The following is a 54,037-nucleotide window of genomic DNA, read 5'->3' as shown; positions in this document are numbered from 1 at the left end:
TAATGTGTGTACCACTTGATATCTAGAAAGATTTTGTGAGTACCTATGTATGTGATTGCATGTGGATACTTTTTTCTTTTTAGATATAATAAAACATTTTATGAGATTGTCTTGTTGCAAGGGCTTTCAAGGAAAAAAATATCTTTAACAACAAAAATAAGTTAAAAGAAATAAAAAATTTCTAGTACTTATACTTGCTTACTATTTAGTCTTCTTATTGTTGCTTTATTTATTTATTTTAGAAAAGTGTGATTGAGATACTTTTGGGATAAGATCACATTCTACCTTTCTAATGCATAAATCTTCACAGTATTGAATAAAAATATTAGATATGCTCACAACATACATATATCCAACTAAAACAATAAAATGCCACTACAATAGAGAGTAGGTTCCACTTTTGGAGCATGTTACATATCTAAGCTTTGCATCATATCTTGCAATATCCAAATTTAAGTGTCAAATAATATCTCCTATTAAGTCATCCAATTAACAAAACATCAACTTACTGATTGTCAACCTATCATCCTTTAAAATATTATTTATAAAATTCTCACAATGATTCTTTCTTTAAGAGTTAATCATATTATTAGTAAGAATGAATTTGTTTTCATCTAAAGTCATAAAATTCATGATAACATTATCATTATTAACGAGCTTACGTATTTCACAACAAAAACTCCCTCGTTATTCTTAAACTTGATCTTAAAAAATTTTTTGATCGAATCTTTCGTGATGTTTTTTCAGAGATTTTCAAACTTATGAACTTTCTGCCTCTATTTAGAGGTTGGATTAAGGCTTATTTATTCTCATCCTCCTCTTGGTTTAATGGGAATATAGGTATTGAAGAAGATGACCCGATTTCTCCGTATATATTTATCATCATTCAACAAGTCTTCATCTCTATTCTTGATGATCTTATTCTCAAAAATAAAATTACTCCATTTAATATTAAAGATGTTTAAGTGTCCCATCTTGTGTTTGGTGATGATGCATGCTATCATTGCTATCAAAAGTGGGCACTTGCTTCCAACCCTTAGATCTTTTCTCTTCAATTTCTAACCTTATTGTTAATAGATCTAAATCAGTCATTTATTTTCTTAAAAATTATGAAGCTAAAACTAAACATAAAATTTACAATCTCTATCATATGATATGAAAGAGGGATCTTTGCGCATGAGTTATTTATAGAGAATCTCAAAAAGATCTCAGAATAAGATAATTGATAGAGTATCGAATAAAAATCTACTCTCTCTAAGTTGAAAATTTTATCATATAAAATTCTGGCACTAATATCATCCCCTTACATTGTCTTATGTCAATTCACATTTCAACCAAAATTATCAAACACATTAGAAAATTTCTTTAGTCTTCACATAGTGACAAACTTGATTATAACTTCACTAGTTGGGATATGGTCTTTCCATCCTATTGATATTATTACATCTCAGAGTGTCTATGCTCATCTTATTTTAGGAAGACTTGAATTGAATGACAAATGAGCTAGTTGGACAACATCGTGGAAACTTAAAAGACTGATCCTAGAATCATAACTTTTTTTTGAAAACTCTTATGAGTAGACTTCCTACCAAACTCTTCCCCCCTCAACATATTGTTTGTCATAACGATATTGATCGTCTCCAACATATATATATTTTTTTCAATGTCCAATATCGCTCTCGCTAGTTCAACGTAAATTAAAGTATCAATTTTCTTCCTTTAACAATTGGTTCATTTGGGTCTTGGATCACTAAGGATCATGATCTTGACAAAAACCTTTAATAATGAATTATTTACCCTCATTGCTAACTCATCATTAATCATTTGAAAACATCATAATGATTGCTACTTTCGCAATAGTTCGACCCATATAGAATCATAATGGTATAAAACTTTGACTTTAATAATTGGTATGAAACATTTGGTATAAAACACATATATATGAGTTTACTCATAAACCTATAGTTTATCATTTTTCTCTAGAATACCAATGCTTCATTTGTCTCCGAGGTTTTATCTTAAAGGATTCATAAGGGAGCATCATTTATGCAGGATGTAAGACTTTACAGGTTCATTAAGTTCTTCAAGGGAAATACCAAGCTACTCAATCTGGACTTCAAATAATAATTCGAACTGGTTGCTACAATAATAATTTATGGATAAGAACGGACTCCTTACAAGCTATCAAGCTATCGAGACTTTCAACGAATGTGAAGAGGCACCGTTGCACATTCGATGTCTCTAAAATGATTGTTTATTGCATGCTAATAATGTAAATGTTATGAAGTAGGGATTTCTGTATAGAAACCAAAATAAGAATGCTTATACCTTTGCTCAATATGCAAGGATTAATAGAGTTTCTAATTCTTTTATATTAGTAATTAACCTTGTTACATATCACCCTCTCGATCAAAGATTTGATATCAAAATATGAACCCATCCAAGCCAATCCCATCTCGATCTCGATCAACTTCTTCATCATTGATTGTGAAGTCATATAGACACTAAGGCAACCAAAAAAAAAGAAAACCTTCTTATTGGCACAAATATACATAAATTTGAACAACTAAAAAAAAAAAAGCAAACTATCAAAATGAACTTCCAAATTATTATTGTTTGACCAATTTACATGTTATTATTGTTTGCAACTGCATTTTCCACTTTATTTTGAGTTCTAGCAACCACATTGTTCTACTATTTAATTAAATTTGAAGAACTCATTTATCCATCTAATCATCCATTCAGAAACTTTACTTGATTTTTGTTTGATAGACTTTGCGACTTATTCTTAAATCCATATAATTTTTTTTATTCTTAAATAATTACTAAAGGAAGGCCCGATTTAAAAACCCTCTATGGGCTGATATTTGAATTTCTCGATAAAATCATTTTTATTGATGCTACGATAACTCTATTTATTTTTAGATATAATTTTGTTTTTTGTGATGCATCTTATTTTTTATGAGAATTTTTTTTTAAAATCTTTATGGTACTATTTATATTTAAGGTTTGAACTCAATTCAAATTCAACCCAAACTACATCTAGCAAATCATCTCATCACAGTCGATCGTCTCTATGAAGCACCTTAGTAATTGAAATGTATGTCAAACGATCGCTTCTACGAAGCACCTCAATAATTGAAATGTATATGCATGCATATATCCTCTCACTCTCTCAATCTGTATTTCTCTTTGTTTTGTTCTATTTAAATTTAAAAAGGTTCCAAACCTAAAAAAACAAAAGGAAATAAAAAATCTTTTAGTCTCTGATAAGATGGACTAACGAGTAGAGAAAAATTGCTTTTATCTCCATTTACTTACACGTGTAAATCACGTGACCTTTGATGGAGCACACAAAGGACTATGATGCTTGCGGACACGTGAGATTTGCTTAGTCACGTGAGATTTGGGTATCGACTCGAATTCAAATAGAATGCTGACACGAGTTTCGTCTCTGAGTGAGCCGAACATCAACTTGGTTTGGTTCGACCATGTTCCGAAGGATTCAATTAAATCCGACCGTTGATTTAGATCCAATTGTTGATTCGTTTGCACTTAACCGTTCGATTTGGACGTAACAAGTGCGTTTGGGTAAGTTGGGGTCGAAACATTTGAAGGCAGCAGCTAAAAATTGAAACCCTAAATCTTCTTACCCGGCTTTGGCCGATTCCCTCGCACCATTCTCATATCGTCGTTCTCCGGGCTCTCCTCTGCTACGAGTCGACCTCCGCGGCTCGACTCCGCCATTGCTCCACCCCCATCTTCCTCCACATTCGCTGCCTGCTCGTCTGCCCTTTTGCCGCTGCTGTTCCACGTTTGCTGTCCCTGGCGAGCGACGAAAGAGTGCCACTGGATTCCACGACAATGCGTTGCGGTTTAAGGGCTCGACGAGCATCTAACGAGCCGAACACGAGCTGTTCGAGCTAGGACTTATCTGGATTCTGTGCCTTTTTCGTTTGTTCTGAGTCCGACTAAAGTTTTGATCGTTTGAGGCCAGTTCTCTCCATTCGACTTCGACCATGTCGACCCTGGAAATCGAAGCGCGGGAGTAAGTTCTCCTCTTTTCTTCTTTTATGAATTTTAACAGACTCCGCTCCGCTCTCAGTTGCTAATGATTGTTTTATTCGGTATGTATTAGAACCACTGATTTTGACCATGCTACAGTGTGTAAAGAGTTGGGGAAAGTTGTAGTTGGTTAAAAAGGATTTATCTATTTATTTTTCGCCACGGACATAGAATTTGGAGAAAACCTAGACTTTGCAACCTAAGTAATCAGGATTCCTTCTCTGCTAGTAGGGGTATGACTGCATACATTGACCCTCTCATGCTTTGTGCTGCTGGCAGCCTCCTGCACTGTGCTGCTATAGGAAAGTGAAAAATATGACCTTAGTTTATGTTTTGTCTGTAAGATAGCACCTCTGTCACTCTTACCATCACGGAAGTTGGTGAATTATGATGGTAGGAGACGTCTGCAAGGGGGTGGGGGGGTGGTATGTGGTTTTATTTGAGATGGAGAATGAATTTAACATACTGCTCGGATGAACTTATGAGTAGACTAATCTAGAATTCATATTAAACAAGCTTGCTGAGAGCCCCTTGAGGATATTGAGATGGTTCAGAAAAACAAATCATGTTAGCATACAATGATAACCTAAGACGGAAACTTGTTCTCAGAACTTCTTCGAGTAAACTGCAGTGTGATTTAATCTTTGGGTAATGGATATCGATGAAGCTTAGAAGAGAATACATCATTCATTACAGTGCTTTGGCGCTGTGCTCTTTTACTAAAGTTAGAGGATTGATACCAAATGACTTATTTCCCTCGTGTTCCTGTTTCAACTTTTGCAGAAAGAAGAAAGCTGTTCGGTTGATCTCATGACAATTGCTGTTTACATGAATTTTCACTCTTGATGTATCTGTCCTTGTTAAATAATTGGAGTGTCTGAATTTACAATCAGTTTACTTTTGCTTTTGCAGTGTAATCAAAATAGTTCTACAGTTTTGCAAAGAAAATTCATTACACCAAACCTTCCAGACATTGCAGAGTGAGTGCCAAGTCTCATTAAATACAGTGGACAGCCTTGAAACATTTGTTGCAGATATTAATAGTGGAAGGTGGGATGCAATTTTGCCTCAAGTGGCACAGCTTAAGCTTCCTAGAAAGAAATTGGAGGACCTCTATGAACAGGTTTGTATCTTCAAATCTATATGTATATGTGTTTCTTTCTTACTGATTTTTCTATTTTTTTTTCTTTCTGTCCTCTTTTTGACATCATTTCTTTTAATATTAAATAAATCATCATTTCTTAGCTTTTGTCATTGACTTGTAAACAGAGTAGCAGTGAGATTGTTTTAAACAGGGTTTTTAATTTTGTACTGTGCCATCCGGTATGGATGGTACATACCGGTCGGCTAGTAGACCGGCATGTGGATCGCCCGCTATCGGGCGGTATCAGGTTTTTGGTCCCATATCGGGCGATACAGGGCTGTACCAGGTGTTAACGATTGAAATTTCAATCGTTATCGACCTGTACCGGGCGTTACGTAGCAATTGCCGTCCAGCCAAGCGAACACGTCGTTCCCCTTTGGCACGACATTCTCCCAATGGTCGTTGTAGTGGTTGCCTTTAGCCCAGATGAGCACCCCATGGTCGGATATTACGTCGTTCCGTCACTCACCAATAATACTAGTTCTCACTCCGCCACATGTACCGGTCGCAGCCCTCCTGTAGGATGCGCCACTAGCCACCCTCATGATAGTCGCCATTGGAATACCACTTGCATTCGAACCTATGCTCTTGGTCGGCGACACAGGAGCCGGGGTAGGTGTTGCCCTCTGACTCGGTGAAGGTCCCAAGCCTTCCATCCGGCCGGAACGGAGCTCGCCCATGAAGGTTGCATTGGAGGACCACGAGAACTTTCCCTTTCCGGAAGCCTTCCCCCGTTGCCACTCCACCTCATGCATGCACCAGTTGGCCCCAAGGCACTTCGCTCGTCGGTGGGGGGAGTTCTTCTTCTCCATGTCCACGATCAGGTACAAAAACCCTAAGTTGCTTCGTGTTCTCCGCTCGGTATGCTTTGACGTACCGCTCGGTATGCCGGTACGTACCGTATCAAGCAAGGCTCAGTTCGTCGGTACGATACGAGATTAAAAACCTTGGTTTTAAACATTATTTTTTTTTCTCTTGATCAAATATCTGCATGATTATACACCTAAAGTTTATTTTTTGTTTGATTTGGCGAACTTTGATGGGATTATTATTCGTGGAATTCCTCAAAATTTCTTGTTTACTTCCTCAAATTCCTCACATTTGTTTTCCATTGATTCATTTTTATTTTATTTGTTTGTTTGCACATTGAAGTCTCAAGCTGATTATATCATCCATTTTTATTTATCAGTTTGGAATTCTTTATGCATGCAATAATCTTCTAATTTTTGAAATAGTTGATTTTGTTTGTGAGAGTGGCTCTTACATTTAGTCATCTTCTGTGGTAGATTGTTCTGGAAATGATTGAGCTTCGGGAGTTGGACACTGCACGTGCCATTCTTAGACAAACTCAGGTTATGGGAGTAATGAAACAAGAGCAACCTGAGAGATACTTACGTCTTGAGCATCTCTTAGTCCGAACATACTTTGATCCCAATGAGGTTTGCGTACATTATCTATTTATGATTTGCAATGATTTCTATCATTTGTTTCATTGATGAGCATCTCATGTGTGGGAACCCTTTAAAATGCGATTGTGTATTATCTTTTGGTTCTTAAGCTACTTTCTTGTGTGCATATTAAGTTTTTTACTTCTGCAAAAAGAAAACAAAGGTGAGGAAAGTATCCAGGAAATTTATTATAATTATTTTCTTACCTGGTAAACTGATTGGAGCTTATGGAAAAGTTATAAATCACATCCTGAACAAGCTTATAACAGTGGACCATGGAGGTTCTTTTTGGTTAATAAAGGGGATGGTGGTAAGTATGCAACCAATTTTATAGTAGAAAATAAGAGAATTTTCCAAGTTTTATATATCTTTCGTAATACTAGACAATGACAAAGGTATTCTCTAGAATGTTTTAACTTGGTGCGTGCATCGACTGGTCCTAAGAGTTCCTATTTTGCATGTAGTAGCAGATTATATAATTCTGAATAAGGGAGTATAGGCACTCTCTCTTTTAAAGTAGCTGATGCTCCTTTTTTCATATTTTGGTTTTCAACATGTTGCTGGTAAAATATGGTATGAAAATTTGAGGTCCATGATAGATTCCTGATTTGGTACTGTAACAAGTGTCATCAAGAAATTAGCACAAGCTTAGTATGCTGAAGGAAATGTCCTAAGTGCATCAATCAATGGATCAATATAGATGTCATGGGAATGTGCCAGAAGGATACAATGGGACCTTGCAACTTGTAAGCTGCCAGGGTGCAAATTCCTTTCCAGGGTTCCCACAAACAAAAGAAGAGCAAAATGTCTTTCTCTATCAGAATTTAGTGCTGTTAATAGAGCCAAATTGTACAGCCAGATGTTTGCATTAGAGTGTTCATCATCAATCTCCCTGAGCTAGCAGTGCATCCCATTTGCACTGAGATAACCCACCTGTGCTCATGTCACTAGAATCACTTAAAGCCCACATGAGACAGTGAAACTGCCAGTGGAGCATGAGAAACAAAAAAAGAAAAAGAAAATTTGAACTGGTATAATTTTGCACAGATACATGCGGACAATCAAATTGCCAACCACAAGAGTAAAGCCATGGTGGCAACTTGTTGAAGTTGCTTGGAAGATTGTATTGGCAAAGAGTTGAAGGTTTATCCATGAATGGATGAGTTAATTGTGTATTTAATGAAACCAAGCTGAGTTGGCATGGTGGTTCTAGTGCTATAGTTAAAGTTTCCTGCCCAAGAATCAATGAATTTCAAATCCCATATCCTATTTAAAATCTTCTGTAATTCTCTTGAGCTTCCTCTATAACAATATCCTCTTAGATTTTGTCTTGATGGTTATTCTTTTACGATATAAATATTCATTTACTTTATTGCTCATTTTGTTTGGCAGAAATTGATATCCTATAAAGTATAAACTCCACTTGGCTATTCTATTTTTAATTATGCACTCTTTCTGCCTTTTGACAGGCATATCAAGAGTCGACCAAGGAGAAGCGCCGTGCACAAATTGCTCAAGGTTTCATTTTAAGTTCTTAGCTACCTGTCCTATATATTTTGGTGTTATTTTCTTATGGATTAATTTTCTACTATCTGTTCTGTTAGAACCACTTTGTTAGGTTTTTTGTTTATAATTTATCTCCTAGGTTGGCTTTTGTTTAGATTTGTTATGACAGTTCTCACCATCTATGATGTAGGTGGTTATATATCCTATGAATTCTTGGATCATGTACACTAAATTTCTCTCTTTTGGAATTTACCTTTCAGCTCTTGCTGCTGAAGTTTCTGTTGTACCGCCATCACGATTGATGGCATTGATTGGTCAGGCTCTAAAGTGGCAGCAACACCAAGGTGCTACTTTGAATTTTTCTTGAAATAGTCTAAACCTTATTGGCATTTGGTAATTTCACTCCCATGGCTGAAGCATATGTTTTCCTTTTATATTTCTCAGGATTGTTGCCACAAGGCACGCAATTTGACTTGTTCCGAGGAACTGCGGCAATGAAGCAAGATGAAGATGACATGTATCCGACGACCCTGGCACACCCATTAAAGGTATACTTTGAACCATTTCATTGGTAAAGATCTGATCAAATGCTTCATGCGGCACACTTGACTGATATTTTTTGATTGATACAGAACAGTTTTTGTAAAGCCATTTTTTGGTGTGTTGCAATTACTTGATCCACTCAGCATGTTTTTGTTACCATTTTTTAACTTTTAACTATATAGATATGGACGTATGTAAAGAAATACGGATTGGTGAAAGCAAAGGTAGAAAAACCTTCTACTGCTGGGGCAATAATTACTCATACTTTTTATTTGAAGTTCATTTTGAAGAAAAGCATCTTGCCTTTATAACTTGTCCATTCAATTTATGTCTCTCTATATATAGGGAGAGATCAAAACATATATCTATCATGAGATATTGGTATATGTTATTCAGACACACATGCTTGTTGGTAATAAGGAAACTCTAGTCACCTAGGTACACATTTCAACAAGGTGCATCCTTTGTCAAAATCCTGAGGGCTCTTTTTATAGACAACCATTCAAAGTTAGTTATTCTAGTTAGCAGCTTCTGGTCACTAGGATGGGATAGATTTGACATGGATCTTATTGAGGATAATAAACCCTACACGTATTTCTTCTATGTATATTTTGTGTTCATCTATATATGTATATATAAAATAACATTTATAAGAATCATTCAACAATAGCAGATATGTTGCACATAATCTTGTTCCCATTTAATTCTATTGCTTTGATTCTATGATTGAATTTGACCTTATCTTGTCTAGTATGTGCATGAATTTGTTTCATATGCCATGCTCTTTTTTTTTTCACTGGGACCAATGTGATGGTTCTTGCCTGGTCACCCCTTACCTTTCACTGTAAATTTTTAATAGAGATTATCTATATTTTCATGGCAAGGATATATGCAGATTTTCCTTTTTGAATGTTTAAGAAATTCTTCTGGATAGGTACCAAATAATTAACTGGTTCATTGCAGTTCGGAAAGAAAAGTCACCCAGAATGTGCTCGATTTTCACCTGATGGTCAATTCTTAGTTTCATGCTCGGTTGATGGCTTTATTGAGGTAGGCGTCTGCTAGGCTTTTCAGTTTCTGTTGCTATGGCATTGTGGAAAACTGAATCTTTTTGTTATGCATTTTGTTTAGGTTTGGGATTATATTAGTGGGAAGCTCAAGAAGGATCTGCAGTATCAGGCTGATGTGAGTAAGCTGTTGCTGAATTGTCACAGCTAGGAAAATTATTCCTCTTTTTTTTTCAGAAGAGAGAAGAAAGATTATAATGAACAGATTTTGTTTCCTCCTTTTTCTTTTTCCCAACCACGATCTTTATATTTGGCCATGTTGAAGCTGATTTGATCTGTGGTTGTCATATCTCTCCTGTTTAATTTAGTTCTTGTTTTGGAATTATAATTAGCTGATTACATACTAAAATTTGTATTCCCAATATCTTACCAGAAAAAACCTAAAAATATGGTTCTAATTGTAGCCTAACTAAAAGATACTTGTTACTTATCTGGCAATCCCTTAAAAAAAGTACTAATAAAATTAATAATGAAAATTTTAGAAAAATATGGAGTAGAACTCATGATGATTGACTAGACCCAACCGTAATATTAACTCAACTGGGGCCCATCTTAATCAATAGACTTAATCTATCTTTTATTAAACCCAATCTTTATTCACTTCTTTTACATGGATACCATCTCAGTATTAGTTCTTTGTTGCAAGGTCTTCTTTGAGTTGGCTAGATTGGTAGATTAGGTTTATGGTAGTAGGTATTAATCATTATGGTAGACCATGATGACATTCTGCTCTTGTATCACCCCAATGCAATAAATGTCATTAAGATGAGGGACGCAGAAGATGTGGTAGTGGGCAATAGGGCATTATAAGCTGAAATAATTTCACAAAAGTTATGGGAAGAGAAGAGCGATGGCTATTATGATTTTATAATACAAATAAATTTTCTAGAAGATGAAAAAAAGGAAATCGAAGATTACAATCAATCGATTTTTTATTTCTTTTTTTCTTTTCCCAACTATAATGTTCATTATTCAGTGTATCAAATGATTAGTTGTTTAGTTATCATCAAATCTGTCTTGTTCAATTCTTATGCGTATTTTGGGATATCAATTAATTACATACAAAATATTGATTCAACTGGTCGCACCAGTAAAGACCAGTTGGTATGTACCAGTCATACTTGTATTTGATTCTGACAAAGGAAACAAAATGCACGGCCAATAGGAAGCACATGCAGAGGTCTTGCTTGAATTTACTAGTAATTTTAAAATGTCATTGTCATCCATAGCTTATGAGTGCTTTTTCCGTAATAAATTGATAACTGAAGTTTACCATTCTTGTAAGTATCTTAGTGCTACACCATTTTGGAGCGTGTATGACGTAGTGACATACAGTTACATCTTTGATATGGTGATGAGTTGGTTTATAAATTTGAATCACATAGATACCAAGTTAGTTTATTGTTAAGTCTGAATCAGATTAATTGCATCTTACCCTGTATGCTTATTTAAGATTCATGATACATAAATCAACATCATGTTTCTGAAATAATTGACATTTTGTTAATACATAAATCAGATTAATTGCATCTTACCCTGAATGCTTATTTAATGCCCAATGAATCACTGGTTTCTCTTTTTTTGACATTATGTTACATTAGTGTTCATAAACAATTTATCTTTTGTACGACATGATATTAAATTTTAGGTTGTGCCGCTATGTATCTGCTGACTGCTGCCTTACTGAACCTGCTGCAGGATGCTTTTATGATGCACGATGATGCTGTACTTTGTGTTGATTTTAGCCGAGATTCAGAAATGCTGGCTTCTGGATCACAGGATGGAAAAATTAAGGTATAGTATATCAACCATGTATGTGCCTTCTGTATGCTTGTTACGTAAAATTTTGTTAATATTGTTGTTGGTAAACTACCCCGATGACTCTAATCTAACTATTGAACTACTTTTTGCGTGAAATAGATTATCTTTCCCCCTTTTGGTTTTTCATCTTCTTTATAATTTTTTTTGTATAAACAGTCATTGTCTCTATTGGACTTATTGTGGAACATTTTATATGTTTGGTTTAGTTTTTGATGATTTTTACCCACAAGTGAACTTTTTTATAATGGACGCTTACATGTGAATGTTATGGCTTTTGTTTGGAACCATAGTATTTGTTTCAGCAAAGCTTCTCTTTTGCTTAAGGCTATTAACCCGTACCATATTTTCTGTATCAATGACCAACTCGAACCATACTCAGTCCTGCAAAAGATGGATGAGGCCCCTGGTTTAGATCTTATAATTGAACAGAACACCATTTTTAAAACCTTTATTTGACTTTTGGCAGCACTACAATATTTTAATGTAAAATATTGTTACATACCGCTTAAAAATTGAAAATAATGTATATCCCTTGAAAAGGTTAAAATTATTTATTTTAACCAAATAAACATATAACATAAATTTTGTTAAGACATACAAAAAAGTAACCCTTAGTTAATTTTGTAATTTCTACTGTGGAGTTTACAGAATGTACTACTATAAAAAAATTACATTGCTCAAATAAAATATTCTAAGTTCAAATTCTCTGAATTCGATTATGCTTTGAAATATGTTGCAGCTTGGGTTCTATACTCCAATTAATCAGAAAAGCAATTATCTCCAGTATATGTGACTCTCTTCCGTAAAGGGCAAGTGCCAAACAGGGACCATGTTGTCATGATGTTGTGAATGTGCACTCTTTCCCTTCTCTCCTTATTTTAGTATATCAAATAGGTTGGAATTGATCAAATCTAGCAGCTTCAGTTGAGCTGAATGGTTTATGGCAGTAAGACTGAAAAACCAGAAAAAATTAGATCGACCTTGCATGAAAGATGGGGCACATTTGTATGGCCAACATCACAAACTATGATTGTAGTAGTGGTAGTAAAGAAATTGAGTTACTTGGACAAAGCTGCTGCAAAAATGAACTTCTACGTTGTATTGTCTGACTTATTTGCATGTTTTCATTTTCTTTCTCAATTTTTGATTGTCTGTTCAGCGACTTCATTTATTTTCCTAATTGCAACATGCCTTCTATTAACTTATGGACTTCATCGTTTTTCTTCAGTTGGTTCTTGAAATGGTCAACCATATGTTTAATTGTGGTTGCTGTATGATTTCTTTTTGTTGCTGATGATAATTTTGATGATTTCTTTTTCTCAGGTTTGGCGTATTAGAACAGGTCAGTGCTTGCGACGCCTTGAGCGTGCACATTCGCAAGGTGTAACCAGTCTTGTGTTTTCTCGCGACAGTAGCCAGCTACTAAGCACATCCTTTGACACGACAGCAAGGTGTTCTTAAATCCAGAACAGCTTTTATCAGCTTATGTTTTGTCAGAATGTATATTTAATTCTTTGTTATGGCTATTATGCATTCTGGCTAGTTCATATCTTCAAGATATCATGTAGTAATTTGAATCATTTCCCTAACAGTTCTCCAAGTTATTTTTCCCTTTCATCTGTGGACAAGTAGCAATTGGCTGAAGCAAATTTGCTCTAGCAAAAGAAGTCGACCATATGTGATTTTTTGTTCAACTGCTTGTTGGAGTGTTCCTTGAAATGGCAAGGATTTTAAGAAATGGCTAGAAATTTATGAGTTGCCTTCAGGAAGGGAATCTCGAGTGTATTTGCTTTGAGCCACAATACCAAGGTTCAATTTATGGTACTTGAGTCAAGCAAAAAACAACAGTTTGCAATGTGCACATCAAATTTCTTCCAAGTTTGTAATAAATTCATTTTGATAATTATTTTGAGACCCTAAGCTTTTTAGTTGGTGCAACATCCATAGATATTACTTTTTTATTGTATATGTTATGTTGTGTTGACATTTGAAGTCTAGGGTATAGTGAGTTCTTGGATTCTTAATTGCATGAGCCTATATTCCTTACGGAAATGGAAGTTATCCTTCCTGCTATTTCATCTTTTAGGGGTTGCTGCAAGCCTGCAAGTGCTTCCCTTGCTTAGTATATTTTCTATAAAGTCAGCATATAGGAAATTGATTGGAGGTCAAGAGCTATTTGTAAAAGATTCAGACTGTTGATCATATTTGATGTTTCTTATAAGTAGATCTATTTTGATGCTATGGTTTGGAAGCTATGTTGTTGTAGGAGGGGAAAGAGAAACACAATATGACATTCAGGGTGCTCGTGAAGAAGTATAGAAACTGGAGATAGTGAATGTATAACCGTTAATAGGTTGACTTTATGTAAAAGTTGCAGCCTTTTTCTCTCTAAATATTTCTGACAGTCAGTAGAGTCTCTTTTTATTTTCTCCTCTTTACAATCATTGTCAATTACGAATGTGGGATTGCAAAAAATAACTTGTCAATTCCAATCCTTTGGTTAATATTATTGAATCCTATGATAGAAACCTTAAAAAATAACTTGTCATTTTCAGTCCTTTGGTTAATATTATTGAATCCTATGATAGAAACTAAGGTTAAATATGATGGGTCTTGTGATTTAAGGTATTTATGATTGAATTATTGCTGGTATCAAGATATTAGAAAGTGACATATTTCCAACTGCGTTCCACCAAATATTGAATTTACATGTATTTTTTTTTCAATTATGATGGATGAAGTTTCTATGCCTAGTCTTATTAATGTTCCTGAATCTAATTGCATGTTTACAATAACTTAACCAGGATTGAGGGCTTTGTTTGAGTGGTTTACTCTCCAAGCTTTCCATGATTTTTGCTGTGTTGCATCACATAGCCACATCTGTGTAAAGCTGCTAAATCCTTTGAAGAGCCACACAGATTAATATATAACAAAGTCTTCCATTGCGATTCTATTAATAGAGCTAAACTAGTCAGATGTCAGGCTAACATTTGTGCATAGACTCAGTATTTTTTATTCAACTAAGGTTCGTGAGATTTATGTTAATCAGTCATTGTCTCAGCTGCAACATGGGTTTATTGTTCAATGTGAATGTGACAAATTCTATGTTTTGTCCAATCTCGCATAATAAGTTATACTTTTATTTCTTATATTTTTTATCTGGGGTCTTCTATAATCAGAGCTTCTTTTATTCCTTCGAAGGAATAAATTTCTTATATTTCTTATCCATTATTAAAATTTGTAAATTTGTTTCTGGACAATGGTAGAATCCATGGCCTGAAGTCTGGGAAGCTGTTAAAAGAATTCAGAGGCCACACATCTTATGTAAATGATGCAATTTTCTCAAACGATGGCAGCCGTGTTATTACAGCTTCCAGTGATTGTACTGTAAAGGTACAAAAAGTATTATTTTTCAACTCTTGGATGCACATATTTTTTTACTTTTTGCAATCTCATCTAGTATTTCATCAATTTTCTTTTGGCTAGGTGTGGGATGTGAAGAGTACAGATTGTTTACATACCTTCAAGCCACCACCTCCATTAAGGGTATTCTTAGATCTGCCTTTCTTCCTGTATTTTATTTTCAGCCAAAAATTTAATTGATCATAATTTGTAATATGTTCATCTGCACTTTCAGGGGGGTGATGCATCTGTGAACTCTGTTCATTTGTTTCCAAAAAATCCTGAGCACATTATAGTTTGCAATAAGACATCATCAGTATATATAATGACTCTTCAAGGACAGGTACATGTGCTCTTTGGCAAACCCTACTAGTTGGTAATGAAATTCCAAATATCTTTCTTTCATATCAGAGACAAATTTCTTAAGATCTTTTGTAAATTAATTGTTCATTTATGTTGCTATGTGATACGAGTAAATTTAGGAATGTTGTATGCATATTGAACTGGATAAGTTGTGTAAAAAAATTTGAAAGAAATATGTGACAATCTTTTTTTGCTTTCTTTAATGAAGAAATATGTGACAAAGAATTTGAAAGCATGAGTTTTCATGCCCTATGCAAACTTTGGCAAAGTGCTAAAAATGGAAATTTGGTAAAAGTTTTGTTTGAACTCTTATGATTCTATATAAAATGAGCAGTATAAACACATGCCTTATTAATTGTACTTATAAATTACAAATGTAAGATATGATCATATACAATATGAAAATTGTAGACACACAAAGCACATTAAAGAGTTTACAAGTTATTTCTCATAGAAGTTTACTAAACAATTAAGATATTCAACACCGAGCACTTGATATAAGGGCCCTGACTCCAAAAGTTTTGACTGAAGACAATCAGGTCTTTAATAAAAGCAACTGTCCCATAATTTATAGAACCAAGCTTTCTGGTCACGAAGTGTCTATTTGCATCCACTTTTTCAAAATTTGAATGCCTATGGTGAGAATTCAAGCAAATAAATTGACATTCAAGAAAATGGTGATTCTGAGATGTCAAAATAGAATATTACTTGCAATTCCACATTGGTTGTTATAAGAACACTTAAGGGTGCCCTAATTTTTTTGATGATCCTTTTTAGAAACTTTAATACCACTGAAGTGTTTTGGTAGTGCAAACCCGTGTTCTAATTTTACAACCTGCAAGAGCACCATCCTCCCCGACATTGCAGCTAATTTCATTATTTTTCAATGTCATGTTACAAATATGACAACTGACCAAATATGCTGTTATATACTGACCCAAATGCCGGGAACTGCAACACATTGAAGCATTTGCAATAGAGCATGCATATCAGGCATATGTAGTTGTTGGTCTACAATATTCTATATTTCTTACAATTTTCATTGGCTCGGTCTTTTTGAATGTTAACTTGTAATATATCTAAAGAAGAGTTTATTATACTGACCCAAATGCTGGGAACTGCAACACATTGAAGCATTTGCAATAAAGCATGCATATCAGGCATATGTAGTTGTTGGTCTACAATATTCTATATTTCTTACAATTTTCATTGGCTCGGTCTTTTTGAATGTTAACTTGTAATATATCTAAAGAAGAGTTTATTGGTTCTCTTGCAGGTAGTAAAAAGCTTCTCTTCTGGGAAGAGAGAAGGTGGAGATTTTGTTGCAGCTTGTGTTTCCCCAAAAGGAGAATGGATCTACTGTGTTGGTGAAGACATGTATGGGAAACTTTTCTTTTGCAGCTTTCTATTCTTTCTTGTTTGTACTTTGTCATTTGCTTTTCTCAGTAATAGATCTAGTTGCCTTTTTGTTACCTAAATTGAACTATTCCACTGCCTAATCTGATGTACCAGTAGAGTAGTTGAGAATACATGTGGATATGTACCTAGGGCCTGACCATCCATGCACAGTGTTTAATTTTAGATGCATTACATGTTGATATGCTATGCACTAATGCGTATGAATTAGATGATAATCATGATATAATGAATTTATATAGGCATGTCTCTGTGTATGTTATTTTTCATCGGTCCATGGCTAAATTTGTAAATGAGGTATTTGGATTAAAAAATTTGAAAAGCTTTGTCTCTCTCTCTCTCTCTCTCTCTCTCTCTCTATATATATATATATATATATATATATATATTAGTCACAATGTGCTTGATGTGCATATAGATGCGCAAGCATACACTACCAATATATGCTATTTTTCATCGGTACACGGCCAAATTTGTAAATGAGGTATTTGAATTAAAAATTTTGAAAAGCTTTGGCTATATATATATGTCTATATATACATATATATGTATATATATATACATACACACATATATATAGTCACAATGTGCTTGATGTGCATATAGATGCTCAAGCATACACTACCAATATATATATTTTATGTAAAGACTTGCACTTTTGTACATACCTGCAACTGTGCCACCTGTAAGATTCGATGCAGCAAATGGCCTGGTTGCAAGTCTTTGGTCGTGTTGAAGTACACTTTTACATGGGAGTACATTTACAACTAATGCACTACCCTTTGCAAGTACACTAGTGATTTATTTGCCTACAAGTAAAGCAGGAAGTAGTGTAGCGGTTTGCAAATGTATGTTCAGGTAACAGGATGCTTTACAAGAAACCAAGCACCTGCAATAGAGACACTTGAGACACATGCAATCTACTGGAAATTGTAATAGTAGCCAACCAAACAGCTGTAATTACAATCATTATTACAACATTTGCAGTTGCATTGCAATTGTGTTTTGCAGGCATTGTAGGCATGGCAATCAGATACTGTGCATAATATCCTTAAGTCCCTTTAGCTACATATACATTCATCAAAGAGATGTGCATGGATGAAGATGTTTTAGTGTTCTAGATTTGTGTGGATAATATGAGTGCTATCTCCACATATGCAAACAAATAAACCATGAAAGATCTTGCGCAACCTGTAACCATCTTAATTGTTGGTTTTTCTATTTTTGCTGCTTAATGTTGTATGGTTATCTTAAAACTTATTTGAGACAGACAGTATTGGCCTTTGTTTGCCTTTTCTTTCAGATCAACTCATCTAATGATGTATGAAAATTCTGCATACTGCATTGTCCCTTGCCATTTGGCATTGTTGAATGCTTTTAAGTAATATTTCAATCACTTTTTGTTACTTGGCTCTTATATGGTTAAGTCCATAGAATATTTGAAATTAATTTGGTATTTGATGTCTTGGTTTGTTTTAATAATCTGCAGGAATATGTATTGTTTCAGCCACCAGTCCGGTAAGCTGGAACACTTGATGAAGGTTAGTGATGTTGGTCTATGCTGTTTAGTAGGTTTAGCAGCCTTGTTGTGCACAATTTTCTTCTTTTTGTTATGCACAAGATCAGTCAAGTATCATTTGCAACATTCAAGCTAGAAAATAAGCTCTGATTGGTTTCCAGAACATGAGAAAATGATGGTATCTCATCTCTGTTCGTATCTGTAGACTGGAAGTTTTGGAAAGGTTAATAAGAAGATTTTAGAAGATTATTATGGTCAAGTCAGTTTGTTCCAGAAATACCAAGAAACTTCCAATTACTAGAGCAAATCCAGGTAGCCCGTAATCTTGGTCTGACTCACTATGCTAGGTCCCCTCTTTCTACCTACTACCCTAGTAATATCTCTCCACTACCCCTGCACTTCTCCACCCTAGACTCATTATCCTTGGCTTCATTTCCCCCCGTCTCCTCGCCTTTGATCTCCTCTCTTGTGACCATTGATCCAATATCTGGTCATATTCTTGTGCCATACTAAGACTTGAGCCTGTCTCAGCAACTCTAGCTCTGAAATTCTGGTTCCTTTGTCCCTACCTCTGCCTATATATAGCTTTTGCATTATAATTCGATTATGGTTTAACTTATTGGCAAACCTTATTATTATAACTTATCCTAGCTAATATAAAATGGAAGGAAGCTAATTTCATGACAATATATTTTAAGCACCTGAAAAAAGAAAAGCATTTAAATGAGTTAAAACTTAAAAGGTATCATTAGAATCAGTTGCTCAATCTCCAGTTCTCCATGCAATAAGACAAATTCCTTCCAGTAACTATACAATATGTGCAGTCAAGGGCCATGTTATATCTCCCTTTCCTAGGAGTTAAGAACTACACAAGACCATACCATGAAAGCATCTGATATGTATTAGATTATCTGCAGACTTTCTGCGTTTGATAAAAGTATCATACATGGATATTATATTGCATGTGTTAGAAGCTTATACATCTTTTAAATTTTGAGACTTTTGAAACAAGATTAAAACATTGGAGAAAGAACAATCCTTGCTCATCTACTCTTCTTAAGAAAGTTGAATCAGAATAATTCTGCTTTACTTTATCATCTTTTAGTAAAAAGTTCTGCCATATTTGTTGGCAGAAAATGAGCTTTGTCATTAGAATTTGGTGATATGCTCAGAAAGAAGTTATTTTCTGCCACTTTTCCCGAGAAAGAAAAGTATGTTGCGTTTTCAAACTGCAAGTGAAAGAATAGTATACTGACCCCTTGCCAGACCCTGTTTGGCATGTCTGGGGTTTGCCCTTTATATTAAAAATTGTTGACCCTACTCTGTTAGGTCAACAAAGTCTACATAAGATGAAAATAGAGTAGAAAAATGAGAGGATTAAAAGTGGATTTCCTTGTGATCTTTCTCATGACTATTCTTAGTATGATTTGTTTCACCAACTCTAATTATCGCCATCCTGAAAATCCATCTTTAACTTCAATTGTTTGTCTGTAACTTCTGTCAATTCAATAACCAATTATGGTACACCGTGATTTCCTTGTGATATTCTCACCTTTCGTTCCTCTTTCTGTTCTTTCCCTTTCATGTGTCTTTCACTTGTTAATTGGATGAGTTTCCTTCAGGAATTATTAAATATCATGCAGTTACAGGAATCATTTTGAACTTTTTACTCGACCCAGATCATTCACAACTTTTCTGGAACTTGGAATTTAACCTGACATGTCATGTTTTAAAATGCATATCTAAGGGTCAAAATTTCTAATTCCAGTTGATGAGGATGATCAAATTAATCATAGATTTGTGGACTCTTTCCTATGTCTTTGCTCGCAGGTTCATGACAAAGATGTGATTGGCGTAACTCATCACCCTCACAGAAATTTGGTCGTCACTTACGGTGAAGATTGTACATTGAAAATATGGAAACCTTGACACCCACAGTTTGTATGTTCATTCGGATGCTATTCTTAGCTTATGTATTTTCCATCATTGAGCAAAATCTTTGTAATCATCTTTTTGGTGACATCCGCAGTCTGTAGCATATTTTGAGTGATCTGCTCAATGAATAGAAAATTTATGAGATGTTCATCTCAATGGGTGTCAGAAGAAAATAGATTACACTTCCCAATGTTTACTTGCATGTTTTATTTCATGTGCAATATGTTCCAATGTCAAATTATTAATTAGCTGTCTAATTTTCCATGAATATTCACAAAATAACTGATGGATGTCTATTATATTTAATTATTGTGAAGTTCAAGACAGGTTCCCTTAATATCTCATTAATCTTAGTACCTTCTTTTTTTTTTTTCGTTTGTCAAGTTATTATTGTCGTGCATCCAATTAAAGGAGAAAGATAAAAAAACCATTTATTTGAGACATAAATTTGATAGTTGTACATCTGACGAGTTTGAATTCTTCAAAATTATGAAACTGTATCCTGTTTTCTTTTACCCCCTTCTCCATGCAAGAAATATCTAAATTAAGTTTGAATTATATTAGTTAGTCAATTTAAGAACATGTAGGTAAAATTTGTCAATAAGCCACAGATAGAATTCTTAGATGACAACAAATGGATTTTACTTGAATCGAATCAGGGGGTCCTTTATATCAATCAAGTTTGAGGTGGAAATGGTTGAGAGATGAGTTTAAGGTAGTCAAAATTCACTTATTATGGGCATATTTATGTGATGTGGTCACATTAGCACATAACTCACCAATCAACTTACTTGGGATCACTGGTTATGGGATTCTCAAGTAATTAAGTCTAATCTCAATTATTAGTGCGTTTATGTGGTCAACCCTAAATCTTTGCTGATGATAATTTGCCCTAAGTTGTGACCAAAGATATCAATCATCTGTGGTTTCATATCATGCAACCGACATCCACAGTACCCCCAAGGCTTGCATTGAATACACACACCTGTTTTGAACATGAGCAGCCTTCAATTGGTTCACTCATGTATTGCAGCTTCTCCAAAGAAGATCCCTGTTATCTCAGCTATATTCTGGTCATGCACATTAGTTTCATGTATGCTGGTATATAATTCCAGCAGGAAACTCTCAAGATATCTCCATCTTCTTAACTGAAAACTTGCCAAGGAAACTACCACACTATATTTTATGATTCAATTACCACATTCTTGATCCATGCATTTCTTTTCTGCAACAATAATGCCTATGCATAAAGTATGTCATGGCAATATAACCAGCTCAAGTTTAAAGGGCTCCATTCTTAGGGACAAACCACAAGCGCACTGGAGGTGATTACTGGTGTCAAGGCAAAATCATCAGAACCAATGTACTCTGGGGAAGCATCCTGTGGAAACTGGCCGACCGAACTACTGTCGAAGCTTCAGCTTGTTTAACACTTTAAACTCCACATCTACAATCACAAATGCTTCGAATCAAGTGTTTTTAGCTTCATACATATTCAAATTCTATACCATGCTTTGTTGTGGCATCTGCATTACCATTCCTGGCTGTTTCCGTCCTTCATCATTCCCTGCATGCCGCTAGAACTCGGCCTGGTTGGGACTTCATCATTGGTATCTGGAAGAGATAAAAGAGTCAGAATCAGAATATATTGCAGAAGAGTCTTAGAAACTCAACTTTGTTGGAGAATTTTAAACTCGACCTGTAGATTCTTTCATTTCTAAGATTACCTTGTCGGTTATGTTTAGCAGTCATGAAATGAGTTTTACAAGGTTATATATTTCTAAAATGAACAGTTTGCATTTCTTCTAATGGCACAATCATGTTTGCTTTCCGTTTAGATGTATCATGAGCACTTGAGTGCAGGTTTTCATCACAAGTGCCAAAATTTTGAGATTGATCTTTGCTTGAATAAAATTCATGTTTTGGTCCTGAGGTAGCCTATGTGAAGTTTTTGGACATTAGAACGTAAAGTCGTAAACCATTTACTAATAGTTATTATTATGTATGAGACAGGGCCAACATGGCCACAGCAATATAACTTGCCAGTTCAATCACTTGGGAAACACATTCCACAAGATTTGAACCTGAAAGCTGATTGCAGAAAGAGAGCAACTGACCAATGGGCCAAATTCTGATTGATTATTAGAAAAATATTCTTAGTCTACTTGGACAAATTGAATAACTAGTCACAGGAGAAAAAATAATGTCAAAACACAGATCAAGCGGGGAAAAGGACCTGATGTTTTAGTTGTTGCATCATATAGGCTCTTTTTCAGCAACACTGTCCCTGGAAATGACATGAGATCGATGTTTTGTAGCCATTTCTCAGTATCTTCAAGTTGCTTGAACCCAAAAACTGATGTCCAGGTTTCAACTAAAGTAGGAATTGCGGATAAAACCAGCATTTCAACCTTCAAAGATTTCAACATCTGTCTCGAAGAAAGTCAAGAGTTAAAAAATTGCATAAAAATCAACTAATATCAAGCAGAAGAAATAAAAACCAAAATAGAAACTATTTAAATAGTATAACATTAAGCCAAAGAAAATATCAGAATTACAGAAGAACAAGAATGTAACTGATTCATATGTGCAGGTAGTATGCATATGGTTCATTTTAGTAGTGCTGCTTACAAGTTTCACAGAAACAGACCCTTGCGCAGCTTATGTTAGTTCTGAGTCTTCTGACCACATTGGCTGACCTATCATTTTGCTAATTAAAGACGAGCAAACGTGTACCAGGAAAATTTTAATAGAGAATTTGGAGAACTTTTCATTTGTGCTACTAGAGGGATCAAACAAAATCCATGAAGAAAATCTAGCACTCTTTTCCATGCACAATGCAGAACATTATGAAAAGCATGTGAACAAGGTACCAAAAGAAAAACTAAACAAAGCATAGCTAAGCCATGGAGAAAAGCAACCCTGTAGACCTTAGGAAGCAAGCCTAAAGACTCTTGGTACCAAACCTTAAAAATAAGTTACGGAATTGTTCTAGGACATAGTCTTTGAACACAAGCCAATCCAGAAAGAGCCACGTACCACAGAAATGAATGTGCCTCATAGAGGCATTGAACAGTCCTCAAGCAAAAACCACAGCAGATAATTATGAAAAATGATACAAACCGGTATGCTCTCTCTTTTAGTATTATCAATATGCACTAGTTCAGATCTAAATAATTTAGATCAATTTAGATATAAAAATGGATACCTCTTCAATTGCTGCCAAAAGGCGCCTGCACATTCCTCGGCGACGATGCTCAGATCGAGTTGCTATAAGAGGCATTTCTGCGACCTTAACACTGTGAATCCTACAGAGAGTAATAGGTTTCTTTTAATTCTTTGTATTTAGAAATCTTCAGCAATAAAATATGTAACATCTAATATTTATGAGTAGAAAATATCCAGTTCCATGACTGTAAAATTTTAATTGATCAGCGAGTCTTTTCTTCAGTCTATGAGTCTAATATATCATTTTGGAGCTTAGAATTATTCTATAGCAATACTTTTCACTAGGTCCCTCATGACATTAAATTGCTGAAAAGATTTTACCAGAAGCATTCTTATTGCTGCAAATCCTAGCTACAAGTCTTTTGCTAATATGGGTATCCCATGTGTGAGCATGTGTCTCCACATTGCCTAAATCTTCAACGTTTTCACTTTGTCCTCTATTTGTTGAATTCCAATGTCCCAAACAATAATTGATTTCTATGTAATTGTTAGGTAAACCTAGATTTACCTGATAGAAACAGCCTACTTTCTCATCTGCTTTTGGCTGCTACAAAGCTGCTCTGTATAGTTGACATTGATCAAACTTTTTAAGTCTGTTTATTAAATTTTGTGTAGAGAACTTCAATTCTCTTACTTCAATAATTCTAAGATATTTCTTTGTTAACAGGAAATTTAGTCTGTAAACAAGAGAACTAAACGTAAACTATCAGAGAACTCTACCATCAAAACTAACATTCATCAAAAGACATCTCACATAAGAGATAACTTAATTTCCTGCACAAGTATTAATTAAGAAAGATAAAATTTGGTTACAAGGATGATAAAATTTTGTTGTCAGAAGTACCTGATGGATGCTACAGAGATAAGCTCATCATTCTTTTCCAACACTGCAGTGTAGAACCCTTTATAGTTCAAGCGTGGAAGTTTAGACCTGAAATGCATGTTTCCAACAAAAATGTTCCACTTTAAAAGTACATTAAATATGAAAACCAAAAGAGAAAAAACAATGCAAATCTCCACTTCAAATTTGTTGGACAGTGTTGCTTGCTACCATTACAGAGCAGGAATAAGAATATCTTGGAACAGCTACAATGTAGTTTTTTTGGTATAAATTTGACAAATAGCTAACATTTTACAACAAAACCACAAAATACAATTAGTGGCTCAAGCATTCTGCCATGAAAAATTCAACTCAAAATATATGAACTGATGAGAACCTTACCCCCAGTTGTACAAGATATGTGGAATCATGTCTATTCCTGTTTTTAGATCTACCATGGGTAGAAAGCATTCCTCCATAATACTCAAGGCAATAGCCAACTTCATGTTGCATTCTGCCACTACAGCAATTTCTTCTGCAGACTGGAGTTTTTTATCACCATGATTGCATCTAAGAACTGTTGATGAGAACCCATCACCAACACAGTTCATGACACCCACAAGAGAACGTAAACCTAGGTAAACCTGAGAGAATGAGAAAAATGAAATGATGTTTTAATTAGAAAGAAAAGAAATCATAGATTAAAATATTATTAATATGAATAATATGCCAGAAACAAAGGAGGCATAAAAGAGCCAGTAGTATGGAGTAATCTGAGAAAAACAAAATCAAAACTATCTCATGATGCACATGAATTCTTGTGATATATTATCCAACTCTACCTAAGAGGAAAGAATACATCAGCAGTTTTCTCCTTTATAAGAGAGAGACCAACGACATGCGCAGCAAGGATGGCTCTAAACCATGCACTATTAGGTCCAGTAGAGGGTCAATCTACAAGCCACCAAAACATGCAGTCATATCAATATTAGTGTCAGCTTTGCCTACCTTGAAATTAAGGTCACCTGTTGTTCCTATCATTAACTCCACCTAATAATCTGAGTTTCCAAGAAGAAGTCAATGTCTGGTTAAAAAACTTCTAATCTTTCACGAGAGCTTCAAGAAGGGAAAACTAAAAGGAAAATGTTGAAGGGACCTCTATGGTTCGGCTCCCAATAGGGCAACCCAAGATCATCTGGTCACAATATTCAGGGTTGTCTTCTTCCAAATGGCGGTATCCAACCTCTCCTCAAGGAATGTATCTAGTAGAAGTAGAAATTCATAATATTAACCAAGATTTAAAATCTCTATTGGTACCCATACCAGTAGATGTCCAGACTGGTAAAATGCGAGCACCATACAGTATACCGAGTGTCAGTATGAGTTAGCACCAGTTGGTACCAGGTGGACTACTATAAGCAGCATGATAGAGTCCTAACCACCTTGAAAGACAGTGAGGGTGAGACAATAATGGGGAGGATGGAGTGGCAGCCGAAGAGAGTGGCCGGAGAAGGAGCCATGATGGAGGGTGTAGGAACGAAGCGGAAGGGGCAGCGATGGAGGGGAAAGGAGGGGAAAGGAAGGAAGACTGGTGATGAGGGCAGTCACTGAGAGCAAAGGAGCAGCTACGACAGCCAATGGTTGACGACGGCAGGGAGCTACGGCGACAAAGGATAACTACTGCAAATAGACAATTTGCTTATGTGCATAACTATTTGAATGTACATCAACCCTTCTTTTTTTTTTAGCTTCATAAATTACCACTTTTACAATCATAGATTTTGTCTACAAAATAAATAAGCTTTGATGAATTCCTTGACAGATTATGCCAGATGGATTAGACACATCATTAAGTTTGAAATGGAACATACCTCTTGGCAGTCAACTCCACAAAACCAAGTTCTAGATGCCACTTCTTCATAACGTGTGACCTTCTCTTTTATGCATTTCTCATGGTCTGTAATGGTAGTGAACATTTAGTGGGGAGCAAAGCATATATAAACTAGCAAATATAAACGAACATGAGTTTAAAGCATTGCTTCTGGAAGTTCTTACAAGATAGATTTTATAAAATTTCAGCAATGACGATGCAAAAATAATAATTCTGATGCAATTTATACATACTGGTGGTATGTCTTGCAATTTATACAACAATAATTGCCGTCCTCAACATTGTATTTTGTCCTGGTCCTAATCTAGCAATTATGTTGGAATAGCAATATAAAAATGAGCTATTATGCTTCCCAACGAATTAATCAAATTTAATAAACAAGAAAAGTGAACTAATAAGAACTATAGGTAAACTTCAATACGTGAGGACGAAAAAATAAAAAATAAAAGAAACAAGTTGATAGCAAAAACATGTGAATTATATTTATGATCAATTGCATCATTAGCTTACTGCCATAACAAAAGCATTTTTAATTTAATAACTAGATAGTGCTCTTTGCACATCAAAACTCTAACTAGGAAGTCAATGATCTATGATAAAACAAAATATTTATGATAATTCGGTGGAGGATAAAGTAAATTAGTACAGAAAATAAAAGGAGCACTTAAATGAAAATGAGAAGCATTACATCGATGTTGACATTGTGAGCATTCTAAAGTGGCCATGGCACTTGGTGCCTCCATTATGTTAACTACAACCCCACATACATGACAAATGCAATTAGGACAATACCATCTATCTTCTGGAAGTTCCTGCATGAAAATAAAAGGTTGTGAAGAAAGATAAACATTTACAGACAAACATGATAAAAGAATATATTTCAGGAAAAGGTTAAAGTAGTTTAATTAATATATTAAGATTGTGTTGGATGATTAACTAGAATGATGTGTACACAAAAGTTACTTAGGAAAGAAGAAAATGATAACAATCTATGGAGGATATTAACAGGCACTAAGGTTTTCAATGATGTTAGAACCAGGACACCTAGTCGTTTAGATCCTAGTGTCTAGACTAACCCAATGTAAATGTTAGTATAAGTTTTATGGTTTTCTTTTCATGTTGTTATGATATGAATACATAATTTCCTCAATGCTTTTGGAGTCTAGTTTTCTATCTTAAGCTGAAGATAAATTGGGAAAAGATGACAATGCATAATTTGCCCCAGGAGCCAAAAGTTATGTAAGATTTTTTACAACAATTAATAACTTATGCATCTCATGCTCTAGTATAATTTTTTTTGTTTTTCTAATACTTTCTAGTTCCTTATTTATGGTTTTATTTTTGTTCTCATTTTTAATTTATTTTCTGGACCAATTGTTAAGAAATTAAAGTATATTTTGGAAGATCACAAATAAATATTTTTACTTTTTAAATAAGATTAGATATAATTATAAAGATAAGAAATTCTTAGTTTAAAAAATTAAAATGTATTTTGAAATATTTCAAATTGATGTCTTATCTTTTAAATAAGATTAGATAGAGTTTTTTGTAGAGATTAGGGACTCTTGTTTTTCATATCTATAAATAGGTGACATCTAGATGTGTAGATCAATCCAAGTCTTAGTATTCAAGTCAATAGGGCTGAAGTCTAAGTGTCATTCAAGATCTGTAAGTGTTTTTCTTTTTACCTTGATTTCTTCTTTTTTTATTTGGTTTGATCTTGGACTAGTAGTACCTTTTTACTACTATTTGAGAAAGGGTTGCACATGCATGTGATTCCTCCTTTTTTCACACCAATTCCAGTCCTGCTTACCTAATCGGACTAAATCTTATTAAACCACAACAAATCAATTTGATCTGATTTTGACTTTATGAACTATAGTCCCAACTCCATAAGCATAATGTTCAAATCAACAATCATTTATTTACTTATTTGTTTGATGCTAAAACATGCATGACATAAACAATCTGAATATTCAAAAAGCTGAAATTTTCTAAATCTATAACCAAATTGAAAAAATAACAAGATCTAAGATATGTAATTAATGACTTATCAAGCATAAAAACCTTGAAAAGCATCAACAAACAGAATAAGCATACTTGACTGCTTATATGTCGAATCTATATATGCAGAACAGATACATATACCAGATAAAACAGTAAATATGCAAAACAAAAATGGACTAGTGTAGGACAAACCTTTGAATGTAAGCATGCTTGATGATAAGAAGAGGGACAGTTATCACAGCATATTAATTCACCGCCATCGCCACAGTGTCCACAGGTGTCATCATTTTGTTCAGTCTCCTCGTCATCCATCACAGGAATAGCATCTTTCCTTGTTTTGTACTCGAGAGACCAAGCTTGAAGTTGACAGAGAACGTATGACTTACCAGAGCGAAGGAAAAGATTCAAACAGGGTTTTTGGAGCATGTCACCTGCATGAAGCTTAAACTCGGATATTGAAAAGAACTTCTTGCAGCACCTACAAAGAATTCCATTCTTAGTGACCCGTCCATCCTTTACCACCGTGCTATCCTTTAGTTCACAATACTGGAATGTATTACGCACAGATATGACCCCCATTTCAATCAACCTACACAACACTGTTCTTCGTCCTATGGAGCGCTTGACATTGCTTATCTTTCCACCTTTTCCTGCATTGTTCTGAAATAATTTGTGATCTCCATTTTGACTTCTCAGCTTTTCAGATGCATCCAATGACCCCACTTTTGAAATGATCTCTCTACTAGCAGACCTGCATCCTTTTCGTTTGACAATAGTAGCAATAAAAAGATCATCATCATTGGCGTGACCCTTACTCTGCTGCTTCTGCTTATTTTCCTTAAATATTTCTGGCCTCTTTACTTTGCTAACTTCGAGGTTGTTCCCAGAAAATGGAAGCTTGCCATCAGGCAGAATCACAGAAGTATGTAAGCAGCTTTCACGATGGGGCTCTTGGGAAATGCTAATGTTATACAACATACTATTCGATTCTGTACAATCAAGAAGCTGCTCCTGTACATTTTTCTTTTCAGATGAGTTCCTAGGGTGGGAGGATCTGCAACAGGTAGATTTCTGTGAGTTCATTCCAAGGTGATTGCTATCACCTTCAGACAACCTAAGCTCAAGCACATCGTTTTGATTTAGTTTCATCAATGTATCTCCTCCATCCCCCAAATCCATTATAGGCCAACCCCTCTCATCCTTGTTATACCTCCTTGCTCTTACTCCCAGTTTTGCAGTATTCTTATGTATCATCCTAGAACTAGTTTTGACTGTTGGAGAAGCATACTTCTTTCCAATTTCTGAAACATTGCAACTCTTCTTTTCAAGACTTGACTCTTTTAAGCAGCCTGAATTGGACTCTGATATCTCATCTCCATCAAATCCGACAACCTCTCCGTAGTTTTGACTGGGTGGATTTGCTATAGCAGTTTGGCCACCCATTTTGGCTTCTTTGGTCTTTGATATATTCTTTTTATTTTGTGCCTTTGTGACGAAGGGAGTCTCAAATGCTTGCTTAGTTTCACATTTTGAAGCTCTGGAAATTCTCTGTTTTTTCCTTTTATGCTGAACTATCTCATTTTCAGTGCTCCTCGTTGCCAGCTCTTTAGTCGCCCCAAGGCCATCTTGGTTCACTGGATTTAGAACTCCCTGATAGACCGGAAAGCCCACATTATATAACATATTATTGTTAGTGCCAACGACAAAAACTCCTGTCACTAGGTTTGCTTGATATACCAAAGGTTGCACTTGTTGATGGATATTTGTGCTGCCATTGGCATTAGTGGTAACCAAGTGAGCTAATAGTGGTTCCCTCTGGTTATCATCCATTGTAAAAAACAAAGTTCCCCCTGGAGGATAAAGCAATACATTACGTTGCTCGTTCATTTGATGTTGAGATGACTGATTTGCTGTGGATAAGTTACCATAGCTACCAGAGGTTCTCTTTCGTTCGTCTATCACTTCATTCTCATGTGCAACTGGATATTCCATGGAACTTTCAACTCTATGACCTCCTTTAGAGCAACTTGATCTGTGCTGTTCAGTGACTTCCTTTGCATTAAAATCCTGTGTGTCCACACGACCAAGTTGTGCCTTCTTAGAGAGGCTGTCTGTATCTTGATGTGATCTCTTTTCTTTAGGATGAACTACTGTCTGTTTGTTAGGACTATCAGCACTAAGGATTTTATTCAAGAACAGTTTCTCATTTTTCTGGCTTGCAGCTTCTGTCGGGAGTCTTAGTGAACTAGATAAGCACGAATCTTTCTGGATCACTTTGGGAACGCCAGATGATAGGTTTAATTTATGCAACATACATGATGCTTTGGAATCCCTGCCAAGCAAATCCCTAGCATCATGACATCCTTTCCATTTTTGTCCATCGAGGCTTCGAATGCTTCTACTTTCTGCACTTGCCTTAAAGAAATGTTCTTGGCGTACCCTGTGACGGTTACGCTTGTCTCTTAAATCAGGAGCAGGACAACCTAGCGCAGAACTCTTGCCATCAGACACAATATCTGAAAGAAGACTCCGCTCTGAACTGCATAGTGAACGTGAATTATGCTGAACCCCATTGACATCACTCCTCAGTAAGCCCAAACTTTCAGTTCCTCCGAGAACAGTTGTCATACTATTTACTGCTTTTACTGCAGTTCCCTTTCGCAGGGCACTGATCTTTTTATTGATGCACACAACAGCCACGAATGGATCAAGAAGAACCCAACGCTGCAGAAGAGACAGGGAGTTTTCAGGGTGCCGAATTTCCATTTTGATGAACTCCAGGACATCTGCTAAGTCTCCAGAAAATGCATTGATATCAGTCCATACTCTTCCACTTTCTTCCTCTCTTATATTTGAAGTATTTGCAGATAACTTGACACCACATGATATCCAAGCTCTACTAAGTGAATATAGTTGAGCTCCTTCTGCTGGTGGATAATAAATTAAATCAAATTTGCGTCCATCTTTCCTTGAATGAATACAAATCTTCCAGCCAGCATCCATCAAGAGGTGATGGGCATGTGAACGAAGACTGGTGGACAGATCTGTCGGCAAGGCCCTGTTTCCTCCAACATCGACTGTCTTCGAATTCGGGGTATTCAACAATGTCTTTTTTATGTTCATGTACGTCAGTGGCAGAGGCAACTCTTTGGTAGTGACAGGTGTGACAGGCATCAACTTTGTAGGAGCATGATCTTCTTGAGGACAAGGAGAGCTGTTTAAATTAGCATTTGTATTTCCATTATGCTTCTGTGTACTTTGTCTTTCATCACTGAGGTCACAGAAAACATCCACAGAATCAAACACATAGTAGCTAGATTTGATACTCTGATCGAAAGATTCAACAATGTGGCATGGTTTTATTTGACAAACACTATTACATCTTTGAGCACTATCCTTGAAGCTTAAATGCTGGCTAAATGAAAGATTCATCTGCTTCAAATTTATTTTATGGACATCTGATTTAGCCCAATACGAGAAACTGCTCTTCGGACATTCTTGTCCATGCTCAAGATTCATCTTTTCATGCTTGAAAGCATTTTCAGTTGACTCTTCAAGAGATAAACTCGCTGAGATGCCACTTTCATAGCTGGTGTTAACAAGCACTTTACTCAGGGAATCCTCACTTAGTCTAAAATCCCCAGTATCGAATGCATCATTGGTTTTGCTGACACCATTCTCGTCAAACTCCAAGAAAATCTCAGCAAATATCTGATTTTCCGGAATGGAATCCTCAAACTCATCACCCGCCAAACTCATGATTTTTTTGCCAAAATGCAATTTCAACATCTGTTCCTCCTTGGATACAAGTGATTTATTCACATTTGATGCTGGCATTGTCATTGACAATACTTGTCCACAATAGAAATGATTGTATATGTCAACGAAAAACCTAAACTTTTGTGATCAAGTTACCTTAATCACTAATCCAAAATACTTCATCTAATCGACATCACCAGGGAAAGATTTCTTTCACTTTTCCTGAGAATTACAGATTCGACAAGAAAAATTACACAAAGAGAACCAACCAAACCCCAATAATTAGTATCAACACAGCTATATACTCTATATATGCATGATAACATTTAAATAAACCCATCTATATAGAAATGGAAACAACAAGCAAAACATCTACAGAAACTTGCCATTACAGACCACAAATGGTTGGAGTAAACCTTGCATTTGCCTCCCCACAGGAAAAAAGGAAATGTTCTTACAGAAATGGAAAAGAAAAAGAAGACATTTTAGATTCAAGTCTGAAAGAAAAACGAAAGGGAAATCTTTCATAAATCCCAAATTCTAGCACATAATCTCGATTCTCAACCTAAAAAAAAGGCCCCTCGCATGATCATCACCAAATGCAAACCAAATCATCATCGCTCTATAGCACAACCGCATTACAACATCTTCGTAACTCATAAGATCCCAATCACCACATTCTTACAAAGAAACCCTATCAAGCATGCAGAAAAACCCAATCTCTGCTCCAAGCAGTCGAACAGAAACTACAGGAAACGCACCAAAACCCCTCACCCAAAGCAAGGAAACCATCTCAAGAGTAACGAGGAGGGCCAAAGCAGGAAGAAAACTCAACCTTAGGGAATCGAAGGTAGGGATCGATCGCTCCACTCAGCATCAACAAGCTACGGATCAACCCACCAAAAGGCCATCACAGGAGAGTAATCTGGGGATGTCCGACCAAAGACGTGTCCTGCAATGGGGGCAAAGATCAGGAAGACATTGTGAAAGCATTTCACCGTTCCCGAGAGAGAGTGCGAGGGAGAGTCTCTCTCCCAGACCCTCCCCCCTCTCTCTCTCTCTCTCTCTCTGCTTCGTCTTTGGCGTCGTCTTGGCGTTTCATGTCGGATATATTATGAGGAAAAGAGCGAGGCGGTGTCCGCACGTTGGAGAGGCAACTAAAGAAACCGTGGCGTGGCGTTTCTTTCCACTTCTGGACATGCGGGTCCACGTGGACCGTTTTCGTATCTATTTTTGGCGTACTCTACGCCAAGTGCCCACTTCCTAGTATCTTGAGTAGCTCCTTTTGTTGGCTTTGTCGAGTCTACGAAGCGGAGACTTTGAAGCAAGGTATGTTATATCGAAGTGTACCGTCCATATCAGATGGTACGTATCGGTCCGATAGGTTATCAGTATACGGATCACTCGGTATCGTTACAGTGCTATAGTATTTTACTGTAGCACTATAGCAGTACTATAGTACTATACTATAACACTGCTATAACATAAAAATATAAAATTATTCGGTATATCAGGGTGTATCGTTCGGTACGTCCTGATATATCGCCCGATATACTGGTACCGTACCGTACCGAACCCGGATCGAAACGTCGGTACGATATGATACGACGAACCTTGCTTTGAAATATATAACAAGGTAGGTAGGATGATATATATATATATATATAATTCTAATACAGAATATGTGATTCTGAGTCCATTGTAGGACTCATCGTAATGTGTGCTTGTCTCAATGTTAGGAAGGTCTGTAAGTAACTTAGGACTTTGCTTGCCTATAAACAAACTAAACGCTACTACTACTCATTGAAGTTGGTGTACAGTGAGTTCCAATCTCTCTAGAAGAACACCGTCTCCCAAGCTTGCCTGGAGCTAAGACGATTACACATTGATCGACCATCGAGAACGGTGCTGTGGTGTGGGTTAATTGGCTGGGAGCCCCCAACGGATGCAGAGGCTGGTGAAATAGTTTTGAGGAGTGTTCTCTACACAGAGAATCGAAGAGCTTCAGCTCTTTTCCGAGTTCCTCTGCTCCACATCCACCGATCTTTTCCTTCTTCAGAATGGCACTCGATCGGTGACCTGGTCAACAAGGCACCAAGATGTCTGATGGGAGGACCTGTCGAGTGCAGTGAGCGGACAGGCATTGTCTTGAATTGATGTTTGCACATACGTCCTCATCCCGTTGGAGTTGACTTGTGACACACCTCTCGTGTTGCGTTCGGCCTATAGGTGGACTTACTGAATTGAGTTTAAATCTAATTTACTAAAAGAAAGAGAGAGAGAGAGAGAGAGAGAATAGAGACGTGCGCAGCGAGAGGCGTGCGAACGAAAAGGGAAACAGTGGCGCAGAAAAAGAACAAAGAGAAGAGAGAGAAAGTTAATATTTTGAGAATTTTATTAAAAGATCGAGCCGTTAAACTTTATCGGTTTTGACTTAAATTTTATGTCAAAAATTTTTACAATAAACTCTACGATCCTAACGATGTCGATCTACAATTTATTTTCTCAGATATGCTTTTCTGATATATTTATTTGGTGAGACCTAAATTTTTATGATGATAATGATATGTCAATATTATTATGATCCTTTAGTTATTTTAGAAAAAAAAAATATTATAAATTTATTATTATTATCGGTGATAGTGAAGATTTGAAGTGGATTACGGTCTCATGATTTTTTTTACATTGTGTTTTCTACGTAAAAAATCGATGTCTCACTTTGTGATTGATTCATTGTTCTACTATTTATATTACTCTGATTAATAAATATTTATATTTGGTAATAAGTTTAAATTTTGATGAGAAACTCATTTTGATATGCAAAAAGAGAAAAGAATTATTCCACTATAATAGTTTTTCCCAACATCTAGTTACTCCTCATCCTACCTTTTATTTGTTAAGTGTCCATTATGTACCAATTAGTGTTATAATGCTAATTGTTTAGCTAAGACCATAAAGAATCTTGATTCTGTGACTTGGTTTCATGACAAATTATCGGACTAAAATTACATACTCATAAATTATACTATTTATATATATTTTTTATTTTAGTCTTGTGTTAGTTTTGCCTCATTTCCTTATGATTTCTATTGAATCAATGACTAGAAAAACATAGGTCAAGTTCTTTATTGTACATATTCCTTTGATTACTTGGTAAATAATTTACAGATAGGTTAAATTTTCCCGATTATTTGGGTCTCTAAATCAAATTTGAGTATTTCTTTTAATAGGGTTTGTACTCGAGATCAGATAGAAAGTTAAGTACTCGAGACTTTGGTATAATTATCAATCCTCATCGTGATTTCAATTTCAAGTTAAGGCTTGTGATGCATAGCAAAACTGAGAGGAGAAAAAGTTGAGAGAGAAAAAAGAGCATCATAGTAAAAAAGAGAAGGGTAAAAGACTAAAAGAAAGAATTTTTCATCTAAATCTAAAGTGTTAGATCGATTGACAAGTTGAATAATAAGGGTTGAGGAGCTTTCATAAAATTAATAAAGATAATAATTTTCAATAATATTTTTTTAAAAAATTAATATTTTTTAGGAATCCATAATGTGACTTTAAAAAATTTAAATAATAAATAAGTGTACTTAATACAAGAGACTTTTCAATTTTAAACACGACTATTAAAATTTTTAGACCAACTAAATGATAACTTGTTGATTTCTTTGCCTAAAATAAATCTTTTTAAATTTTTTTATAAAGCTAAATGGTTCTCCGTCATTTTCTCCGGTGATAAAAAACTTGATCTCGGAGAGTAAACGTAAGATATTGATCTAATAAGTTTAGTACAAAGTCACAAAGTTTCTCTACGATAATCCAAGTGATATCGAAAGTTAAAGAATCACATCATTGGATAAGAAAGTGTTGAGTAATATTAATAGCAGATGTAATAAGATAGTAATAAAGAATGACCTCCGTGTCATCCTATATGAGAGAATCAATATTTTGGAAGGATTGCCGCTTGTAAGAATAATAAAAGGGTTAAGAATTTCTTTAGTAATGTCACACAAAATTTATTATCAATACTCTTTATTTCAAAAGATTTAGATCCAATAAATAGAATCTCTTAGTGTTTTGGGCTTATGGAATAAACCGGAGAGTTTCTGATTTATCTTTTTTTGATAGTTTTGCTAATTGCATGATGATGTTTTGACCTTTGTATCAAAAGGCATATATGTTTTTTCTTTCATGATTAGTAATATCAAAGTCATATAACAATAGTCAATCTGAAAGAATATAAGCAACGCTCGTTGGTAAGATGTTACAGTAAATCTCATCTGGATAATCGCTCATTTTGATTGGTATTGAATATCTTTCGGTCATGGGTAAAATGATTTTGTCAATCTATGCCATTTTGAACGGGTCATATGTAACTTTACTTTAACATTTGGTCTCTTGATAATAGATTTTGAGACTATATTTATAGTGCTACTCGTATCAATAATTAATTTCCAAGTTCCTTCTCCGCTTTAGATAAATGTATGAAAGTTGCTTCTCATTTTTTATTCATTGGAATAATTAGTAATAGAGAGAATAAGACACATAATATTGATATGGGCATCTTTAATTTCTAGTTCGTTTTTATGACTTGAATGAGCTTCGAGTTCAATTACTTGATCTACTTCCTCGATTTGATTCTCTAGCTCCTGTTTTAAGGTAAGGGTATGTTGAGGACAATAAAATATTATATGACCTCTATTATGACAATAATGATATTGGATTGAAGACAAACTAATCTGAGAATCAATAGTTGAATGAGTTGGACAACCCATAGTTGGCTCAGGATTATTATTAGTAGTGGGGTTTTTTATTGCTTAACAAAGCTACTACTTGGGATAGATTGGGTAATAGTTTTATTATTGAAAGACTGAGAAGATACTCGATGAATTGGATAAAGTTTGATGTACTTCTCAATCTCGAAGGCTCATCGGAAAGCTTCCTCTAGTATTAGGGAAACTAAGGAAGATTTTTTGTTGGATGTCAAACCTCAACCCATTAATAATTCTTTGGACAGTAATAGTTTAGTCATCTTCTCTTTCACACCTAAGTAAAAATTTCTCATTGGGCCAAATACTCTTGCTTGAATTCAACTATTTAAGGTTTAATAATTATTCAATCAATTAAATTTAAAAGTAGGTTGATAAATATTTTTCTTTAAACTTTTATTTCATAACTTCCCATCGAGTGATGGGTGTTTTTCCCTGCCGTTTGAGATTATATTAGACACATTGACAATATTTTCTAGTCGACCCTATCAATTTTATTTTTTATTTTTACCAATTATATACATTTAATATCAAGCATTTCATATCACTCAAAGTAGTCTTTTATGTTATTTAACCAATTAACAAGCATATTTGGGTTAAACCTATCATTAAAGTCTAACACATCCATTTTAACTCTTCTAGCTATTTTTCCAAAATTGTTAACAAATCAAACTTGTTGACCCATTACTTAGGTTTGGATTTCTAATAGGTTCTAGAAATTTATCATTAAGGTCAAAAGCTTGGCCATCAGAAAATATGTATCTTATAGATGGACCAAGGATTTGTTCAAACAAGGGTTTGGCAAGTAGGTGAAATTCCTTGATTTGAAATTATGAACTATGGAGAATGAATATATTGGTAACTCACTTATCAACCTCCTCATTTATGGGTCATTTTCTTATGTGTTGGAGAGCTCTTATGACCTATGTCATTTGGTTATATAACCGGTTCAACATTATATCATGATATTCTAGCTTGATCCTAAGGGTGTTTATCTCATTTTTGTTGGTTTAGAAGTTCATCATGATTGGTTTAGTTTTTAAAAAGGAATAATAAAAACAACTATCTAAATATATATTTTTTAATAAAAAATATTAGTAAAGTTTTAAAAATTTATCCAACACAAAGAAATATGCGGTCCACTAATTCTATAGAGATAATCACTTCAAAGTCCAACTTCACGTAAAAGGGGTTGATGTTGGAAGTGTAGGGATCCTTGAATGTTGATCAAAGTTTTTGCTATTAGTTGAAATATAATAGAGTACAATACAGATTTCGTAATGGTCTGATACAAGTTGATGTAGAATACAGAGAATAGAAGAGTAGAGGTAGAGAGCAAGATAGACCGCAAAAGAAGAGTGTAAGAGACCGGAAGAGAGAAGATGTAAGTCTTTTTTTATTCAAATATGAAGTTATTGATCCATCGATAAACTCTACTATTTATAGAGGTTTAAGAGCCTCGATACAATTAGTGAAGATAATAATTTTCAAAAATAATTTTTTAGAAAATTAATATATGTTTTAAAAATCAAAATTGTGACGTTCAAAATACTTAAATTGTAAATAATTATACTTAAATATAAAAATAAAAGAGTCCCTAAAAACATCAAAGGACTTTTTAATTGTAACATAACTCTTAAAACTTTTATATCAACTAATTGACGACCCTTTGTTAATTTTTTTGCTTCAAATAATTTTTTTTTCTAAAATTCTTTATAAAATTAGATGGTTCTCCATCAGCTTAGCCATATCATATCATGACATAAAAAAGAAAGAAGACCATTCACTATACAATAATTTAAGAACAATCAATGAGGTCGCACTCGTTGACAACGAAAGAGAGAGGTTATCTTAATGTAGTAAACTATAGGAATCATGAAAATTATAATTATAAGCTACTCAAATCCAAAACGTATATCTCGTGTTCCTCACAGTCTTAATCTTTCGAAAGATAAGAAATTTGGAACCATCCAAACGGTGGATGATGCATTTTAAATAATCTAAAAGCAACTCCATGATTGTTCATCCGTTTCAAGGAAATCATTGTTGACTAAATCACTTCCCGAGAAAATTTCATTCTTCTTAAATCAACTATAAACAAAGAATTAAGAGACAAGACAAGGAGAGGTGTACAACAAGACAACTAAAGTTTTAGGCGAAAAATCTTCTCTCCCTTATTCCAGAAAGAGACGTTCTTTAACTAAATTACTTCTCATGTCAAGACATGTTATGCTCCACATAAATCCACTGGGAATAAAGAGCCATGCAAAGAAAGTACTTGTCCGACAATGAATAGTATGGTGCTCACACCACGAGAGAAGGGTTGGCCACCTAACACATGGATTCTTTTTCTTCCACACTTTCACTTCCGCCCACAAACGAGCACACACTCGCATGCGCAAAAGTCAGGCTTGAGAGGACCCTCGAAAGGTGGTGGCGTCGAGATTGAGAGATCCGTAGAACAACCCATGCATACATCTGCGTGTCGGGGGAGATTTAACGTAGGAGGAGACCCGACTGGTCTTCGCACCGTCCATCCCACTTCCTCTTTTAATCTCTGCCGTCCATTCGTCTGGCCAAATCAACTTTTAATGCTTGTTTTTGTTCTAAATAAAGGACGGATGAGATTAAAAATTATCGTGGGATGGACGGTTCTCGGTCCCTCGCGCACTCGGTCAAATGGGACAAATAGAAGGGATCGAGTCAATGGGCGCTCGCAACTTCCCTTCCCTTTGTTGTATATATCCATCCATCCATCCACCTCTCTCTCTCTCTCTCTCTCTCACTCAACGCTCGCCTTCTTCTTCTTCTTCTTCTTTGAAGCCTATCACTGTTACGAGCACCGGTTGCGTGCATCCGATATGGGGAGGTCCCCGTGCTGTGAGAAGGCTCACACCAACAAGGGAGCATGGACCAAGGAAGAGGACCAGAAGCTGATCGCGTACATCAAAGCCCATGGTGAAGGCTGCTGGAGATCGCTCCCCAGCGCTGCAGGTTTTCTTCTGAACATTTTCTTGGAGAAAAGGGAGAAGGGATGTTAATTTTCTTTGGTTGTGGTCTCTGCTGGTGCTGTCAGGTTTGCTCAGATGTGGCAAGAGCTGCCGGCTCAGGTGGATAAACTATCTCCGACCTGATCTCAAGCGCGGCAATTTTACGGAGGAGGAAGATGCGCTCATCATCAAACTCCATGGATTGCTTGGGAACAAGTATGCCTGCCGCTTTCTTTTCTTCTTCTCTAACAGGGAAGAAGCAGGAAGATTCACGACTGGTATGGGTTTGCAGGTGGTCTCTGATAGCTGGGCGATTACCCGGGAGGACGGACAACGAGATCAAGAACTACTGGAACACCCACATCAAACGAAAGCTGCTCAGCCGAGGCATCGACCCTCAGACCCACCGGCCGACCACCGGCGCCGCCACCCTCACCGCTCCACAACGGCAAGGCGTCTTCATTCCTATCACCGTGCCACGAGACACGGCCGTCTCAGACTCCGCCGACGACGGCCGCATGAGCAGCGACGCGAGCCATGACGAGGACCGCGACCGCTGCCTCGACCTCGACCTCTCCATGAGCCTGCTGCCTCATCGCTCCCCGAAACAGTCTCCTCCTTCGGAGTCTCCAACAACGTCCACCGCAGCAGCAACACCATCCACGAGCAGCTACACCGGAGGCATATGCCTGTGCTGCCATCTCGGATTCCAAAGCTGTGGGGCTTGCAGTGGCCAACCCATCCCGAATCCATGTGTCTTCAGATACTTCAGACCATTGGAAGAAGGGCAAGGCATAGATTAGCGAAGCTTGTATCTGAAACTGTGATCTTATTTGCCCGAAGGAACAAGGAAAGGCTCATGTAGTGATTGGTAATCATCCCATTATAATGCAGATGTAGCTGTGAGCGGTCACAATGTTCAGATTCTTAAGTACTTTACTGGCAATAAAAAATGAAGATTAATGGTCACAAGGGCCGAGTGAGGGAAAGGTAGGAAGGGTCGTCGTTGTGAGAGTCAGGTTTCCTGGTTCTGTTGTAGCATATGATGTGAAGCCTTCTGCCGCACACAGGCGTGAAGAGAACATGCCAAGTTTCTCAAGTGTTGAGGGTAGCTAACCAAAGCAGCAATTAATGAAGGAAGAGGGATTTGTCGTGCGTTCTCTGTTGAGAAGATAATAATGGTCAAACCCACAATTATGGTGCTAATCCATCCTTAATTAGTGAGATGGGGTTAGTTTTTATCTTTTGCAATGAGATCCTATGAAGAGTTCAGACAAAATTTTATTACCTCAAAATTTGTAGATCAAGAAATAGAGATTTTTATTCAGTACACAGATGCTGGATGCTCATATATTGCTAGGACTAACATTCAACGACAACAAAGACACTTGATTACTTCACAAGGTTTTCATGGTGATTAGATAAATGACATTGACTGGTATGCAGATCAATAGATCCAAATTTAGACATCATGTACAGAAGTTCAAAAAAAATTGAAGACAAAAAGGAATATAAGCTGCAGTATAGCAATGAATCCCACAGAAAAAACGTTCTTCATGCTTGTAAAGACAATTCTCAATGGCATTTGGTCAATGATCAAACAAATATTTCAAATCCATAGTTCAAAAGGGATAAGTTCGACACAGGATAAGAGTGCATATATTATGTGTGCCAAAAAGACTTTTTTGAGTAGGCAAACCTTTCAAGGTAAACTGTCTCAACCAGAAAAGAAATGATCTTTAAGGTGTCTTTAGTGCCTAAAGAGGAATACTTTCCAAGAGACAATCTGCACCATAAAATGATCTTTAAAGTGTAATAAAAAGCTCATTCCCCTTGACCATGCAACACATGGGTTGGAACATAAAGCTTGTATGCTCTATCATTGCCCAAAATTTAAAAGGAGCAAATTGCACTGAGTCCAGCCCTATCTCCTACCTCCTACCAACATGGGCAGATTATATTTCCACACACATGTGGATAGACCAAAAGTTGAACAAAGGAAAATGCAAAGGGTGGTGGCAGTTGGTGAAAGGTAGTCAAATGACATCACCTGATGCAACTGCCAATGGTTTTGCCTGTGAGACTTGCTTTCTTTTGTCTCTGTATGTCCTTTTCCAAGGCTTTGTTGAATGGATGGCCATTAAGAACAGGGGTGTGGGTGTGTGGAGGAGGTGGCTCAGCTTCTAGAAGTGCAACAACACACAAGCATGGAGTGATGCAACTTCAAGTGGATGGCTATTACAATGCATAAAGTGATGCATCTGTGATAGCCCTATATATATATAAAAAAATACAAAACTATAGTTTGGATTTGTAATACCTTGGATGAGATCAGTGGACAAGGTTTCAACAAGTATCTGAGTCACTATCCACTGTAAAGAATGACTTTAAATATTTTTTGGGGCTCTTAGCAGACATGGTTATTGAACTCAAGTCATGACAATAAAACTATGCTCTCTTATAGACTTGAGGATAGTGTCTAGAAGTTTAAAGGGGACTTGTATGAGGCATGGCCTTCTTTTAGTCTTCTGCTATATGATAGCATGTAGATAATATGGTCTGCTTGACTATATCTTTGGAATACCAATTTGTCCTATACAACAAACAGCAGATAATGTCTCACTTTGCTATATTATTTCTGCCAGAAACATATGCACCTACTTCAATATACAAAAGCTCTCTAAATTGCCTCATTTCCTGCACTTCTTTTAGGTTTTAATTTATTGTCTGACTAAGGAAGTTGTTTCTGGGGTTCTATTGTCAAACAGCTCTTCTGACTTCTTTTTGCTTTTGGAACTATTATTACAAAAAAAAAAAGAGTGGTTAACTCTTGTAGACAAATGTCTTATGGAAACAAGTAAAAAATAATAAAACCATTCCAATATATGCAAATGGCAACACATCATATTTTCTTGCCACATCCACAACAAGTTGGAAGCTGCAAATATAACCCTCTTTTTTTCTCAAGTGATTGATATTTTCTAGATCAAAGGAGAATCAAGTGGCATTTGGAAAGATCAATGTAACAAAGCGTAAAGCCATATAATAAATACAATGACAGAAGCTGCAACAAGGATTTCTGCTCCAGAGGGAAGAAAACTGTACTCCTTAGAAAACCTTTTGTCAGGGCAGCAAAATTACACTGGTGAAAAAAAGCTCAGAACAATTCCACTTAGTAGAATTCAATCCAAGGCAACTAATTTACTACTAATTTTTAAGGGCTGAATTGAACAGACAATGCATCATAGAAGACAATTTCAAGCTTAAAATTCATCAACTTTTCTGAGATTTGATGGATACCTGATCATGTTTCAAGGAGCAACTCTCAATTGTGTATCTGCCGTCTAGACATGTTGTGAACAGCATGAAACAAAAAGTACAAGTGACATACCTACTATAGTAATCTAAATGGACAATAAGTCTTACTGTTTGGTCTAAGTCAAGATACATGTTTGCATAGATGGAAACTAATTTCTCCAGGAAGCATATCCTGCTGATTCAATAGGTTGCCCTTGTGATCAGTTTTGGAACTAACACTATAGCTGTACTGGTATCAGTTACCAAGTTCATCTGACTTGGTTCAATGTAATTAGGAGTTAGGAGTTGGTCTCAAGGCTTGCACAAGGGTGGCCACACATAACTTACCAAGGTAATCAAACAAACCCTGGGAAAATGTCCACTAAATACTATAAGGGGTCTCATTTAGACGTTACCGTACCCATTTTATTAAATGGGATATGGCGGCTTGTACTAAAGGATAATTGGGTTTGTACTTAAGTTTGAATCAGACAGCATTGAGCTAAATCAAGTAGGCTAATTCGATTAACCCATGTAAAGTCAATTCTCTTGATGGATTAGACAGCCAAGTGATAAAAAGAAAGTGGGCAAGTTGGTGAAGGTCACCATCATCTAGACATCCGGTTCCTGTGCTATTGCCCCTGAAGAAGATCTTGATGTGATACCATGACTTGAATCATGATAACAGTGATTCTTGTGTCAACAAACATGGATTTTTTTAATGTTAAATGAAGCTTGTTAGCTCAAGCTATAGGAACGGGTTGAACAAATAATCACTTGATGGTCATCAGGACAGAACATAAGGAAAATTAAAAGCATATATATCAATTCGTTATACTAACAAGTAGATCACAAATCAAGTTTATGATGAAAAAATTAAATAAGATGCTAGACTTGATATGGCAGTCAAAATAGCTTCGCAAGAAGTTCAATTTATACAAGATGACTGTAATGAGCACAAAGGAAACCAAGCGACGCTCTCATAAGAACATGGAATTCAAGACCTGTTTTCTATTTACCTTTATCACGGAATTTCCTAATCATTTCACTGATAAAAATAATCAAATCAAACAAGTACCTAAGTTCCATAAATACGGGATTTTGACAATTAGCTCCCAGATTCTACTTCTTTGGCATCTCTTGCATCTGTTTTAATGAGAAAAGGTCAAAAACCTAAGGCACATGAAAAATCTTACCTTGTTGTGGGAACTCCCGAGTGTCTTCATATATATCGTCTGTACCAAATCAAAGAACACGAACTAGAAAAAGAGAAGAATATCATGGGAGAAGAAATTAGAAAGTGAGAAAGGTAGAGAGAGGACCAAGACCAGTGCGGGCTTTCTCTTAGGTTTGATGCCGACGCGGGAAGGCGGAACCCAGCGGAGCTCCGGCGCTCATCGGGTTCGCTATGTTCTCCAGCGTGGTGGCACACCGGCGGAGGAGCGGCGGCGACTCCGGCGGGGAGTGGAGGTCGAGAGAACCGTTTGAAGGAATTAGGGGTCGGGGAAGGACACGTGCGACTCTCGTGCTTAACGTGGGATTACGAGAGGATGGGCTGGGCCTCTCTCTCTCTCTCACCTGCACCCAATTCAAGACCATGGCCTTGGACACCAAACCCGACACACCAGAACGGGACCCCGCCGAAACGGAGCCGGCGGCGACGGAGAAAGAATCGACGAACGGCTTCCGCCGACCGATCCTGTCCCTTAGGCGCAGAAAACAACAAAGAAGCCAGCTTTGGGAGAGCCGCTGGCCGCCGAGTCCGCGGCGGAGGCCGGAGAGGAGAAGGTCGCCGCGCAGGAGGCGGCGGTGGCCAAGAGCGACGTCGTCGCTGAGCTCGGGGGCCCCGAGAAGTAGGCTCCCGACGCCGAACTCCTTCCTCCAGAGCAGAGCGTTCTTGAGCATGGTCATGGTTTCCTTCACCTTGAAGTCCCGGGCGCGGAGGAACTTGAAGTGGACAGTTTGGCTCCTCCGGGACGGCCCAGATTAAGACCTCCTCTGCGGCGATGACGGCAGGAACAGCTGCCTTCAACTCTTCACCTCCGGTGCTTCGACCGCCGGCGCCTCGGTCTCTGTGGATGGTCGAGCGACGACGGAGACGGTAAACCCTAAACCTAATGAACTTTCGAGTCCTGCAACGTGATAATTTGGATTGAGCACTGATACGCGAAGCCACATGAAATGGCATTCTATTTTGCGTCACCCACATATAATGTCTTATTTTCAATCCATGATTTAAATGACAAGACCTGCAGACTGCAGATTGTTACTCCAGCATCTGAATTCTTGATCTTCTACACTTGACAACCAACAAAACAAAGAAAAAAGTTAATTCTTTTTTAGCAATTGCAGATGGATGAGCCAAAAATTTATGGACGGACAGAGTAGTATTATTCTTTGTCATCGTTTCTTTTATTGCACTTCTCTGTTGAGCCAGAAAACAAAGCACTAGAATTTGGTATTAAGATCTTAATTCTCTGGTCATAAGTTACATGATCAGATCATGCTGCTTTTACAGCATATGCTTTGATGCAACTTCATTCACATCTTTATTCTAAAGGCATCAACCAATGTCCGTATTCCTCTGCGTAAGCAGTCCTACAAATGGATTCAAGCACTCCATTTCATCTTTAGCAGCTGTAAAGGTCTCTACCATTCAACTTAGAGCATCTTCCCCGCACCAAAGACTCTGCTCCTTAGCTTTGGATGATTTGGTGAAAAGCTCAAATATTCACATTCAAACTTATCTTCCTAATAAAACCATATTGCTGAAACATATCGATCATGATAGAGAAAGAGGGCAGTAACAATTCTTTTTTCCTCCTGTGAATCAGATGGTGAATCATCTGATGCGAACCACCACTCATCTAGAAAATAATCCAATCATTCGAATGCAAAATCATTATATTAGGTGCAGTTGTTAAAAGCTCCTGGTAATATCAATTGCAGTAAAGTGCCCTCATCCTTTGGTCCTCACTTTTGAAGGAGAAATAACTTGATCTTAATACCACATTCATCAGGAATGACAGGATGAAATTTCAACTCTATGTACCCTAGCATCGTCCTTTCTTTTCCTTGTAGAAAACAATAGTCAAAATAACATCTTACAATCAGATCCAACTGTGATGCCTAAGTTTCAAAAATGACACAGCAGATTATACCGAATCAAGAACTACATGCTTATGATACGGATGCTTATATCTCCCTCACACTAGATCAAAAGTCACGTAACCTTCCTCTTGATTCAAGAAGATTTGCATGAGGGATTAAGTCAAGTTTAACATGAAGATGAGCAAATACGAAAAACATAAATCTTCATATAATTCCTTTCACTCATTTTCATATCATGGCAAAGATGGATGAAGAATTATTTCACATAAACAGTTGGTGAACCAAACAGCCACAGTCCCACAGAAATTAGCAGTAATATGAACAATGCATCCAAGCAATCTTCTGCAATAAAAATCATATAGTATAAACTGGCAGCCAGATTTCAAAGCAACAACGGCTTCAAACCAACAAACAATAAAAGGGAAATTAAAAGCAATTTTTTTCTGGAACAGATCGTAAGATGATTGCTGTGGTACGAATTTAATACTTGAAACAAAAACATCGGGGATAAAATGAGATTACCGACGTTAGAATGAATAGAATAGAATAGAATAGATTGGTTTCAGGATCAACAAAATGCGGGTCCTTTCGTTGGGGTTAGGGCTTTGATCCGGGCCAGATCTTGAGGAGGAAGTAGCAGAGGAAGCAGAAGAAGATGAGGAGGAAGAGGCAATCCAGCACCACGAAGAAGGCAGTGGAGCCGTGCCGCCTCTTGATGGGCTCCCTTCTGTTACTTTTCGCCTCTCCTTTTCCCTCCATCCTTTTGTTCCCGTCAGAACGATTCCAGTCGCCGCTCGATTTGGCTTCGCTTCCCTTCCCCCTCTCTTTCACGCTCGTATTCTATTTCTGTGGCTCCACGTATACGAGGCAACCAAGTAGCAGAGACCTCGGTCCGACTCGGGAAAGTTATGAACCAGACCGGGTTCGGTCGACGGTTCGTTCGGTCGGGTCGGATCGGGCTCGAACACCGAGACAACTGAAAAAGGTTCAGTTAATATAATATTTTTTATTACTGAATCAAAAATACTATAATTGAATAATAACTCATTTATTATTATTATTCATTCATTATAATGACTCTATATATTATAATATATTTTTTAATATTTAGACCTAAATTTATAGAATAAGTGGGGAAAATAGAATTCTTAATTTTCAAGACCTTAATTTAAGAAAAAGAGAAAAATGTCGAGACTATTTTAATTTTCATCCAAAATCATTTAAATTTTTATATTAATAATTTTATAACACCTTTAAACATACAATAAAGCTAATATATATTGTTAATGAAAACTTCAAATAATTGAAAATTAGTTACAGCGTCTTTTATTAGAGTTATATTATCTCAATACAGTGACAAAAACAATGTAAGTACATTCAAAAGCATTCTAAATGTGAATTTTCTGTTATTATTTTTTAATAAATGAAGTAAGCACTCTAAAATATTTTAAAAATTATAGGCTTAAATTTAAGGTTACATAAAAAAATAAAAATTTATCATTTTTTGAAATATGTCAAAATATTGTAATTTTTCATTCAAAAATATTTAAGAACTCTAAAATTTTATGCTACTTTTAATAAATATAATAAAATTAATAATCGATATTTGTGAAATTTTGAATTAACTAAGACTGAGTTATATATATTTTTTTAATATGATTATGATGAGTAAAGTTCAATCATAAAAAAACACTATAACCCTATTTAAAAAAATAAATTGATTCGTTTAAACCAAAAACACTAATTATATTCAAAATACTATAAGCAATACGTTTTAATACCAAGTTGGTTTGATAGTTCAATTTAAATGAGTTTGGTTGGTGTTAAAGGAAAATGTAATTGATGTTTTTATTAGTGGTATAGACTTATCAGTTGTAGGAATGTTCATAGTATTTTTGATGTGAAAATATTGAGGTGAATTTGAGGTGGTTCTGAGCGTAACTTAAAGGTAGATCTAAGATAAAATTATTACACTTGAATTATTATACTCATATATGCACAACAATCAAGGTCGGGTAGGGTTTTTCAACCCAATCCATAGTTTTCCTCGAGAAGTTATTTTTTTTCTATTTATGATATATTTTTATATCTTCGGAAGCGAATGGAGTTTAGGATTACTATTCTTATTATAGAAGGATAGAGCATTTAATTTCTCTTTCTTATTATAATGAACAAAAAGAAAGCTTATGTTTCTATATTATAATCTTCTATAAGGATTACATGAATCTTGCATGACGATCACATGTCAACCGTTAATAAATTCCTTATCAGTTGAAAAACTTAAAAATTAAAGTTATCAATAATAAGTGAAAACATTTTTATCATCTTAAAAAATATGAGCTTTCTTTGTGCACTTTGAAAATGAAGAATATAATCTAAAAGATTCGGAAGATAATAAAATTTTCATGATTTTTTATAAAATAAAAATATAGTAAATAAGATTACCATCAATACAAAATTTAGAGTTGATTATATCTCTAAATGAGAGTAGATTTCATGCCTCAAAATCTTGTTCCTCCATATTGCAAAGTAATTTATTATGGACATTATCATATTCGATGCACAAGACTTCGCTAAGATATGAATCTTACTACTTGTGTATTAAAGAAATAATTTTGCCATGTCGAGAAGGCAATCATAACAAGTTTGATCAGTCATGTCATCTTTCTATCGCGGCCAATCTTTGTACTCACCACTTCAAGCAGAAAGATAAAAGAATGACGAAGTAACATCGTGTTAGTCTTCATTTCCATCAATCATGCACAGCTTACATTTGAGTTCCCCCAATTTCCTTCATTTATCTCTTTTTTTCTTTCTTTTTTAAATGTGAACTATTACAGTGAACGAAAATTCTATATTACAGTATTTTTATATTATGTCATAATATTTTCTATTATTATTAAATATAATATTCACACTATTATAGTGTTTTGCTAGTATTATTACAAACATAGTAATGCAGTGTGAAAATTCTATGAACATAATGAGTTAATATTTTTTAATATTATTAAAAACATCATAATACAATATAAAAATATTATAATTGAGCCGATCTATTTTATAAAAAATAATATTTTAGATATTAGATAAAAATGAGTAGAGAATTTTAAAAATAAAGAGCGTTTCTAAAAAATAAAAAATTTCAAAAATTTACCTATATATTTGTGTGTGTGTGAATTAGTAATTTCATAAAAATCTAGGTTTAAAATTTTTGTTCGATAAAAACTAATATTGAAATTGTGCTTGACTTAGAGTAAGTGTAATAAGCAATTAAATCATAAAACAATAGCAAAAAACAATAGCAATGAAGAGCATAAAGTAAATACAAATCGATTTTATAGTGGTTCGGTCATCCTAACCTACATCCACTCTCGATTTCTCTTCCGTCGAGACTACCGGTGTTCACTAATAATCTTTTATCAACGAGCGAAGACCAACTACCCCCGTTATAACTCTTTCTTCTTTTCAAGAAAATCTTTATACCCCTCTTTTATAAGGTAACCCTTAGAATAATCTTTATACACAACTCCCTTAGAATAATCTCTAAGTTCAAAGAGAATGAAACTCAACTTTTTAACAAAGTTTACACACTTTTATCTCAAGTATTCTTTTCTCATTTCTACTCTTTTTCTTGCTTACTCAAGCAAAAAATAACTAGGACATTTGTAGACCCAAAATGACTTAAAAAATGGAGCCAGAAAAAAGTCTTATCCTAGGTTTTCAGGGTACTGATGGAACCACCATCTGTGCTAGACGATATCATCGCCTGTAGCACTGCCAACTAACGGTAGCACTGCCCAGTCTAAGCAGTACCATAACTTGACACATGGGAGAACATGTTTTGGCGATACTATCACTAGTTTAGGTGAAACAATCACCTGACCTCACTATAGGTCATTGAATGAGCCTCCCAATATGCCTAACTTAACCTCAAATCAGGCTCAATGGGTCTTTAATTGAGTTAGCATGGTTACACTCGAAACTAACTCAATTAAGACCTAAGCATCTTCGATCTAAGCACACATGATTACAAGTATGAATCCTATGTTGTTCGACATATCATTGGTTCATTTGGTACTTCGTTTGATCTTTCGACGCATCGTCTGATCCTTTGATGCATCGTCCTCTCCTTCGGCGTATTATCCAATCCATTAGTATGTTGACCTCTTGCAACATTCGATCTTCTTGGTGTAATGTCTGATTCTTTTAGCCTGATGCTTGAACTCATGACATGAAGTCCTTTTAGCACGTCGACCAGTCCTCTAACCTGACATCCAATTTTTTGACATGTTTCACTCCGGCCTAACGCTTGATTTTTCCTGCTTCAATCGATTTATCTTTTCATGATCGAAGTTAGTCCTGCGTCATTCAAACGCTGATTAGATCATAATTTCATTAATTAATTTCATCATCAAAATTCGAGATGTAACAATCTGTCCCTTTTTTTATGATGACAATCAATTGATGATGAAGTTTTAACTAAACTCCCCCTATCCATATATCATATGGAATAAACTCGAATTTAGAAAATGATAACCTTAGAATTCAAGTCAAAACGATTTTAATGATGAATCATAGTGATCATATGCAACACATCATATAAAAGTAATAATTACTTACATTATATCATTACATACATCATCATTATAAACATAATTTCAAATCATCATTACTTTTGGTATAACATATATGATAAAAAAGATTAATATTTTTATATTATCATTATTTCTCTTCCTTTATCATCAATAAAAGGAGAAAAATGCAACTAACATATTTTTGAAATATGCAAGCTAGTAAATCAGTAAATTTTACTTCACTTTAGAACATGCAAGCTAGCAATTTTGTGGGATGTGCAAGTTAGCAAATTTGCTTTTCTTGAGAAAACAATTTTCGTTTTTCTTTTGAGATGTTCAAGTTAGTAATTTTTTCTCTCCCCCTTTGTCATCGTAAAAAAAAAAAAGAGAATGATACAATGGTGTAAAATCTTTTACATCAATATTCCAATAATTCATGAATACAAGGGTGTCAAATGAAAATCATGACATGAAAGATATTAATATCATATATCATGAAATATCAAGTGGTGAATATCAAAAGACATGATTCATTTTGATAAATATCCTCAATAGTAAACTACGAAATGAAATCTTAGAAGATTGAATAGTAAATAATCTTCAAAAGAAATCTTTAAGTCATGAATTCTGAGAAATAAAAAAAATATTCTCTTTAGTAAATAACAAAAAGAAATATAGGTGAATAAAAGATGTTGATTCATATAGAATAAATATCGAGTTATAAATATTAAGAAATCAAGATGGATAAAACTCATTCAAATTCAAATAATCAAATTATCAAAATTACTTTCATAATTCAAGAGATTCATAAAAAAAAATCATAAATAGATTCATTAATCTCTTATTGAAAAACTCGATAGACTTTAGGGATAGAGAAATTTTCAACAAAAATGCATTCCTTTTTTAGTAATTTAAATTTATGTGATTAATTTCATACAAGTATGCCCTTGTCTTTTATGCCAAATCCATGCATCATTTTTTTTTAAATCGAAAAATAAGTTTCATCACACAAATAATCGAGATCAATAGTATAACCATAAATCATTTTCAATCAAAAGATTTATTACCTATAATTCTAATTCTAATTATCTTTCTTTTATTATTGTTGTTTTGGCTAATGAGCTTTGTGAAGTGTGTTGGATCTCTGGTCGTATGCCTAGAACATCCATTATCAAGATATCATTTTTACTCATAACTTTTGATTGTAGACATTTCTATAAGAAATGTAGGTTTGATTTAGGTACTTATTTGACTTTGGATCACTAATGGTTAGATCTACCTATCTTGTCTTTTGACATAAAGTTATTTATGACTCCTTTCGGAACCAAACTAATTTATATAAGTCATACTATTTAAATAAACATTTATAAGCAAAATTTCCACCACTATCATAAAAATTATATTTATTTTTAGGAGAAACATATAATGTGAGTCCTTTAATAAATATGGTTGGCTTTTGTTGAGTGTTACTCACAAAATTGATTCCTTCCTTTCTATAAACATGACCCTTATTGGCAAGAATCATATTTAATGATTTGTTACCAATTTTTAAAATTTTTAATGTGTGTCCTAGTAATACGTTTTTCTTCTTTAAGTGAATCTAATTTTTCACACTTAATGCAAGGTGTTAATATGCAATTGTCATGCTCATTTTTAAATTTTTTAAATTTACTAGAGAGAGAAATATAATCTTTTTTTAGTAACTTATATTTCTTACTAACTAATTTAAAATCATCATAAAAATCATGAAAAGCATTTAGTAATTCATCATAAGATAAATGAGTTTCGATATAGTCACTTACCTTATCATTGAGGGTCATTAGAGTGTAGTTTGTCATATCATCTTCATTGGTTTACTCTTTATCTTCGGATGTACTTGATTCGTCACAAGTTGCCTTGAGTGTTTTCTTTTTTTTTTGTAACTTCTTCTTTAGTTGAGGATATTCGTTTTTGAAATGCCCTGGCCTTTTGCATTCAAAGTAAGTTATTGTGTCATTTTTAAGTTTGTTTTTATTATTAAATTCTTCTTTTTATGAATTTTTTAAATTATTTGTCAAAAGTTATATATCATCAACATTACTTGAGCTTTTGCTCGAGTAGTCTTCTTTAGTTTTAAGTGTTATGTGCTTCATAATCTTTGGAAGGTCATGTTTATCTTGCACGTCATTTAATAGGTCATTAATAACTCTATGAGTTATTTAAGAGGAAAATAATTTAAATCATTTACTTCTTGAATAGTAGTTACTTTTATATCCTAATTATTTTGGAAGAGATCGTAAAATTTTATTAACAAGTTCAAGATTCATAAAACATTTACCAAGAGCTTTTAAACCATTGACAATATCTGTAAAATGAGTGTATATGTCACCAATAGTTTCGTTTGGCTTCATTCGAAACAATTCAAAACTATGCATCAAAAGATTGATCTTAGATTCTTTAACTTTACTTGTGCCTTCATGTATAATTTCAAGTATGTATCAAATATTATATGCAGTTTTACAAGTCAAAATATGATTAAACTTATTTTTTGTCCAAAATATTTTTTTTCTCAAAATCATTCCATTCATTAATAGGTTTAGGGGGGTTTTGAAAACCAAATTCAAAGACATTATATAAATTGAAATATATAGAAAGAAAAAAAAAACTCTCATTCATATTTTTCAATACGTGTAGTTTGTCCCATTGAACATATGAGGACAAGTGATAGAGTAACCCTCTTTATTGCCAAAAAGACTATTTAATCTATCTTTGGTGTGAAATCAAATAAGAGAAACTTAGCTCTGATGCCAATTGTTAGGACTATATCGACACTAAGAGAGGGGGTGAATTAGTGCTTTCATAAAAACCTTGATTTAAAATTTTTATTCGATAAAAATCAATATCGAAAGTGTGCTTGACTTAAAATAAGTGTAATAAGCAATTAAATAACAAAGCAATAGCAGTGAAGAACAGAAAGTAAATGTAAATCGATTTTATAGTGGTTCGGTTATCCCGACCTATATCGACTCCCGATTCCTCTTCCGTCGAGGCCACCGACATTCATTGACAATCTTCTTTCAATGGGTGAAGACCAACTACCCTTGTTATAATTTTTTTTTCTTTTTCACAAGCTTAGAAAAGAACCTTTACACCCCTCTTTTATAAGATAATTTTCATACACCTCCCTTAGAATAATATTTAAGCTCAAAGAGGAGGGAACTCAACTTGTTAATAGTGTTTACACACTTTTATCATAAGTAATCTTTCCCTCTTTCTATTTTTCTTCTTGCTTATCAGAGCAAGAATAATTGAGATATTTATGGACCCCAAATGATTTCAGAAATAGAGCAAAAAAAAAAAGTCTTATCTCGGGTTTCCAAGGT

At 35.2% G+C, this 54,037-nt stretch overlaps 3 protein-coding genes and 1 long non-coding RNA gene across 5 annotated transcripts; 2 read left to right on the top strand and 2 right to left on the bottom strand.

The window, feature by feature from the left end:
- The first annotated feature begins 3,638 nt into the window (after positions 1 to 3,638).
- On the top strand, positions 3,639 to 20,443 carry LOC103989067 (suppressor of mec-8 and unc-52 protein homolog 1). Its single transcript, XM_009407811.3, has 16 exons — positions 3,639 to 4,048; positions 4,978 to 5,188; positions 6,496 to 6,648; positions 8,127 to 8,175; positions 8,424 to 8,507; positions 8,608 to 8,711; positions 9,670 to 9,756; positions 9,838 to 9,891; positions 11,472 to 11,567; positions 12,918 to 13,045; positions 14,861 to 14,987; positions 15,081 to 15,140; positions 15,232 to 15,339; positions 16,636 to 16,736; positions 18,265 to 18,316; positions 20,125 to 20,443. The coding sequence occupies exons 1-16, from the start codon at positions 4,020 to 4,022 to the stop codon at positions 20,221 to 20,223; spliced, it is 1,542 nt and encodes a 513-aa protein (XP_009406086.2). The 5' UTR covers positions 3,639 to 4,019; the 3' UTR covers positions 20,224 to 20,443.
- A 935-nt stretch (positions 20,444 to 21,378) lies between these two features.
- LOC103989782 (increased DNA methylation 1-like) lies at positions 21,379 to 32,998 on the bottom strand. 2 transcript variants are annotated; one of them, XM_065155371.1, is made up of 10 exons: positions 32,770 to 32,998; positions 28,368 to 32,156; positions 26,857 to 26,980; positions 26,149 to 26,234; positions 24,680 to 24,921; positions 24,302 to 24,388; positions 23,438 to 23,537; positions 22,466 to 22,658; positions 21,765 to 21,843; positions 21,379 to 21,676 (listed from the first exon to the last, which is right to left on the bottom strand). In XM_065155371.1, coding segments are annotated over exons 2-10 (4,563 nt in total). In that variant the 5' UTR covers positions 32,019 to 32,156; positions 32,770 to 32,998; the 3' UTR covers positions 21,379 to 21,675. The 2 variants fall into 2 exon arrangements, with proteins under 2 accessions (XP_065011443.1, XP_018682361.2); XM_018826816.2 differs by having other exon boundaries at positions 21,379 to 21,843.
- Positions 32,999 to 39,469: 6,471 nt separating this feature from the next.
- Positions 39,470 to 40,936, top strand: LOC135639910 (myb-related protein 308-like). Its single transcript, XM_065153915.1, has 3 exons — positions 39,470 to 39,697; positions 39,780 to 39,909; positions 39,986 to 40,936. The coding sequence occupies exons 1-3, from the start codon at positions 39,565 to 39,567 to the stop codon at positions 40,494 to 40,496; spliced, it is 774 nt and encodes a 257-aa protein (XP_065009987.1). The 5' UTR covers positions 39,470 to 39,564; the 3' UTR covers positions 40,497 to 40,936.
- Positions 40,937 to 42,553: 1,617 nt separating this feature from the next.
- On the bottom strand, positions 42,554 to 46,931 carry LOC135639911 (uncharacterized). Its single transcript, XR_010497075.1, has 2 exons — positions 44,319 to 46,931; positions 42,554 to 44,225 (listed from the first exon to the last, which is right to left on the bottom strand). It is a non-coding gene; the product is annotated as an uncharacterized LOC135639911 (long non-coding RNA).
- Between the last annotated feature and the right edge of the window lie 7,106 nt (positions 46,932 to 54,037).

Source organism: Musa acuminata, chromosome BXJ3-6 (genome assembly GCF_036884655.1).
Source record: "Musa acuminata AAA Group cultivar baxijiao chromosome BXJ3-6, Cavendish_Baxijiao_AAA, whole genome shotgun sequence".
NCBI lineage: Eukaryota > Viridiplantae > Streptophyta > Magnoliopsida > Zingiberales > Musaceae > Musa > Musa acuminata.
The sequence above is the reverse complement of the archived record's forward strand: the minus strand, read 5'-3'. Positions and strand labels throughout refer to the sequence as shown.

What these genes read in the sequence shown, in the direction of transcription:
- LOC103989067 (XM_009407811.3), top strand. Translation starts at nt 4,020, where the DNA reads ATGTCGACCCTGGAAATCGAAGCGCGGGA. An exon ending in TCCTTTGACACGACAGCAAG is followed by an intron (nt 13,046 to 14,860) that starts GTGTTCTTAAAT and finishes GGACAATGGTAG; the next exon opens with AATCCATGGCCTGAAGTCTG. An exon ending in TACTGTGTTGGTGAAGACAT is followed by an intron (nt 16,737 to 18,264) that starts GTATGGGAAACT and finishes AATAATCTGCAG; the next exon opens with GAATATGTATTGTTTCAGCC.
- LOC103989782 (XM_018826816.2), bottom strand. Translation starts at nt 32,018, where the DNA reads ATGACAATGCCAGCATCAAATGTGAATAAATCACTTGTATCCAAGGAG. An exon ending in AAGCATGCTTACATTCAAAG is followed by an intron (nt 26,981 to 28,367) that starts GTTTGTCCTACA and finishes ATTTTCATGCAG; the next exon opens with GAACTTCCAGAAGATAGATG. An exon ending in CATATCTTGTACAACTGGGG is followed by an intron (nt 24,389 to 24,679) that starts GTAAGGTTCTCA and finishes CATGCATTTCAG; the next exon opens with GTCTAAACTTCCACGCTTGA.
- LOC135639910 (XM_065153915.1), top strand. Translation starts at nt 39,565, where the DNA reads ATGGGGAGGTCCCCGTGCTGTGAGAAGGCTCACACCAACAAGGGAGCA. An exon ending in ATCGCTCCCCAGCGCTGCAG is followed by an intron (nt 39,698 to 39,779) that starts GTTTTCTTCTGA and finishes TGGTGCTGTCAG; the next exon opens with GTTTGCTCAGATGTGGCAAG. An exon ending in CATGGATTGCTTGGGAACAA is followed by an intron (nt 39,910 to 39,985) that starts GTATGCCTGCCG and finishes ATGGGTTTGCAG; the next exon opens with GTGGTCTCTGATAGCTGGGC.